This window comes from Apium graveolens, chromosome 3 (genome assembly GCF_009905375.1).
Source record: "Apium graveolens cultivar Ventura chromosome 3, ASM990537v1, whole genome shotgun sequence".
NCBI lineage: Eukaryota > Viridiplantae > Streptophyta > Magnoliopsida > Apiales > Apiaceae > Apium > Apium graveolens.
The window spans coordinates 21,111,469-21,183,557 of NC_133649.1; the positions used below are offsets into that span (position 1 = coordinate 21,111,469).

General features: G+C 33.5%; 3 protein-coding genes and 2 long non-coding RNA genes across 9 annotated transcripts; 1 reads left to right on the forward strand and 4 right to left on the reverse strand.

The window, feature by feature from the left end:
* Nucleotides 1-18,073: 18,073 nt before the first annotated feature.
* LOC141710623 (uncharacterized) lies at nucleotides 18,074-21,994 on the reverse strand. Of its 4 annotated transcripts, none has more exons than XR_012570985.1 (6): nucleotides 21,875-21,994; nucleotides 21,667-21,791; nucleotides 21,172-21,273; nucleotides 20,815-20,877; nucleotides 19,575-19,625; nucleotides 18,074-18,700 (listed from the first exon to the last, which is right to left on the reverse strand). It is a non-coding gene; the product is annotated as an uncharacterized LOC141710623 (long non-coding RNA). The 4 variants fall into 4 exon arrangements; XR_012570984.1 differs by having other exon boundaries at nucleotides 18,074-18,385; nucleotides 18,488-18,700; nucleotides 21,667-21,905; XR_012570986.1 differs by having other exon boundaries at nucleotides 20,815-20,872; nucleotides 21,667-21,905.
* A 4,228-nt stretch (nucleotides 21,995-26,222) lies between these two features.
* On the forward strand, nucleotides 26,223-27,928 carry LOC141713981 (uncharacterized). Its single transcript, XM_074517531.1, has 3 exons — nucleotides 26,223-26,312; nucleotides 27,140-27,374; nucleotides 27,465-27,928. The coding sequence occupies exons 1-3, from the start codon at nucleotides 26,223-26,225 to the stop codon at nucleotides 27,926-27,928; spliced, it is 789 nt and encodes a 262-aa protein (XP_074373632.1).
* Nucleotides 27,929-28,161: 233 nt separating this feature from the next.
* Nucleotides 28,162-30,824, reverse strand: LOC141711943 (uncharacterized). Of its 2 annotated transcripts, XR_012571489.1 has the most exons (5): nucleotides 30,652-30,824; nucleotides 30,455-30,559; nucleotides 28,673-29,189; nucleotides 28,515-28,582; nucleotides 28,162-28,254 (listed from the first exon to the last, which is right to left on the reverse strand). It is a non-coding gene; the product is annotated as an uncharacterized LOC141711943 (long non-coding RNA). The 2 variants fall into 2 exon arrangements; XR_012571488.1 differs by lacking the exon at nucleotides 28,673-29,189 and having other exon boundaries at nucleotides 30,652-30,809.
* A 3,980-nt stretch (nucleotides 30,825-34,804) lies between these two features.
* Nucleotides 34,805-39,866, reverse strand: LOC141711944 (5-methyltetrahydropteroyltriglutamate--homocysteine methyltransferase-like). The gene is made up of 12 exons (XM_074514674.1): nucleotides 39,686-39,866; nucleotides 38,236-38,589; nucleotides 38,055-38,142; nucleotides 37,614-37,741; nucleotides 37,146-37,537; nucleotides 36,898-37,061; nucleotides 36,647-36,727; nucleotides 36,381-36,547; nucleotides 36,190-36,295; nucleotides 35,800-36,050; nucleotides 35,488-35,689; nucleotides 34,805-35,377 (listed from the first exon to the last, which is right to left on the reverse strand). Exons 2-12 carry the CDS (start codon nucleotides 38,583-38,585, stop codon nucleotides 35,009-35,011), a joined length of 2,298 nt encoding a protein of 765 aa, XP_074370775.1. The 5' UTR covers nucleotides 38,586-38,589; nucleotides 39,686-39,866; the 3' UTR covers nucleotides 34,805-35,008.
* Nucleotides 39,867-51,058: 11,192 nt separating this feature from the next.
* On the reverse strand, nucleotides 51,059-51,838 carry LOC141713982 (uncharacterized). Its single transcript, XM_074517532.1, has one exon. It carries the CDS (start codon nucleotides 51,836-51,838, stop codon nucleotides 51,059-51,061), a length of 780 nt encoding a protein of 259 aa, XP_074373633.1.
* Nucleotides 51,839-72,089: the final 20,251 nt, after the last annotated feature.

A 72,089-nucleotide genomic window follows, 5' to 3' on the forward strand; every position in this document is an offset into this window, starting at 1 on the left:
GATGCATTTTTACCTTCCAGTGTTGGTAATTATCTTTGTTCAGCAAAGGAATCTTGACTCCTACATCCTTCTTGTTCATCTTGCTGTTTGTTGTGATCTTTAAACTCTTTGTTCTTCAAGAGCTTGCTCTGATACCAATTTTTAGTCCCTAACAATGCAACAAGAATTACAGAAGGGGGGTTGAATGGAATTCTTGAACCTTTTTCAAAATATCTTAATAATATATAAGTGTTTGATTTTCAAAATGCGGAATAAGAAATTAGTAAAATCAAAATACAAGTAATTAAAAACATAAGTCTTTAAAAACTTTCTGGTGGATTTGAATGTATCCATGAGAGATATATATTATATCAAGAGAACTCTGTGTAGCAAGATTAGCTCACAACTGCTTACAAATATGAACAACTAAGTTTACAAAAAAATGCTAAGGATGGAGCTTATAATTATTTCTCTGAGATAATGTTCTTAGGCTTGTTGTTGTTGTTCTATTTGCTACTTCTTGGTTTATATATCACCAAGATTACAAAGTAATAAGACAAGATAATAAAACAAAACCTATCAAGTCTAATACTATGCTGCTTCATTACTCTATTCCAGCATCTTTGAATATCTTCATAATAGCATAGAAATGGCAATGCTTCTTTGTTCTCTAAAACCCAGTTGAATAGGCTTCCACATTCCTTTTGCATACACTCGACGCATGTGACTGTGTTGTCACTGTCAACAGATGTTTGAATTGATTATCCGTCGGTTACATGATCATCCGTTGGGTTGCCTTGTTGATCATCCATCCAGTGGCATTGTTGTTTATCCGTCGGGTAGCTATCTGGCACTTGACTTCATTTCATTTATGCAGAATTATAAGACATCATCTATGTATAATTAATCAACCTATTCTGCATATCTAATTAAAGTCAACATGACTTGAGTGCTACTACAGAATCTAAATAAGGTATATGCAGAGATGTGCTATAGACTCATTATTACACAAGCTACTCACTCGATGGATAATAAATCATCATCCGTCGGGACTATATTGAGTCATCCGTCGGGACTATATTCCTTATCCGTCGAGTGCTACATTTTTCACTAAGTAAAATCTACTATGGTGTTTTGTTAATGAAATCATCAAATCCACAACATATCGACAACATATGTGTGTGTTAGCATGTAAATTATTGTATGTTACATCTCTTAGTAAATTATGATGGTTTCAATTATTTATATGCTAAATATCTGATTTATGTACATGTATAATCATTATTAACATCTAGTGAGATAATTGATTACTTAAATAACATGCATTTATAATTATTCAAAAATTAAAATTATGTAAGAAATAAATTTTTATAATTTATATATGGTATTCACATTATCGCTGACAAACAATTCATATCTATTTTTTACGCAACCGGGTATCAATCATGGTTGTAACATAAAAATAAATAGCATAGTAACTTGTGCGAGGCACAGGTCATTTTCTAGATTTTTGTATGCATCATGCAATTATAATGTTCTTAGTTTTTTTCTTATTTGTAAATGTTGTACAGTGTCTAACGTATATTGAATACAGGTTGATTGTTTATCAACATGTATTATTTTCTTACAAGACATTATCAAATTACATAATGTTCTAATATAGCTCATTAAGCAAAATATATATATATATATTATTGTGTTGTGTAATTTGTATTTAATGAATTAATATAAACAGGATAATCAGTGTAAACGATTAAACTTAATTTGTAGAATGTCGTTACTATGTTTACAAAGAAAAAACTAAAAATTAACATATATGTTCAATATAGAGTTGACCAAAAAATTTGAATTTTATTTAAATAAACTATATGTACTATTCTGTATTATTACTGAGTTCACGACTAACTTACAATTAACTTATTCAATTTAAAAAGATAAAAAATGTATAACTGAAGTCAGAATGACTTGCAATCATAATATACAATAATGTAAAATTTACACTACTGTTAATATAAAAATTGATTTTAATGAAAAATATCACCTTTTGAAATTCAACGTATGCATGTATGAAAAATGTTAGTTTTTTATTTAAACTACTGTTAACAAAATAAGATTAAGTTATATGTGTGTTAGCATGTAAATTATCGTATGTTATATTTCTTAGTAAATTGTGATGGTTTCAATTATTTATATGCTAAATATCTGATTTATGTACATGTATATTCATTATTAACATCTAGTGAGACAATTGATTACTTAAATAACATGCATTTATAATTATTCAAAAATTAAAATTATGTAATAAATAAATTGCAATAATTTATATATAGTATTCATATTATCATTGACAAAAAATTCATAACTATTTTTTACCAATCAGGTTGTAACATAAAATTAAACTATAAATTGTAAAGACTTGTTATTGATATTCATGATTTTTTCAAGAATTCGAAGGAAAAATTGTAATTATATCGTTATTTAAACTATTTTTAAGTTTCTTTTATTACGAATCTAATATTTCTTCATATAATAATTTGATAACATTATATACTATTCTTCTAAAATTAAATATTTTTTAATTCGATAAAGTTTTATAAATATCAGTTGAACTGGTTAATTCCTTCAAATTATTGAACAAAATATATATATTTTCTTTAAATTGTATAAAATGCATTGAATCAAATTATATAATATAGTATAGATATAACTTTTATTTGAAAATTTTAAAATATTAAAATAATTAAAAATATTTATACAATATTTTCTTGATCAATGAATATTACTTATCGAAAATAATTCTTTTTAAAAGGCTAGTCTTTTCAGGTGAAAAGTGAATAATAAATAGATTTAATATATCATCGTAGTTTTGACAAATCTCGTGAGATCTTATATCAAATTTCAATATTTTTAAAACCGGGACAACTCCCAAAAACAATAATACCCTACCACTGAAGTTAGTAATTTCAATACAAATAATCAATTGACTTGATCCTATAATGACCTCAAATACATTAATTTATATTAACATAAGATATTAAAATATTTCACATTATTGGTAATATATTCTCTCCGAGCTTGTAATTTAAATTTACTAAACGTAGAATATGACGATATTTTTCGGTCGGGTCGTGTAGTCAAATTTTGAGTATTTTTTTAACTATAGGCCAAGTTATGATTTCAAATTCGAAATAAACTAAAATGTATTGACTCATTATAATTCGAACTTATCTAAATATATAATACCAATATAAATATATATATATATGCGTATCTATTTTCAATATTTTTAAAAAACAAAATTATATATTGTAAGGCATATGTCATAGCCTATTTGTATATTCGACGATTTAACTCAACTCAAATAAGAATGTAACAAGTAAATAGTGGATCTACCGTTAAAGAGATCTCACAAAGTAACATCTGTCAAATGATTCAGAAACAAGGTTCATCTACTGTGGCGCCCTCCAAACCCGGGTCAGAAGTTTGGGGTCCACAACACATTCACAATATATAAACCTGTACATAAAATATTAATTGCAATGACCCTGTTTCACATAACCACGGATCGCAACATGTTAAAGTATGAAAACAAACCACAATCTTAACCTTTATTACAACGTACCAAATCCCAACTAATTTAACTTACAATTGATATTACAATCATTCTTACAATTTGACTATCTCTCTACCGCATGAAGCTTCTGCTAGCTCGATTCAACCCAACTGGAACCTTAGCCCGTACTTTGGACTGAGGAACTTCACTATCGTCCATATTCTTTTCAACTGTAAAATGTATAAAAGAATCGCAAGGGTGAGCTAACTAGCTCAGCAAGTCATAATAGTGATAACTGAGGTTAAAAAAAATGATCAAATGAGATGATTCAAAGGAATCAAGTTTCTTTTTAACTCATCATTAGAATTGGATATTCATTTTAAGTTTTAAAAACCAAGGTTAGGCTGCTGATCAGTCACGCACTAACCTCGAGCAAGCACACAGCACTGCTCTAATTACTGGATCCAAGGCACACATTGGCCTAACTTGACCATTGGTATGGTCTGACCACGAATCTGGTCTGCATATATAAAAACTATCCAATCCTAAAGCAGTTCAATATGATAAACAATATAATTCAATAAAACAAGTTCATAATCAACGATAGTTAAACACTTGAATAAAAGCATAAGGAAGCTTATGGATATCTCAAGGGGATTTCAGGGTATGTATAAGAAATGGTTTTCAATTTGTACCAGCATCCGGTATTAGGCCAGAAATGATTTTTCAAGGTATAGTTCTTTGATGTTATAAAGAGTTGTTGCAGTATAAAAGTTTCTGTGTTTTTAAACAATTTTGTTTCAGTGTTTGGTGTTCGGTAGTTATACTTTTGGGGAGTAATATCATATTGGTGTGATTCGATATCTGAGGATCAACAAAGGATGGTTTACAAAGAATAAGGCCTACAACTCAAGATCAAGAAAGAATCAGGGTTCAAGGGTAAGTGGTTTAAAACACTTGCATTATAAAACAGGAGTTATGTTTAATAATAGTGACATGTTATGAAACAGTTCGAAAACATTGGTAATATGTCTTGAAGAAAAGTTCAGAAATACTTGCCTTACAAGGCTTTACAACTATTACTGATCAACTCTGAGCCGACTCTGTTGCTCAGGTTCTAACGTCCAATCCCTAGCTTCCATTGGATTTCGACTTCGACACTTAGGTCTTTCTGTTGAAACTCTATTGAGCTCGTCAACTGACCACTATGTTATCTTTAGTCCATCGTCCACTTTCAGGTTCCCGACTATAACATACAGGGTCGAAATACCCTACATTAGACGTCTAGGTATGCTTGACATATCCTCGATACTAATTCTTACCCAACGATATTCAAACCCGACTCGTAATTATGAATATTATAATAACATACACAACAAATAGGGTTCACAATATCAAAGATCGGTTCAGTGTTCGTTTTCGGAAAATACATATACTCTTTATTTTACGAAATCAGGGTTATCGATTTGGCAAAATATTTCATTACATCATATAACCAAGTTCGTATAAAACACACATATATATATACATAGTCACTCGACGTCCCGATAATCATCGGATACGTTCCCGTATTTACGTAATTCAGTTTCCCGAAAATCGGGCAACGTCTCCTTTATTTATCGGATTACCCGTCGAATACAATCGACGTCCACAATAACCAAGCAATCATATATTTAATTCAACACCCACCGTTTATAATCCAAATTATTCAACAACAGCTCCGTCAAATTTCATAAATCCCAATCACAACCTCGATACACTCTTAATAATCACAATCACTGTAACCGTTCCATTACAATATTTACAATTAACTAATTCGATCTAGAATAAAAATATAAAACTACTTTTATTTATTTTAAAATATTAGGACTCAGAATTAATTCATCACAGCCCACCATCCGCTCGTAACGAGTCATTGCGAACGGCGGCAAAATTTTGCGGGTACCCGATTAATTCTCGGGTTTCCAACGCGAAATTCCGCCGATTATTCGAAATATTTCTCGCACAAAATTTTTTTATATTTTATTTCACATAACCCAATCAATCAAATTCCTGTAGAAAATCAGTAAAATAATTAAAACGAAACCATCAACACGCGCGTATGCACGCGCCCTAAACACAGGGCCATAATTCATGGCCGGAAAACACAAAACCAGCCGGACAAAAAGGAAACGAGACACCCACAGAACACACGCTTAACACACACAGCAATACACCCATATATACTTACATGTATATATGTATATACCACAGAATTAAACAAATAAGGCAGGAAATCGAACCCACCCAGCGAACCGCCGGAAAAAAAAATAGGGTCGATGGAAGTAAAGAAACTAGGAGCAGCGATGGTGGCACAACCGGGGAAGAAACCGGGATTAACAGAGATGGGGGTCGCCGGAAAGGGAAGTATGGCGGCGCCAGAAATAACAGGAAAGGGGGAATCAAAAAGAAAGAAAGAGGGAGAGATGAGACTTGAGAGAGAGATAGGGGAGAGAGGGTACAGGGTGGGTGTTTGTGTGTTTGTTTTGTTTGTTATTTTTTTTTATCATCAACAACTACCACGTACACAAATACAGCAACAACCAAGCCTGAGAAGCAGACACGTGTCCCGTTATCTCGGTTTCTCCAGAAATTCGCGAATACTCGAACCAAGTTGCGAGTAAAATAAACTCGAAAAATTATCAAAATAGTTCTAAAATATCACAAATAATTCGAAGATATTAAAAATAAATTTTTCATAATTTTTAAAGTATTTTTAGAACACAACTTACATCTGTATTTCACAATTAACGAACCAAGCTGCACTTAAAACAAATTCAAAAAATCACGAAAATAATCTTAAACTGTTAGAAATATTCCAAAGTAAATAAAAACGTAAATTTCATAATTTTAAAATAATTTCTAAAATGTACTTTATACCCGCTTTTAACAAATAACCAAAACAACGTGCGTGTGAAATTAATCCCGAAAATTTCGAAAATAATTTTAAAATTGTCAGAATATTCCAAACTTAAATAAATATGAGTTTCATAATTTTTAAAGAATTCTAGAATTAAATATGGATTTTACAAATAAAAGCATTCATAAAATCATTTAAAGATAAATAATTAATAAAATATTGATTTCTCAATTTTATAAAATCCTAAAAATAATTATTGTAATTATAAAATCATAAAAATAATTTTAGAAACATTCCCAATATTTATGCAAATAAATTTGCACTAAATCCACTTTTTGAAGGTGAAAACAATTCAATACGATCCCATACTTAATCGCGCGGGCAACCGGTACACCATAAATCACATATGGATAATAATCAAACAACACATAGCGGTCAAAACCAACACACATATTTTATGTATTTAATAATTTCCATAATTACATAATTAAATAATTCAAAAATACACGAGTCGTTATATCTACAGACTTGAGGAATTAATTCACTGGAAGAAGTTCAAGAAATTGATCAAGCCTCAGTGATACAAATCAAGATTGTGGATTTAATCAAGTTATAGAGATCTCGTCAGGGTATCAGAGAATTACAAGGATTTAATCTGAAGGAAATCAAGTGATCAAAGTCAAGACATGAAGAAACGTCATGGAAGTTAGTCACTCATGAACCAGACAGTACATCGAGTGTCAACATTAAAGTGGTGGAATTGATTCATAATTGACAGTGATTATCAGAAGATTTTCTAGAGAATGGTTGTTGCTCAAGATTAGTATTAATTCTCTATTAATTAATTAAGTCATATAATTTAATTAAGAAAATAAATTATATCTGCAAAGATTAATTTATTGATTAATTGAATTAATTGATTAATTAATTCTGAATTAATATTAAGAATTTTCAGAATTTTAATTTGTATTAAAATCTGTTTTAATTCAGCAAGACAATTGAAATTGAACTAGCATGACAATCTGGATTGTCATACCGATTGTCATGCCAGCTCTTTTCAATTGTCTCACCGAAAGTTCTACTGGAAGGAGATAGTCTTGCTAGTTCAGTTTGATAGTCTTGCTAGTTCAACAGATAGTCTTGCCGAAAGTCATACTAGCTTAAACTGATTGTCATACCGAAAGTTCTACTGGTTCAGCAGATTGTCTTGCTAGTTCAACCGATTGTCATTCCAGTTCAAGTGATTTTGTTGATTGAATTATAAAGACAGAAGCAGCAACAGACATTCAAGACTAATATACATAACACACTTATTCAAGAACAAAAAGAAAAGAAGCAGAAGCAATATTTCATCTTTTCATCTGCATATTTCAAGATCGCAAATTCTAGTTTTAAAGTCAAATCCAAACAACTAGAAATCATTCTCTTGTTCTTGTGTAACTATCTAGCGGATCAAAATCCCTAGAACTTAATCTCAAATTGCGTTTAGCATTTGAATCTTTTTATTGCAAAAATAGAAAAAGTTCATGTCAAATTTATTCTAGATTTGTGATAATTAATTTGAGATTAATCCCTTGTAATCGATACCATTGTTGTAACACCTTTCAAGTTTAATAATATTTTTATTTAACTTAAATTTTATTTCAATTTTTTATTCCGCACTAAATTCGATTATTCGGTATTGTTTGTATTCAACCCCCCCCCCCTTCTACAAACACATTGGGATCTAACAATTGGTATCAGAGCCTTCTGATTAACGAACAAATCAAGATCCTAGACTTTTGTGATTTTTTCAACTCCTTGAATTTTTATTATGTGATAAAGAAAATTATATTATGTGGACGAAGAAGATGCTCTTGTTTTTACAAGTTGCAAATCTCAAATATCTGAACTTGTTAAAGAAGGGTCCAAAAACTCCGATGGTTATTGAACCAGAGGTGATAGTAGATGATGTTGTGATTACCAAAGCTAGAACCTATGCAAAAGAGCCTGAGGATTTTTCTCCTGCTGAAAAAGAAGAAGCCTCATTGAATGCCAGCCTTCAGTTAATTTTAGTTGATTCCCTCGATCCCTTGATGAACAGACATGTGATGAACTGTAAAAATTCCAAACACATCTGGGAAACTATTGAGGTGATTAATGAAGGTACAGGGGAAGTTAGGGAGAACAAGCTGGAGATCCTAACCTCTGAGTATGAACATTTTAAATCCAATCCAGGAGAAGGAATTACTGAAGTGTTTGAGAGGTACAATACATTGATCAACAACCTGAACATAAATGGAAAATATTATTCAATCAGGGAGGTCAACAAAAAGTTCCTTTTAACACTGCCAACTCATCTTGAACATAGAATCACTGCCATAAAAGAAGCTAGAGATCTGAGTGAGATTTCTTTGGATAGACTCTATGGTATATTAAAAACCTATGAGTTGGAGCAGATTCAGCAGAAGGAAGTGTACGGGAAATATAGAATGGTCAGCACATCTACTGCTCTTGTAGCTGAAGGTCAACAACAACAACAATCTCAACAGTCGGAGAGAATGGTACAGTTTTCCAAGGCTGAGGAAAATATGTTAGTAGCAGAATATGATCCTCCTTCTACAAATCAATCCAGTGATGAGTTTTATTCCTTGGAAGAGCTGGAGCAATTGGAAGATGAGTCAATGGCCCAGATTATCAAGAGATTCTCCAATGTCATATTCAAGAGAAATCCCAAGTTCAAGTACAAGTCCAACTACAAAAGATTCCAGACAGGTGGATCTTCATCCTCTAACACCAGTAGTGGTGGATACAAAACAGGGATGGTTGATCGGAGCACCATTAGATGCTATAACTGCAATGAGTTGGGACACTTTACCACAGAATGCAGGAATCCAAAGCAAGTAAGGAAGAACTCTTATGATTCAAATCAGAAGAGTAACTCTGAAAGGGCTTACCTGGAAAAGGGAAGAAGCTGGGATGATACTGATAGTGAAGATGAAGAAGATGAGAATCTTGCTCTTATGGCTATTGATGGAAAAGCTTCATCGTCAAGAAAAGAGGTAAAATTTACTAATGCTGAATTAGTTTATCATCTAGGAGGTTCCTTAGATTGTGCTCGTCGTGATAATGTACAGTTAAGTCAGCATATCAAAGACCTTGAGAAAGAGGTCAATGAATTAAGACTTGTGCACATTAATCAAGACAAGTTAAAAGAACAAGTATCTTTTCTAGAGAATAGAGGTAACTGTTATAGACAACTCGAAACTATTCTCAAAGACAAGATCACCGGTCTTGAGACTAAGGTTAGAGCCTACTTTAATTCTTGTTCGAAGGCTAAAGAGTTCTACAGTAAGCAAGCTGTTAATCAAACATCTGGAATAGGTTTTGATTACAATGCTGTTATTGGAGAATTAGGCATAAACTCCCTTCCTCATGTCTGTGCTAAAGGTATGGAAGTACCACATGTGCTTAAGGGTGTTGATGAACCCCTCTATAAAAGATCAATTGCTGAATCATTTGATACGACCTCCTCTATTATTCAGGAAGAAATGCGTGCTGAAGATCTTGCTAATGAGAAGGTTGTTTCCAAGTCAAGTGTGTCGAAAGTTCCAGTCAAAGTTGTGAAAGCAACTGAGACTAACTCAGACACACATGAGTTGGATAACAAAACTGTCATGTCTACCATGTATAATTTGCCTGTTGTTAATCCCTATCATAAAGCATGTGGTGTTGCTAATTGTATGTCTTGTGCTTTTAATTTGATGTATGCTTATTTTAATGATAAACATCTTTCTAGTAATAAGACTACTCCTCGTCAGCATGTGAAAAATAGGAAGCATGATAGGTCTAAGACTGCTAGTCCTTCTAAGGCTAGAAAGGAGGCATTGTGCCTAAGCCTAAACAGAAATTTGTTAAGGTCGTTTACAAGGTCAAATATTCAGTCATTGATAAAGTTGAGACCATTAAAGTTAAGAATGTTATTTTTGCCTAACAAAGGTCAATTCTACAAGTATGTCGGGCCCAACCAAGTTTGGGTTCCGAAGAAGGTCTAATCCATTTGAAGTGCAGGGCAGTAAACAGGTGGAACCGGTAGTGTGGATTCTTGACAGTGGATCGTCAAGACATATGACCGGAGATAGAGCCCTGCTATCAAATGTGGTTGAGAAAGCTGGCCCACTGGTTACCTTTGGAGATAACAGCAAAGGTTTAACTGAGGGATATGGCTGTTTGCAAGCTGTTAATGTTATTATTGAAAATTTGTATATTGTGCTAGGTTATTATCAGGAAGCAGTATCTAACATATAGCACCAGTGATGAGACTTGAGAATATTACGATATATCACGCACCTGATGCACATTACACTTGGAATTGGACTCTAGTAAGATGTGTACAAGTGTACTCCTGGTTGGTGAGTCAAAAGAGGAAGTCAGTGCACCACATTTCATGGACTTTGTAGCTGCAGATCTATTGGACTATGCAATCTCTTCTTCACAATCTCACTTCAGGTTGGTATGAACTAGTGTACTACTCAAGCAATCGTCAAGAACATGGTATGGCACTCTAACTGAAGTTATAGTTTAATATGAACTAGTAGAGTCGTCATATTAATAACTCTCTTATTACTAGGCACAAACATATTGTTTTATATTCAGTGAGTTTTAGGAGAAAATCAAACTTCTTTCTACATTAGTGATTTCTTATTTCATTAAAATCTTTTGAAATCACTAGTGTACATCATTTCTCTCAAAAGATTAAATGTATAATTTTCATTCCTAATAGATCTTAAGTACATTTTATCTCTATATTGCCATATGTTCAGTGATACAGGTTCAGTCTCCAATGGCTTTCTTTAATTGACAGTCATGAGGTTGAAAACCCACAACTTCTATCCCAGATTGTAAAGACAAACACAAAAACGATACCAACCAACACTCTCTTACCACTAAAATGAAGTATGAATGAGCGTGAGGGAGATAGTGCCTTAGTGCACCACATAAGGAAGGTTCTGTAGTCAACCCAGTAGCTCTGTCTCCTACAAAGATGATTAGTATTTAAACCGAGACAACTGCTAGCTCCCATACATCTTCTCAAAAAGATGTAATGGCTGAAAAGGCTCAAAAATAGTTACTAGATTCATTCTCTCAACAGGGTGTGTCTATTGAAATTTGCCTGTCAGCCAGGGTATCCGATGTAGTCTCATCACCTTAAACTTAAAAAATTCTTGATGCACAAGGAAAGGTTACACACACAAAGTATGAGTTGACGGAATCAAGAGTTTTGACTATTTTAAGGTCAAATTCGATTGTTCAAGGTTCATTAATGGACCAATTGCCTTTACAGGTATTAGGAGAGGATACTGATCCAAAAGCCATATGTCAGTGGTCAGTGGTCAGTGGTCAGTGTCTACCTCCCCAGGCTTAAATCCCCTGGATGCATTTGCGGATAGTGGATCTGACATAGCTGTAGATCGACAACTTGTTGACAATGATTCAGATATTACCTGATGAGTCACAAGGAAATGTCTTCACAGACCTTTATGCTAAATTCGTTGGATCATTGTTTACCTTCCCAGAATTCAAATCTGGAACCCTAAAAGGGAAACTAGCAACTTGTAGATTATGACTCAGATTCATCTGACGAGTTTAACAAGGATGGGGATTTGCAAACTCCCAATGCACCACCTGTGACCTCCTTAAGGATGGCTAAGGTGATTTTCCTTGCAGGTACAGCTGAATGTTAGAGCTATGAGAGGAGTGGTACACTTGTGAGAATGAGTGTAAACATGAGTGGAGAGAAGAGTGAAACACATGTGAGGTACACAAAATAGAATCACACACTCATAGTGAGGAAGAAAGAGAAACTACTTGTTATTTCTTTTTCAACCAAGTGAAATATGAGAATTCCTTCAGACAACGGCATACATTCCTTTTCTAAGGGGGAGATAAAAGCTTAAGTAATAGTTTGGAGGATTCCTCAACTAAGGGGGAGAAATAGCAGGGAGGAAGAAAAAGATCCTACATATGTACACTACACCACACCATTGTTGTTTGTAACTACGGATCCTATTGTACGGGAGAGATGGTAAACACAAGGTGATTTTCTTCATAAGGGAAGAAGTTGTTTTCCAAAAGGGGAGTACCATTGGTTTTTTATCTGCAGATCCTATTGTACGGGAGATGTGGTAAACGAAGGTGATCTTCTTTAATCAGTTGATTCTCATAGGGGGAGAAGCAAGAGAGATATGCGCTTCTCAACGGGAAATGTGGTTGTACAAATGATAATGAAACTACTTGAAGATATGTTCAGTCTAGAGGAACATCTATTTGGAATCTGGAAAAATTTAAATATTATCCAGAACTTTTCTGCTATTTACTTTGCAATTCTATTTATATCTTTTTCTTATTTGTTAGTTAAGTTATCCTCTAGGTATTTGTTGTTATTTTCTAACAAACAAATAGGGGGAGATTGTAAGGCATATGTCATAGCCTATTTGTATATTCGAAGATTTAACTCAACTCAAATGAGAATGTAACAAGTAAATAGTGGATCTACTGTTAAAGAGATCTCACAAAGTAACATCTGTCAAAGGATTCAGAAACAAGGTTCATCTACAGACTTGAGAAATTAATTCACTGGAAGAAGTTCAAGAAATTGATCAAGCCTCAGTGATACAAATCAAGATTGTGGATTTAATCAAGTGACAGAGATCTCGTCAGGGTATCAGAGAATTACAAGGATTTAATCTGAAGGAAATCAAGTGATCAAAGTCAAGACATGAAGAAATGTCACGAAAGTTAGTCACTCATGAACCAGACAGTACATCGAGTGTCAACATTGAAGTGGTGGAATTGATTCATAATTGACAGTGATTATCAGAAGATTTTCTGAAGAATGGTTGTTGCTCAAGATTGGTATTAATTCTCTATTAATTAATTAAGTCATATAATTAAATTAAGAAAATAAATTATATCTGCAAAGATTAATTTATTGATTAATTGAATTAATTGATTAATTAATTCTGAATTAATATTAAGAATTTTCAGAATTTTAATTGGACTAAAATATGTTTTAATTCAGCAAGACAATTGAAATTGAACTAGCATGACAATCTGGATTGTCATACTGATTGTCATGTCGGGTCTTTTCAATTGTCTCACCGAAAGTTCTACTGGAAGGAAATAGTCTTGCTAGTTCAGTTTGATAGTCTTGCTAGTTCAACAGATAGTCTTGCCGAAAGTCATACTAGCTTAAACTGATTGTCATACCGAAAGTTCTACTGGTTCAGCAGATTGTCTTGCTAGTTCAACCGATTGTCATTCCAGTTCAAGTGATTCTGTTGATTGAATTATAAAGACAGAAGCAGTAGCAGACATTCAAGACTAATATACAGAACACACTTATTCAAGAACAAAAAGAAAAGAAGCAGAAGCAATATTTCATCTTTTCATCTGCATATTTCAAGATCACAAATTCTAGTTTTAAAGTCAAATCCAAACAACTAGAAATCATTCTCTTGTTCTTGTGTAACTATCTAGCGGATCAAAATCCTTAGAACTTAATCTCAAATTGCGTTTAGCATTTGAATATTTTTATTGCAAAAATAGAAAAAGTTCATGTCGAATTTATTCTAGATTTGTGATAATTAATTTGAGAGTAATTCCTTGTAATTGTTGGATTTTAAACGCAGCGGGGGCATGGCAAAACACTTTTACACATATAAAATCCAAATAAAAGCATACAGATCATGAATAAAAATTCGAGGGATCGAATCTAACCTTTAAAAATAATTCGGAGACAACGATCAGAGATCCTTAGCAGTTGCTCCTCAAGTGTGAAGCACTCCACCGGTATCCACCAAGAAAACGATGTTAAGGAGGAGGAAGGAGGTGGAGAGAATTGGGTTTTCCAAACTTTTTGGGTTTTCGGGTTTGATGTGGGTTCGAATAAAAATAGGGTCTATAATAGTGTATTTATAGGCAAAATTTTCAGCTGAAATTTTCCCATAAATATTATTATTATTATCCCATTTATTATTCTCATTAATAATTAAAATTCCTTTTAATTATTAATCCTTTTTCTAAACACTTTAGAAATAATTCTCTCTCTTGATTTAATTTCCAAAAATTAAATCCTTTAATTAATAATATTAAGAACTTTTCTTAATTAATTTATAATCAATTAAATCTCATTTAATCAATTATTAAATTTGCCAATTAATTATTTATTTCATAAATAAATAATTATTAGCCATTATTAATTAATTCCTCCACCATTAAATCATTCTCTTTTTATGGTGTGACCCTGTAGGTTCAATATTAAGCCGGTAGTAGAAATAAATAATAATAAAACTATTTTATCATTATTTATATAAATTCTCTAATTTATTAAATATGATTAATTAATTAATCACATTTATTCTACATCGTGAGGGATACTTCTCAGCATATCGCGACTATCCGGATAATATGAATTCACTGCTTAGAATACCAAGAACCTATTCAGTGAATAGTTACCGTACAATAAACTCCTTCTACCCTACAATGTCCCGATTAAATACAAGGCATGGATCTCGTGTCAAGCCTATCTAATTCAATCACTTGCTTACCATTTACTATGCGTAGTTCTATGCAAATTAGAAACTCCTTTCTAATTTCATTCACTCTGGCCAGAGATTCCTGAACTAGCATAAGTAGATCAGCCTTGAACATTCGCTTCCTTCACTGGAAGGGGTAGATCCTTTATTGATCATACACTATCTTCGTGTACAAATTCCTATACCCAGAAGAGCCCTAATAACTGTCCCTGGAGACTAAGAACTAAACTAAAGCATAGTTCAGTGTACACAAGATGACTATGATGACCTCAAGTCTAAGGATACTTGTACAACTATCACTATGTGAACAACTGCTGACACGTGAGTGAACTCCATCAGTTGTTCAGCTGTGCGAGTCATGTTCAGTGAACTTATTCTATAATAAACACCTACATACTAGCTATAGTGTCACCACACAAATGTCTATGAGAACAGACATCCTTCATAATGAAGCAAGCATAGTATGTACCGATCTTTGCGGATTATTAATTACCAGTTAGTAATCCTATGACCAGGAACTATTTAAGTTTAGAGTTATCATTTTTTTAGGTCTCACTATTATGATCTCATCATAATCCATAAAAAGCTTTACTCTAAACTATGGTATATCTTATTTAAACACTTAAATAGATAGAGCCCGTAATAAAAACAAAACAAGTCTTTTATTAATATCAATGAAATCAAAACAGATTACATAAAGAGTTATTCCTAAATCCTAATACCTGATTGGACTTAGGACATATTCCTTTCAGTAATCGATACCATTGTTGTAACACCTTTCAAGTTTAATAATATTTTTATTTAATTTGAATTTTGTTTCAATTTTTTATTCCGCACTAAATTCGATTATTCGGTATTATTTGTATTCAACCCCCCCTTCTAGAAACACATTGGGACCTAACATATATATATATATATATATTAATTACTTTTTATAATAAAAATATGTTAAAAATATATAAGATATATTTTCAAACTAAAAAATGATTAATAAATAAAATAATAATTCATTTATGTACTATGCCTAACTTTATATCTGAAATTAAGTTTCTTAAAATTAACTGTTCAAATATTCAGGTAATTATCTTTTTTTGCAGAATTCAAGTAACTACCTTTAAAGTTAATTAAAATATTAATTTAACACACTTACATATTATGTTTATGATAAAAAATACATGTGACAATAAGGTGTAGTGGTACGAGGTTGTATAGATGAATGAAGTACGTTGAGTTCGATTCCCACAAACCACATTTTCTTATAAATATTAAAAATAAGGGTATTTTAGTCTTTTCAATGAGACTTGTTAATCTCACGAATATTATTCTCTTGTTCCCCTATTATATATAGAAAAGATTATAAACTCTATAAATTTTTATCCAACTTAATTTCTAATCGCACACAATTTCTTTCTTACCTCTTTTATAGGAAACCAAAAAACTTTCAAAATTAATTTTAGTTTTTCAAATTATATATAACAAAATGATTAATAAATTAAAAAAAAAATAGAAAAAATAATATTAGGACAAACAATACCAGATCAATCACGTACACCAATGCTATTCAAGACTCCCATTTTCCTATAAGCAACGAAGCCACCTATTGTAATAGAAGGATTTTTAAAGATTTTCACTATCTAAATTTTGAAATTTATAATAATCTAATACATATAAAATAATATGCAAATATTTTAACTTCATTGATCTCAAAAATATATAATTATTATCTTTTATAATTTATTTTTATAAAATAATAAAATTACAAATATTATATTCATCCCGTGCATCGCACGGGTTATAGGCTAGTTATAATTAAAATCTAATATACGTGATTTTGTGAAAAAAGTTATAAGTGAAGCATTTCCTTTTTTTTTATTCAGTGCAGTTATTTTATTTATACTTATTTGTCGATCAAGTTTCATGTTTCATTTAAGTAAAGATGTAATTTTATTTTTTGGAAAAATAAACTATATTAATAATCTTTGGAAAAATTAAAAAAAAGTTAAGAATTTTTATGGTTACAATCACAGTTTTGGTCATAACTATGGCAATAAGAGGCGGATGATGGTAGACAAAAGACATTCCAATCCATGTTTCGAACCGTGAGAGGAGGTCATATTGTGAGGAGTAGTGAAATTATTCTTATATTTCTCACATAATATGTAAGAGATCTATCAAGCAAAAAGTCCTCAATATTTTAAACGTGCCCAATTCTTGCAACCAAAATCACAGCTCATACACACAGCTGAGCGCTTGATAAACATCAAATGCAGTTGTGAGTAAAATATTCAGCTCAACAAAGCTATAATAATGAGCCAATCGAGAATTATCAATCTGTTTAATATGAAACTACAAAAAAGTTTTGGTATACATAATACATAATTACTCAACTAATTAAAATATAAAATTAAGTAACGCCTACGAAAGCATACAAAAAGTTGACATGGATAAAAAAATAATCAGCTTTCTTTAATTTTATTTCTTATTTGTAAGATTATATGTAGTAATTATGGAAAAAAGTTGCAAATTAAACCATTTACATTAGTATGGAAGTGGGAAGAACGTTCTGCAAGTATTTGCCCAAACTCAGGGTTGCTGCTTGGCTACATGACCACAGGCAATCCACCATTTTTAGCAGCTTCTAAAGCCAAATCTGCATTATTGGAAAGCCCCTTCATTTTCTGTACTAACCTAGGAGGTTGCGTATTGACATATGAAGCTGTTGTCATAACCACATGTGAGTGGTCATCACGAGTATTGGATAGTGCATTAAGATTTAGGTTAGGTTAGACAAAATATCAACATCTAGGACATTTCACATTCAAACCAAGTTACTCGTCAATGCATTCCACATGAAAATTATAAGCACAAAGAAGACCATGAACCTACATTGCACATATATTAGTATAAACATCAATAAATAGGAAAAGTCATAATTGGATTCGAGTAAACTTGCATATGTAGTTTTTATAGTCATGTTAGGTCAATATCTCGTATGCTAAGGACTTCTCAACACATCACCTTCTATTTATATAATAAAAAGCAACTTCTTGCAAATCAACCCAAAGAAGAGACCAAATGCAATAGTTAAATACAACAAAAAATATAAATCTACTCGACGAATACAGGCTATCTAAAAGATGAAACTCGTCAATATAATGATTCTATAGATCTTCTCCAAATCAGTAGAAATATCAAGATTAATAAAATAACAATCCAAGAAAAAATAATAAGTTAAATAATGCCTCATTTCCAACATTGAACTCTTCCAGATAGATCGGGCACTCGCCGCAATCGGTTGGAACAGCCTTAAGAGTGGACTGTGGAATTTCCATGATGAGCGCTTCCACTGCTTCTCTCTGAGTTCACGTCAAGCGGAGTCTTGGTTGATATGCAGCAGTATTATATAAACTAATCAGAAGAAAAAGAAAATAGAAAATCCAACTACTTTAATTACAATATACATAAATTGTGAATACTTACCAATATTTCATACAGGAGAATAAAAAACAATCCCATACTCTTATAATTCTACAACTAAAGTAAGCAGAAACTTCTTCATCATCAAAAATAACTCCTATTTATATATCCACACAACTATGAATCCAAATCTAAAAAGTAAAGTAAGCTTTCACTTGCAATTTGACGCCCTCTGCACCTAGCACTTGCAGCAGCCTCAGCCTGCACATATCACCTCTGTACAAATCATAAGAAGATTTAGAATTTAAATTGTCCTCTAGTGGCATATCACTGATAAAAAATTTTAAGTTTTAAGCAACCAAAAATTTATAATTGAATTAATATTCTCCTTTCTCCCCAAAAGTCATATAAACTGTAAAAAAAAACAAAGCTTGAGACATAAAATGTGACTACCATATTTTGAAAAGAAAAATTGACTGTTTGTAACCTTGCCCAACAGGAACTATTAGTCTCCTAGGATTTTAGAAGGCGGAAATAGCGGGATCTAACACAGTAAGATGCTTCCATAGTCTCGAGCAATTTAAGTAGTTGGAAACACACAAATATATATTATTTGGTGGAGATACGAGATTTAACAATCAATAAACACTATCCATCCATAATAGGCTAAAGATTAGGAATTTGAAAAGAGCAATTTTGTTGGTCTTTCTCATAGCATATTGTTAGAAAAAAATAACTAACCCGCCAATCGTGTATAAACAGCAAATGTAGGAGTTCTTGATCTGTTAACATAAAAGCAACCCGGCAATTTTGCATCAACAACAAACATAGTAGTTGAGTTTTGCGATGAGAACAACCACTACTTGATAAATCTTATTTAAAATTCATTCAGTCAAATAAATATACTAAATTGCACTGTTAAGTTTTAAAGTAGGTTGCAATCTCAAGTATTCGGACTGTAAACAGAAGACCTGATCAATAGAATTATCAAAAATATCAAGTCCCTCGTTTACCAGGTCCAATAGGATGTAACGACATAGATTAAACTATATTCCAGTTTATAATTTGAATTTTTCTAATACTTAATATATTTGCATTTTAATGGGTTAAAAATTTACAATTAAAGTGTAATATGCGAAAGATAACTTACCTGATTTTCACCAGAAAGAATAGGACTTTCATCGGATTCAACGCCATACATCTGTTATAGAATAAGAGAGATTTTAAAGAACGCATGAAGTTCTATCAATTAATAAACTATAGAGTACATATTAGAAAACAACTAAACACTAAATTCAAGCATACAAAATTGTGCATTGTTATATCTATCGAAAAGTTGAATTGAAAAGTTAACCTTGATATCTATTGTGATACTTAACGTATTCGGTTAACTTCACTTCTAGATTGTAAATATTATCATTGTTCTTTAATTAAAGCTTATGTAGCCTGTTGTTATAGACCCAATGGTATCAACAGATGTAGAGCTAATTGAAAACATGTCAAGATTGGCATCACAAATAAGTTAAATCGATCTGGAATAAAAAAATATGGTAAAAAAATGTAAAGATACGTAAAAACTATGGTAACATAACTTTTAATTTAGAAAAATAAGAGAGAGAATATTCTAGAAAAAAAATATAGTATCTCTTTGATCCCTATTTACTTTTTAAACAAAGTAGATTGATTTGAACTTTAGAACTAAGAAAAGTTGGGAATCAATTATTATTAAGAATTTTTTTATTATTTAATTGTCAAAGAGGATTACATTGTACCTCATCAATACTCTAATCTGAAATGGACATCAGAGCACGTTCTGTCCATTGAAAACTTACACAGGCAATTCAAAGTGATAGAATTAATTTCAAACTTCATCGACCAATCAAAAACAACATAATTATAACTACTAAATTATGCAGATGACCTCCTATGACTGCCGTTATAATTTCTATGATCTTGAAGATTGTATCACATTCATTATATAATTTAGCTATCTAAAAAGGGATTACTCATTAATTTTAGATACTTAATGAGATTGTAAGTTTTAGGAGAGAATAGTAGGAGAATACAATCTATAAGTGTGAAGTTCACGGCCTTCATAGAAATTATAATAAAGTTTTATAGTTACGCACTTTTTAATAAGTTGTTTGCTTCTTATACCATAATCAAAAAATATATATCAGAATCTATAATATTACACATGATCAATTATGGATAATATTAAAAGGCTTTAATTTACTAAAATTTCACATTAAGAAAGATCACAATCTGCTACTGTAGAGACATGTAACTGTAATATGCACCAATGCTAGAATTGCATCTACCATTCATACACGATTAAAATTTAAAAAATGATCCAACCGAAAATATTATAGTATACAATAAAGTAGTACCTTGAAGCAAATCAGAGAAGTCAAACATTATTTTTTTACTTGCAAGCGGAAGCCGCTTCTGACCTTAAAATAGAGAACAAATCAAAGTGAATGTAAACTAAACATAGTTTCTGCACATTATTGTAATTTAAGATAATGATATACATGATTTTTCCATCAAACACCGTTCTACCCCGTCAACAAACACAAAAGAAACATTATTCTTAACACTTTTGGGAGTCAGAAATCTCTTTGAAACTCTAAGCAAAAATAGTACAAAGACTATTATTAAGACTTGCAAGATATAAGAAGCCATAATTGAATAAAAAATGTTATTAAAAATTATTTTAAAAATAAATAAATAGACATGTGCATAACCTGTTTCAAAGACGAAGATCTTCACCAAATCACCATCTTTATAGCCACGTAAACTTGATGAAAGAACATATATATTAAAATGCAGATACCGCCATGTGACACCTACCAACAAAATATGAGTTAGCAAAGTGAATGAAAACTTCTTCTTGTTGCATTTTGTCGAACACTTTGTGGAATATTGTATATTAAAATTATAAATAAAAAAATCAATTATAAACGCCACTATATCATCATCGTGCGAGTGGTTGATACATCTGCAAAGACAATATGACAAAAAGGCTATATAAAATGAATAACTAATATTCATTTATCAACCGTTCAAAGGCGAAAGTTGAGAGAAAGCAAAATAGTCGAACTACGTAGAGTTCTCTTTGCCAAGAGAAAATTGTAAACAATTGAATGATTTTTTTTCCTTGAACCTAGAACACATACAACAGTAAACCATAACATAATATAACAAATTGCAGATAATGTGTTTGCATCAGAGACTCTTACCTTTGTGTGCATATGAAAAAGATCATAGATCAATATTAGCCGTCTCTGAGAAGATAGATTTCCAGATGCACTCATGGAAAAACACTACAGAAATCTATAGCCCCAAAACAATATAGAGTTCTTTACTAAACAAAAAACGCAGAAATTGTAAGAGATTATCATCGGCGTGATAAAAGCAGGTTTAAATTTGAATTTGAATTTTACGTACATGGAGAAATCAAGGACGAATGATAGGTCTGTTATGGCGACAATCATATTAAGCGATTGATTTTACAATATAAATATTAGATTTGATCTGATTTACATGGGTTTTACCCGTATAATCGGATTATCCAACTTGAATCAGTTTTTTATTGTAAAAAAGAGTAGTTTTGTAAGTGTGGGTTAACCCATGTATAGTTGGAGGATCCATATTTGAAGTACATTTAGCAAAAAGGACATAAGAATAGTATAATTTTAATTGAAAGGGAGGGTATTTAACGTAATTTGAAAAGTTCTTTGCTAGCAAAGTTTAGGAATATATTAATTTAATTTACTTATAACATGCTAAATTTATTGTTGTGTTTTAATTTTAATTGTTGCGCTCATTTTTATCTTATTATGTTGCGTTTTATGTTTATATTCCATGTTGTTTCGCTTTATTGCGCACATCGATTTTAATAACATTTTGAACTCTCTCCTGAATATAATGTTACATCATACACCTGAATCGTTACAGCCTAGTTCTAAATTGAGGTACGAGGTAGTTTGCTTGGTCTATAATTTTGGGTATAATTATGAAGGTGAATTAGTCACTTTAATTTTGAAATAGATGAGATCGGCCGAGTAGTCTCAGCTAGGGGTGTACAGGTTCGGATCGGATCGGTTTTATGGTAAAAGTCGAATCAAACCGCGAATAGCGATTTTATAAAATCTTCATCCACAGCCGTATTTGCGGTTGCGGTTAACCGTATCAATTGCGGTTGTGAACTTGCGGTTAATGCGAGTTGGTTTACGGTTGAATTGCAAAAAATAAAACATGAATAATTGCGAAAAAATATTCTAAAAATTTAAGTTTGCCGTGAATTTACCACATAATTTACAACCAATGTAAAATATTAAGAAAATTAAGTTTGTTACATCCAAAAACAAAGAATAAAAAGTGCCCACTAATGGATAATATAAAACTGGAGGACTCTTAGGGCCCATTTGTTTACCCCTTATTACAACTGAATGGGCTTTATCTGAGCGCTTCATATACATTCATATTGTTTGGCTCTCCAATCAACAACTGAGCGAATAATATTAATCACTGATTGATTCATAATCAAACTCCTCCCTGAATCCATTCATATAAATCCTTATTATGTGATACACCCGGATTATAGTTAGGTTTTTTTTCCGCGAAAACAACCGCCACATCAAGAACAAGTCTGCGCCTACAGAGGTAAATTCATATACATCATTGATGCACATAGATTTAATTGTATAATTTTCATCAAGTGCTTGCTTAATTGTTTGTGTTCTTTTTAGCCATTTGCTTATATTTTTTGATTATATTCAAAATTCTAGATATCATAGTTATGATTGGATGCTTAATTGAACTAGAAAGATTCAAGCTTAATTGTACACCTGTTTTAATTTTTATGTATAATAGTTCTGGATATTTAGTGCTGCAGTTCTGTAATTTGATTGTAGTTGAAAATTTTTGTTAGCCTACCAAAGTTATTTAGATCTTCTCTGGTGTCAGCATCTTTTTGTTCCAATGCAATTTCTTCTCTTTGATTCATTCTGAGATAGTAGGGTCAAGTATTTGGTTCTGCGGATTTTCTGCATCAGCCACATATATGCTAAAATGCAAGCTTGTTGTCATGCCATAGATACCCGAGCCTTCATCTCTACAATTCCTTCATACTTGTGTCTCAAAGTTTCATACACTTCTTCTAAATATTGAAGATCACCGGAGCATTGTCCATCTCTATTGCATCTTTGTGTAGCATATTAAGAACTAGATTGACCATCATTATTTCTTTTACTAATCCCAGTTAGCCATTTTTATCTACCTGAATGGCTGCTGCACCTGTACAATATAGAATTACAGCTACTTGTTCGAATTATAAAAGGCATTCTATAACCTGATTTGAATGGTCGGTCCAGAGCTTTGTTTAGTTGAATATGTTCATAATTTAAGTGTAGAGAGCAGAGACTACATATGTACTGAGCTAATTATTTGGTTTAATGTTTGTAGCTGCTCTTTCATTGAGTGTGTACCAGATATATAAATTTACTCAAATAAGATTTTTAGGTTCTACTAGGGTCCTGACCTGCCGGAAGCTAAGATGGTAGTTTGACAACCTTGTGATTTCGTAGTTCAATAATTTAAAAGGTAGCAAAGTCTGTAGAAGTTTAAATATAGATGTTACATCATTGTCTTTCTGGCCAAACTAGTGTTACAGGATACAGGGATAATCACTGTAGAATGTGTAGATCATTACTAGTTCTTTTGTTGATTGCATATACCCAAGTATTAGCTGCTGATGTATTAGTGGTGCAGATATTTTAATTACTGTGTTTACTTTGTTACGATTATATCTTACCATTGCAAATTCATATGTCTTGAACTATTCACCAATGAACAACACACATAATACATGGAACCCGTAAGTTAATGAGGATTAGGATGAATTAATATAGAATAAAGTTATATGCAAAGTAGGTATGAGTGGAAGTAGGACAGAAGTAAGAGTACATAAACTGATTATGTGTAATGTGTACATAGTCTGATTGAACCCTACTGTTATATAATATTTTTTATATTTAAATTATTTGTAGGGTTTGATGTGTTTCTCATGTTTTCGAAATTTTGAATATATGGCTTGTTTGAAGTATCCAGAGTGTTACTATAATTTGAACCATAAACAAGGGGTTGTGTAATTGTCTCTCTGCTTTATCACCTTCCTGTGTTGTATCTGTTTTTTCCACCTTCTTAGGATATGAAACATTTCAAACTGTTGAACATGATCAATAGTCAGTCGTCATTGTAAGAACAGATAATAAAAGATCGAGACATATGCTTAAAAACTTGATGGATTTAATTAAGTAGGAGGTTTTATTTGAAGTAAATATATTATGTACGATCTGCAATTCTGCATAGAACACCCAAGTTTGTTTTTGATCTGGGTTCAACTAAGCTTAGCTGCCCTAGTTCAGGACTTCTAACTCGGTAAGAGTTACACTTGGATCTACACTGACAGTGAGGTACTTTGAATATATGTCAGAATAACAACTTACAAGTCTCACTAAAAAATAAAAATTATGTAGGTACTTTGCTCCCTACCAAATATTTCAAGTCAGTCGATGCTTACAATTTGTAGATAGGATTAGGGAGGTACCATAGTATATCTAGATCAGATGAACTATATGTCGGATAACAAAGGACTTTAGGATCCACACAAATATTGAAAATATATCACAAAGTAACACTGACCATGCTTAACTCAAATAACACTGACCATGCTTGGTAATTACAAAGTCTGTGTTTTGCCCTTGTGTTCTTTCATTGTCGTTTGATATTGTTTCTGGTTATCTTTTTTACTTTCCTGTTATAAATGTTGATTATGTATATAACATGGATTAACGGATGATTGTCCTTTTTTGATGACATATTACTTGATTTACGTATTATTACCATGTAGTTATGGATCAGGCAAGTGAAAATACAAGTCAAAAAACCTTAAGAACATATTGGAAGGACGATAATTTAACCAAAACATTTCTTGAGGCTTGCATTAATGAGGTTACGGCCTGTGGTAGGCAAGGTAGCAGTTTGAAACCTTATTCCTGGGATAATGTGGGAGAAGTTCTTAAGAAAATGCATAGCTTTAAAGTTGATCAAAGACAAATGAGAAATCGATACGATTACTTGAGGAATAGATATGCTGCTTGGTGCGGTTTGAAAGCTAAAACTGGAAATCACTATGATCCCACGACTAACAGCTTTAACTTCACTGAGCAAGAATGGATACAACACATTCAGGTTTCACTCTTAAATAAAAAAATATTACTTAATATTAGGTCACTACAAACAATATTCTAAATTGAGTGTGTTTATTGTGCAGGCTAATAAACATGTAGCTACTTTAAGAACCACACCATTGATTTTTCCAGATCTTTGCAGAAGCCTTTTTGATGGCGCTGCTGCTACTGGTGTTAGTGGATGGGGGCCTAGCTCTAAGAAGAATAGGAGTACTGAATTAAATGATGACTTAGAGATTCTTGGTGCCGATGATATCCATAGTCAGTCACAGGCTAATTCACCATTTTCCGGCACACACTCGAACTCTAATTCAACATTTCAAGGTACCACACAGTCAAATGTCTCAGATACATATGATGAAGGAGAAAGACCAAAGAAAAAAGCTAAAAGCTCATCAAAACCATCCAAAAGTTCACAACTTGAAGATAAAATGGCCAGTGCACTAGATCTTATGATTCAAAATAACAGTGGACCGTCTCTTCAAGAGTGCAAAGAAAAATTAAACAAAATTGGTTGGGAATCAAATAATCCCTTACGCCAAATGGCCCTTGGTATCTTCTGCGAAAGTGCAACTTATAGGACACAATGGATGCTCTTTGAGGAAGATGAAATAGAACCTTGGGTTAAGATGGTTTCACATAAATTAGGATTTAAAGTTTAGGTTTTTCACATAATAAAGATTTCAAACTCGAATGTTAAAATTATTTGGATTTGGTGATTTATTTGATTCCTGTAGTGAACATTGTTGCTAGGACTATGAATTGAGTAATTTTATATTTTATTTTAGTTTAATTTCTTGTAGTGAACATTGATATGGTTCTCAGTATAATGTAATTCAGTTTATATTTTTTAATCATTCACTATTATTTTATATAGGTTGAATATGGAGATTATGGATCAGCTTTTGTGTTTCATACTTGTGTATTATTATTTGAAAAAAAATCGTTTGAGGAATATACCAAGGTTAAAAGACAACACTTCAGCTTTGGGTGGACATGCATATACACGTGAGTTGTTAAATGGTTCAAACACACAATAACACACAATGTCAAGATATGATGCGTCTCTCTCGTGTTGCATATATACAACTTTGTAATCTTTTTAAGCAGCGAAGTTGATTTCAAGATAGTCGAAATGCAACCGTTGAAGAGAAAATTGCTATATTTTTGCATGTTATAAGCCATAATGATCGCTTTATAAAGGTGAAAAATAGATTTCAACACTCCACAGAAACACTTCACAGGTATTTTCACGAGGTGTTGAATGGAATGATGGAGTTTGCCAAAGAAGTCATAGTCCCTACGCCATATGACCAAAATACCAATAGATCAAGAAGACAAAAAAAACTACTAAAAATATTTTCAGTAAGTTATAAAATCTTGTTTTATTTATTTAATTACAAAGTAAATATAATGTTTCAAGGTAGTAATATAACATACATATATCCTTATATTACAGGGGGCAATTGGTGCATTAGATGGAACCCTTATTCATGCAATTGTTCCAGCTAGTCAACAAGCTCGTTATAGAGGACGAGGAAGGGGTGAATGCTATCAAAATATACTAGGAATATGTGATTTCAATATGATATTCACATTTGTTTGGGCCGGATGGGAAGGGGTTGCACATGATTCAAGAATATTAACAGAAGTTGTGGCTGATATCGATTCCGGTTTTCCCCTACCACCCCCAAGTATGTATCTGTTTAAATTCTTTACAATCTCGTTTTTTAATAAATATTTCATATTAATAATATCGAAATATATTATTATGTTAATTGCAGATAAATATTATCTTTGTGATGCTGCATATGCAAACACTCGTGGTTTTTTAACTCCATATAAAAACACAAGATATTGGCAATCTGATTTTCGGGGGCGGCGTGCTTTGACTAGGGAGGAAAAATTTAATCATGCTCATGCACAATTGAGAAATGTTATAGAGCGTGCATATGGTGTTTTGAAAGCACGATTTCCTATATTAAAACAAATGCCTCCTTACACGTTTTCGACGCAAAGAGATATTGTCATTGCATGTTTTGCAGTCCATAATTTTATAAGGTTGCAAAAATTAGAAGATGAACTATTTGATCAATGTGACAACAATGTCTCGAGTGACAGTGATGGAAAAGAAAATGAAGCAATGGTAGAAGAGACAGAAGATGAAGTACAACGAACTTCACAAGGAACACAATTCATGAGTAGCTTACGTGATCAAATTGCTTTGAAACTTTCACCAAGTTCATAAACTTTGTACTTCATTTTAGTTTTATTATGACATGATAACTAATTTTATATTTTTGTCCGTTATAATTTGTTCAAATTAGATGTAATGTTTTTTGAAAAAAATGGCATCCAGATAAGATAATTTTTTTAGCAAACAACATTATTCATTCAAAATTCAGATTTTTGATTCCTTCAGATTATTCAGAAATATTATTCATTCAGGAATAAAACATTCAGATTTGCCAAATGACCCCTTAGTGATGTGATGTCTGCTGCTCCACATAAAAATAATAGGTAGCTAGGTGAAGTATGAGTGAATATGAGTTCCACATGGTTCATTATTCCATCCTGCATAAAATTAAGGTTAGTGAAGGATTGTTGATCCAAGTGTACACTGTACACTACTTAAAGTAAAAATATGTGACATTCTTAATATCATGTGCTTTGCTATTTTGCAAACTGAACCACATCAGGGCCATTTTCTAAACCTTGTGGTTTTACCAGTAAAATGTTAATGGACGAATTTGATACAGATAACTAGCATAAATATCCACGGACTTAAGAACAGAGACCACTAGCTAGATTTAAGAATTAAGATTAAAATTTACCTGGGACTTCAACTTGAGCTAGAAGTCTCAACAATCCAAGTCTTCATCTACGTTTAGATGAACAAACTCTGCAAATTTATAAATATACAAGAGAGATATTAGCGGATAAAAATTATAACTAAACATAAATAACCAGTTTCAAATATAAATGTACATACCACTAGCAATTTCTTCAATTAAATCTAACTCTGAGATAACATCTCTCAAGTCAAACATACTTTCCCTTGATCTAAGTCAATTTTAAGCACAAACAAGTGCTTCAACGGTTTTAGGCCTTAAAGAACTTCGATAAGAATCCAAAATCCGTCCACCGGTGCTAAATGCTGATTCGCTTGCAAATGGATCGGCTTCCTTAACTAATATATCACTTAAATATTTGCATAAATCTGATTTATTATCTTGCTCTTCATCCTTAGTCATTTGTTCTAGGAATTTAGCTGCCATTGACGTAGTTGCAGAAGCCTCACACACATGATCATCATTTTCAGTCCCATTTAAATTAGCATTGCCACTAAAAACTAGCATTATTCGCTGTCAAAGTAAAAAACTTTTCTATCCCCCACTCCAATAACCATGGTTCCACACACCTTCCAACAGTCTCGCCCCTGTGGTTTGGGACTTGCCTAAAATTAATTATCCTCTTATTCAGTTTCCAATCACTATCAATCCAGTGCGCTGTCAAACACATATAGTTGATATTTTGACTTGAAGTACATGTATCAGTTGTTAAGCACACTCATTCACCTTTTAACATATTCTTTAACTTAGCATGTTCACCTTTTAACATATTCTTTAACTTAGCCTTTTCATCCCCGTAAATTTTCATACAGTCTCTAGCAATTGTTACTCGCGATGGGATGGTAAACCTTGGCTCCAGAGTGTTACTATATGCTCTAAATCCTTCCCCTTCCACAAACCTAAATGATAACTCATCACAAATTATCATTATAGCCAAAGCCTTCCTACTAGGGGTGTGCACGATTCGGTTCGGCTCAGTTTTTACCGAAAACCGTTACCGAATCGTGTATGTCGGTTCGGTTCGGTTTCTAGTTATTAACCGTAACCGAACCGTTCGGAATGGTTATTTTCAGTTCGGTTAACCGTTTATCGGTTTTATTTTTTCGGTTTTTATTTTTTTAAAAAAAATAATTATTTAATATAATACTAAGAATATTTATAGACGTTATTTAATATAAATACAAGAAAATTAATTGTTTAGTATAATGTAACAAACAACTAGCATCGTTAAATGAGGGATTCGTATTGATGAATTAATAAAGCTATAATATGAATGACTATCGAGTAAGGGCAAGTGCAAGTAAATGACTATCATGATCCATGTACAGACCCAACAACAAAAGGTTTTTAAAATTCTTATATAAATTTGGCAAGTATCATATACTCATATTTGTATAAAATAGATAAGTAAATAAATATATATTAAATATTTTAAAACAATATTAGCGGTTTGGTTTTTCGGTTCGGTTTTAAGGATAAAACGGTAACCGTTACCAAACCGTCTGATCGGTTCGGTTACGGTTTTTTCGGTTTTTGTCGGTTTCGGTTTTTTTGGTGCGGTTTTCCGGTTTTTCGGACCGATTTCGGTTTTTCGGTTTTTGTTTGATCACCCCTACTTCCTACAATCTTCGCATTTGTAAACATGACTTCTTAATAAACCAGTGCTATTATTTTCTCTTTATTTTTAACTGTAAAATTCAACACTGATTGTTTATCACGATTTAGCCTAAGGGGATATTTTTTGCACTGACTCTCCAAATGTGTCCTCATATTAGTAGTTCCGTTCCTTTTCTGTTGACGAGCATACGAAACTCCACAATAATTACAAACATTTCTAGGATTTTTGGGATCCAAATTTTTGGTAAAATGATCCCAAACATATGATGCTTCCTTATTTGTACGAGGAGTTGGCAATGGCTTACCTTCATCAATGGTTTCTAATGGTGTATCACAATTAACGTCCCCCCTGTCCTATTGGCAATGATTCGTCAATTTCCATAACGCGCGATGTATCTTTCTCCATTGAACTACATAAAACAAAAGACAAATTAGACACACATCATCAAATTAGATATTATTATACATATTCTATAATCTATACACCTATTATATAACCTACCCAGACAAAGAAATTTAGTGAGGCACAGTGAAAGGTTGGGCAGTGAGACGTACAGACGCAGATGAAACTTGAGAATTAAAGTTGAGATAGGGTTTGAGAATGAATTGGGGATGGGTGAGTACTGGACTACTGGATGGGTTATGGGTAATTGGGCTTTAGTAATGGGTTAGGTTGGAGTCCAACTGATAAACATTCGTTCTTATAACTTTAAAAAAAAAATGGGTATGTTTATTTATTAGTTTATACTAGCTTAAAATCCGTGCCGCACAAGTTTTTTTTAATATTATATATTTTTTTAAAAAAAATATTGAATTCAGTTCTTAATTTTGTTCATTTAAAACTTTAAATGATATTACTTCATGATAATTATATTAGTAGACGTATATGTTCATAACTTATTAGAACATTTAAAGTTATTTAAAGTGATAACATCGGTAGGGAGAATTATTATTATAACGAAATTATTATTTTATTTAGGATAAAAATATAATGTCTTTATTATGTTGGGACCTTAAAAAATATATTATCTTAGCATGTTGATTACTTAATCGACTAACTATAACTCTATAAAAGATATTTGAAAAAGACAATATTAGTGATTGAACGATATAGTTTTATTGATAATTTTATGTGTATTTTTTAAAAAAATATTTATGTTTTAATTAAAATTTGATATTTTAGTTCATATCAATAGAATACGAATTATACTTACTGTAATATCAATTTGATTTGTCTCAGATCAGTGACTTACATTATTTTATTTTACCCCAATGCCAATACACCGACCAAATCAAACTAATTATTTTTATTTTTTTTAAGTCTGGATCAATAAGATAATTTTATTTTAGATTGAATAATTAGTATATGCGATTTTATTTTTGTTAGTTGAATTGTATTTTTATTTTAGTTTTGTGTTAGTATGAATCAATCGTATAATGTATTTTTTTTATCATGTATAAGTAAAATATTTTATTTTGTTTATCTAAGTTCATTAGTATAATTTTTTAGGGGGTTGATATTATTATTATTTTATCTTAACCCGAGTCACATTATATATCAACTAAATCTTAAAAATTATATTTAGTGTGCTTAAATGTAATTTAGCCCGAAGTAATAAATTAGAATAATATAAAAGTCGATATTAAATATAATTTAAATTGGTAGAAGAAGTTGAATTTAATATAAATTATTATGATATAGAGTTCGATATAAAATAGAATCAAAATTAGTAAAGTAATAGAGGAAGTTGACTTTAATATCAATAAGAATCGGACTTGATCGACCCAGTAATTAGAATTAAATAATTAAATAAGGGTAATTAAGTAATTTCATCAAGTATTGACCGACCAACTACCAAACTTTTAATGTTTCGTCTATTATAATATAGTATAAATAATATTAAATATATTTTTGAAAATATATTTTATTATAAATATATGTCGCGGTTTGCGGTTGCGATTTTTAAAAATATGAAACCACATCCAAACCGCGAATAAGCGATTTTTAAAATTTAAATCCGCAACTACCCCGCGTTTTGCGATTATTCCCAAAATGCGGTTCGGTTGCGAGCGGTTGAGCGGTTCATCTGTACGGCCCTAGTCTCAGCTAGAGATAGGGATTGCACATATTTATGGAATGAAGGAGATTCAAGTTGGTGAAATGATTGAATTTGCCAGATTGAATTTATTTCTAAATCTTGATGAATATCAAATAAAAAAATATTATTTTTATCCATTTTATCAATTTCCCCATAACACTATTTTTTATTATGGCTCTGAGGTCACTCTTGAGAAGTAATAACGATTTTTTTAGTGTATTCAAGGGTGCAAAATAAACGATAAGTTGTTAAATTTTGATTCGCGCGTGTTTATTAATTATAATGAATAACAAGAAGGCACCTCATAATTTCAAACATATTAAATAAGATTTATTGGTTTGTACTTTACCTATTAGTGAAAACCCTAGTCTCTTCTTAAAAAACCAGCCTCCAACTCGCGAGACTTCCGTTGATTTATCTAGTGGAAAGCTCCATTTGTTTTGTTTATTTCAATAATCTTTCTTTTCAGGGAATAATTCTTGCCGATTTAGTTTATTTTTAGATCTAATTGTCGGAACTTGTGTTTTTTCCATCTTAAATTGAAGCAAAACATATTAGATTCAAGAGTAAAATAATTATCTCTTTCCAAATTTCTTTTTTTTCGATCTAAAATTGTAATTTAAAATTTCAGTTTGTTTTCTTCTCTTGGTGAGAGTGGTTAATTCTCTTTTTTATTGTGAGTGCTAGATCTGATTTAGTGATTAAAAATTTATACTAGATTAAATTTATGATTGATAACTCAAACGTGTTGTGACTGTGATGAAACAGGTAGATGTAAATATTTTTTTTTAATATATCGTTTGATGGTCTCTGCACGAAGACTTGCATGAGACCAGATGATTTGATTCATTTTATGTTTGTTACACTTAATTATTTGTGTAAATGTCGTATGCATTTTTATTATTTAATTAAATTTATTGTTCTTCGAAAAAGAGAGGATAAAAGTAAGTGGTGCGTGTCTGACACACTTGGGACCAACAAGAGTTATAATTGACGCGTCAATTTGTTCAAATTAGGGACATAAGAGCACCTCCACTCCAAGTCCCAATTTCCTCTTTTCTTTTATCAATTTTATCTGCCAAGTAAGCTGAAAATGGTCTTTAACAAAAGTGGTCCATTTTATTACAATGCAAGGTCCCGAGCCACTTACACGTTAGTGTAAAAAATCATTTTCTTATCATAATTTTCAGTTAAAATTTTAATGTTATGTATGTTGTAGTGGGATCATAGTGTAGAAATGGTCCGTCCCTTTGTGGAGGGACATCCCATTTTGCTGTCTTGGCTCCAATACACACTGTGCCGTCCCATTTCCACTTTACAGAAATCGAGAAGGCAAGTGGTCCTCGAGTGGAGGTGCTCTAAAAGCTACTGCAATTACACCTGCGATTATACCACGATGACAAATTTGATAGTGCTCAAACCTGACAAAAAAATATCAGGAATTTAGAACTGGGAGTTTATAAGAGCATCAGCAGCGCATAAATATTTGCTGCCCACTTCCCTCCTTGGGAAGAGTAATATGGACATGGGCAAAAAAAAAGTGGCCACATGCATTGTGTAGTAACTCAAAAAGTAGGTTTAGGTACTGGCCACTTTGATGGCCATGGCCAACTTAAGCAACACAACTCCCAAGCTTCTTTTCATTATTTTATCACCTTCTTTTCACTATTTCTCCTTCTTGTGGGACATAGAAAAAGTAAAAAAACTGGTCATTTCCGTTGAACTTCCTTGGCCCAGAATAGTAGATGCCCAATCATTGCCTTGTTGTCATGTATGGGGGCCAGTAATAGTGTATATGCCCTGCTGATGCTCTAATACCCCATTTTTGCATATTTTCACTGTTTGTTAATTATGTACTACACGGGAGTACTGCTATAAAAGTGAACTAAAACCCAATTAGGGAGTTGGAAGTTCCTTTTAGGAACTTATGGGAGAACTTCTGAATTACCTAAATTTTAAATTGTTGCTGCTTTTATCATCCGATTGTTTATTCAGAATTTAAGATTTGAGCCAAACTGTCGTGCCAGTATTAACTTTAAGATTTTTCTAGTGTGTGCTCATAAATACATGTTAAAAAATGTGATAAATGAGTTGTAAGAATTTGATTTGTGGAGATCCCATTAATAATGATGGACCCTGCATGCACAAAAATCTCCACCAATCAAATTTTTACAACAAAAATCTCCATCAATCAAATTTTTACAACTCATCAATCACACTTTTTTAGTATTTGACCATATGCACACCAGACAAACTGTTAACTTTAAAAAGCTGATTACTTAGAGTTTGAGCCTGCACAAATAGCCATCTGAACTGTTGTTTCTAGTCTTGTATATTTACTTATTGCCTATGAGAGAAATTTTGAGAAATACATAATTAGTATACAGGACATTATTTCTAACAATACCTCCAGAAGGATTCCTTTTAAGTTTTGACCACAAAACATGATTTACAGATTTTATGATTCCCAATATTATTATCGATTTCCATTCTGTCAATAAAGTGAAAATTTGGACCACTTCCTGCTAATTATATAAAACATGAATAAAGCTATGATAATGCACAAACTGGCATTTGATTCATAAAATATTTCTTAGAGACACCCAAAACAAGTAAAAACAATAATAAGGAAACAAAACGCCCAGAGGGCAGCCTAACACCTACGTGATATTTCATCAACAGTTATTGTAATTAATAAAGATGATTTTTCCTCCTTTCAGGACCAAAGAAACAATGCCGACTCTCCATATTGTATCACTTTCACTTGGCACTGGCAAGCTGGGTTCTGAGGAGCTTGGCAGCATCAACCATAGCCTTGAGGGCTGGATTCACTTCAGCATACTTGCGGGTCTTAAGTCCACAGTCAGGGTTGACCCATAGTATGTTGGTCTCAAGAACTGCAAGCATCTTGTTAATTCTATCAGCAATTTCTTCTGTTGATGGTATTCTAGGAGAGTGGATGTCATAGACACCAGGGCCAATACCAGCACCATACTTGACTCCCTCGCGGAAGACAGAAAGTAGCTTCTCATCCGATCGAGAATTCTCAATGGTAATAACATCAGCATCCATGTCAATGATTGAGTGGATAATGTCATTGAAGTTGGAGTAGCACATATGGGTGTGGATCTGTCAGCAGCATTTTTTCATCGTAAGTGATCATAATAATATTAAAGGAAAATATAACATTACATGATTCAAAATATGACCAGAAAGTGGAGAAAGGTAATTAAGAGCACCTGAGTGGTATCGAGAACCCCGACATTGGTGATTCTGAACGAGTGCACAGCCCAGTCCAAGTAAAAAGCATGCTCAGATTTCCTTAGAGGCAATCCCTCTCTCAAAGCAGCCTCGTCAATTTGGATGACAGTGACACCAGCCTTCTCAAGGTCTTCCACTTCATCCTTGATAGACAAAGCAATCTGGTAGCAAGTCTCAGATCTAAAAACATAAAGTTTAAAGTTTGTCAGAATATTACAGTATTGCGTTAAAAATAATTTAATAGTATAAAGAAAATTTCTGTAAACAGATTTGCACCCTCGCTTTATTACCTCGGCTGGTCATTGCGGACAAAGGACCAGTTGAGAATGGTAACAGGGCCAGTAAGCATTCCCTTCATTGGACGCTTGGTCATGCTCTGGGCTTTAGATGACCAGAAAACAGTCATTGGCTTGGGGCGGCTCACATCACCATAGATGATTGGAGGTTTCACGCAGCGAGATCCATAAGATTGAACCCATCCATTAGCTGTGAAAGCAAAACCAGACAACTGCTCTCCGAAGTACTCAACCATATCGTTCCTCTACATGATAAAACATTTATAAGACACCTATCAACAAGTGGTGCCTTGATAGTATTAGTAGCACAGGCTACTGCATGTATTTGCTTGCTGAGCATGAACATTCATTTGCTGAATAGGAAACTGCATAAATTTGCTTTACCTCTGGTTCTCCATGGACCAAGACATCAATATCAAGATCCTCCTGTAGTTTGACAACCTTGCTGATTTCCTCTGTAATGGCGTTAACATATTCTTCTTCTGAAATCCTAAATATATAAAGAAAAAGAGTTGTCAAATTATATGCTACTGAAATAAATGTATGAAAAGGATGAGATACCAGAAACCACTCACTTCTTTGCCTTGTATTCACGACGCACTCTTCTGAGTTCAACTGTTTGAGGAAATGACCCAATGGTAGTAGTTGGGAGGATTGGAAGATTAAGCTTCTTTTGTTGTGCATCAAGCCTTGCACTAACATTGGTAGCACGGCGGTGGTCAGAACCCTTCAATGCGGAAGCCTGAGAAACAACAGGTCACGGGTAACGGGGTAAGTAAAGCTTAATCTCCCATAATAAAGCCACCTGAGATTGAAAAAGAAAACTGAACAAATCACTTACAGCCTTCTGAACAGCTTCATTGGTCACCCTTGGGGAGGACTTCCTTGAAGCTTGAGCTGAAGCATTGGCTGAGAAGAATGCCTTGAAATAAACCAGTAAGATTAGAATCGTGTTAATTTGTTAAGTAAAATAAATGAATATAGCTAAACTGTATCTCTAAAAATTAAAGTAAATGTGAAAAAACATCATTGCCCACTTGAACCTATCATCTCTAAAAGAGCAATTGATAGGTAATCAATGGAAACATATACCTCATCCTTTTTACCAGACAGTGCTTTGGCCAATGCATCAACTTCAACAACCTTTTGGGCAGCAAATGCAAGCCATGATATGATCTCTGAGTCCAGCTTGGTCTCATTAACAAGGTCGACAGCGGTGTGGAGAAGTGAACAAGATGTAGAAACAACAAGTTTGTCTGCAAATAAGGATTCCGATTTATATTATTTGTGAATGGAGGGAAAAACATCAGTGTTGCTATAAATTATATCAAAATATTTACCTTTACCCACGACTGCCTCAAGAGATTCTAGGGTTTTAAGAGACGATGCAAGGTCATTAGCCCAGATGTTCCTTCCGTCAACAACACCAGCAAATAGGTATTTTCCCGAAGGGAATCCACTCTTGATCAAATCAACAGTCTTTTCTCCACGAACCAAATCAAAACCAAAAGCTGTAACACCCTTCAGAGAAGTAAGGGTTTTGAATGCATCAGCAGGAACATCAGCAAAATAGGTCTCAATGAGTACATCAAGGCCAGATAGAGATGATTCTAGCTCAGCATAGGCCTTGGTGAATGCTTCCAACTGGTGAGCTTCAAGATCCTTAACAAGTGTGGGCTCATCAAACTGAATCCAAGAAGCACCTGCAGCCTTCAGTTCAGCCACTACTTCCCTGTGGATGTTTTGCTTTCAAGTTTACAACACATTTATAAATAGAACGAAAAATAAGGTAAAGTTCAAATTCTTACTTGTAGATTGGAAGAATCTTGTCAAGAAGGGAAAGAAGATTGAAGGTTTTCTCAACACCCTTGGCAGCCTTAGATAGCAACAAGTAGCTCACAGGGCCAACAAGGATTGGAACAGTATCCACACCAAGCTGCATAGAACTTAAGGTCAATGTCCGAATGAATGAAACTCCACCTCCCTTGATTTATCTATTTTCTAGGCTTATAAATTAAATTGAATCGCAAATAAAAATAGTTGTAGATAAGATGTCTATTAATAATGTTTCATGGAGTCAATCAAATATTTTTTAATTAAATCCTACAAATTCAAGCACGCAAATTTGGTATAATTTTCTTAAAATGATTGGAGACTATGATACCCTGCCACTAGTTTTGTTAATATTAATTCTGTTAAAAACGTATAGATGTGTTGAACATAAGAAAGAAGAGATATTAGTAACTTACAGCCTTAGCCTCCTTGTATTCAGTCACTGCTTTGTGTGAGGCATAAGAGAACGTCACTTCAGGTCCCAATTCAGGAACTATGTAATGGCTGAATAATTACATTGAATCAAAATATTGTCAATACTAAGATGAAAAGTAGTACACATTAGGTAGGAAGTCTTTAAGAGGGGTGAAAACTTACTAGTTGGTGTCAAACCACTTGGTCATTTCCATAGCAGGAACAGAGGCATTTCCTCTAGCCATTGAGAAGTAAGTGTCAAGCCCGACCTCACCGCCATTCCAGTTGTACCTTTTGGGAACAGCTCCGAGCATAGCAGTAGTGTCAAGAACCTGGTCATAATACGCAAAAGTGTTGCTGGGAATATACTTGATGCCAGCGCCAGCCATCTGCTTCCAGATGGATGATCTTAGGTCAGAAGCCACCTTTTGCAAGTCCTCAGCAGTGCTCTTCCCATCCCAGAATGATTCAAGGGCAAATTTGAGCTCTCTCTTAGGGCCCATGCGGGGATATCCAACAATATGTGATGCCATTGCTCTGAATAAATAAATAAAAAGATGATAAAATTATTATATAAGTTACAGCAGAATGAAGGCATGTATCACTAATAAATGCACAAATTGCATTAGATTTCAAAAGCATCATAACTATAATTATAACAGTCACATACCTGTTACCATATTAAAGATCTTAAATTTCAATTAACACTGTATCTGGCTTAACTCTCAACTATAATACAAGCAACTGTTCATGCTGATTCGAGCTAAATCAAAGAAAATGGAAATTTTAATCAGGCAGCAGTTAACCCACTTCAAGTTCTGTGAGTTCCTATACAAACTCATGGAAAGACGTTGAACAAACATCTCCACCCAAGGAGTGTAATATATACAATTACATAATTATGATAGATATCCACTAATAACAGGAAAGGAATAAACTTAATTAAGTTTGAGAACATGCCGTAATGAGCAATGAGCCAATGAGCCGACAATATGCTCAAATTAGAAATGGACAAATCATGTACCTAATCAGTAAAACTTCAACGTCCAAAATCCGAACCAACAAAATTAACAAAGACACGGAGTGAGTTGTCTAAACTTTCTGAAATTAAGTAAGAACTTTAACCCTGTATTAGATCTAAAACAAATCAAACAGCCCCGCTACAGATCTACAAATTCGTATATTTTTTGGTTTTTTTCCTAATTGGATCTACAAGTTTCGATGTCCTCGTACGCCAAATTTACCAAAAAAATATAGTACAGCACGACTAACTTGGAACCACATTACTAGATCACTACATGTCATGGAATGGCAGCAAAGCACAACAGAGCAGCATTTGCGATATTTAAACGTAATGCATAAATATAGTGACAAGTACGCAGTATAAAATCAGAGAGCTAGATAGATAGATACAATTAAATACGATTCAGCATCAAAATTACGAGTAATACCGGTAGATCTCAGACGTAAACAATGTGAAAACCTAGATCACAAATGAATTATACACAATTACCCCAATTAAATTACGTTTATGTTTTTTATTTTTACTAAATCCAGTTAATTGAGCATTAAGACGTATAATTATGTAAATTAAACTAAAGAGAAGGGGCGAGGGGTGAAGGACAGGGCGTACCTGTAGGAAGAGGTATGAAATGAAAGGTTGTTGTGAAACAATGCACAGCGAGAGAGGAGAGAAATGGGAGAGACACGAATCGAGAGAGAACGGGAGAGGGTTATTTATAGATAGAGTGTGTGCCTGTAGTGGGTGAGATGAGAGTTAGGCCCCAACCCGCTTTTGTTTTTTCGGTTGCCTGTGACACTGGGGGGTGGCTGGGTAGATCTCGAAATTTGCACTGAAATCAAAGGGGGCCCTTTCTTTTTTACCGGAACCCGGAGTAGTAATCCTCAATTTTCCAAGTTGGTGTTTGTGCCCGTCTCAATCGTGACTTGGATTGGATAACGCGCCAGCGCTGACTGCGTCGTTATTATGGTAATTTTACTGCCTAACAATAACAACCAACCTATACACCGAGGGGCTTGAGCCGGTAATTCCAATACAAATAGTACAAGTATTCAACTGTAGTGCTGCTTTGTAATTTGTAACTAGCTTCACTAATTTTTTTTTATTATTTAAAATTATAATAAAATTCTTTTGTTAATATTAAAAAGTATATAATGGATGAGATTTGAGTCATTCGTACGTTTATAAATAATATTATAAATATTAGTTATTGAAACCTGAAACTTGGATAATGTATATAATAATATAAATATTTGTTGTTCGCGGGATTCGAATCTGGGAGAGCTTGAGTAGTGTGAAATGATAATACAAATATTTGTCGTTATCAGGATTCGAATATAAAAACTTGAGTAGTGTATATTTTTTTAGTATTTGGGTCTAAATGCTATTGGCAATTAAAAAGATCTGACAGTTTTAAACGGGGATAACCAAATCAACCAAGAAAAAACATACCAGATTATACTCAATTCCGATTATTAGAGTATATACTAGCTTAAAACCCGTGTGATACACGGATCGCACATATTTTTTTTAATATTATATAGTCTCTCCGTCCCAATCTATCTGTCCTGTTTGATTTTTTGCGGTCAAATTGACCCAACTTTGACTAAAAACTCCACATAGTGGATTATTGAAAATATTTATAAAAATTATATCATTAGAAAGGATGTTTAATGTCTTTGAATTATGTATTGTTTAGTTTTTCAAAATAATGAAAGAATATGTTTTTATTTATGGCCAAAGTTGAGTCAATATGACCATTAAAAGTCAAATAAGACAGATAAATTGGGACGGAGGGAGTATATTTTTTCTAAAAATTTGAATTCAATTCTTAATATTATTCATTTAAAACTTTAAATGATATGACTTCATAATAGTTATATTAGTAGACGTGTATGTTCATAACTTTTTAGAACATTTAAACTTATTTAAAGTGATAGCATTGATAAGGGGGGAGTGTTATTATAACAAAATTATTATTTTATTGAGGGTACAAATATAATGTTTCTATTATGTTGGGACCTTAAAAATATTATTTTAGCATGATGATTACTTAATCGATTAACTATAACTCTATAAAAGATATTTGAAAAAAATACAATATTAATGATTGAACGATATAGTTTTAATGATAGTTATATTTGTATTTTAAAAAAAATAATATTTATGTTTTAATTAAAATTTGATTTTTTAGTTCACATCAATAGGATACGAATTATACTTAGTCTAATATTAGTTTGATTTATCTCAGATCAGTGGTTTACAATATTTTATTTTAGCCCGATGCCCAATACACCGACTAAATTAAACTAATTATTTTTAGTTTAATTTTACTTTTTTTAAAGTCTGGATCAATAATATAATTTTGTTTTACACTGAATAATTAGTATATACGATTTTATTTTTCTTGGTCAAATTATAGTTTTATTTTAGTTTTGTGTTAGTCTAAATCAATTGCATATTGTAATTCTTTTTATTCCGGATAAATAAAATATATTATTTTATTTATCCAACTTCATTAGTATAATTTTTTTAGGAAGATTGATAGTATTATTATTTTATACTATCCTGATTCACGTGATATATCAACTAAATCTTAATAATTATATTTAGTTTTCTTAAATTTAATTTAGCCCAAAATAAAAATTTAGAATAATATAGAACTCAATATAAATGAAAATATAAATTGGTAGAAGAAATTGAATTTAATATAAATTATAATGATATAGAGTTCGATATAAAACATAATTGAAATTGGTAAAATAATAGAGAAAGTTGAATTCAATATCAATTACAATTATAATTGATCGACCCAATAATTAGAATTAGAATAATTAAGTAATTTCAATAAATACCTACCGACCAACTACCAAAATTTTAATATTTCGTTTATTAGAATACAGTATAGATATATGCACGGGCTGATTATAATATTTGCAATTTGCTTATTATATAAAATTAAATTATAAAAGATAATAATTAGGTTTTATTGAAATTAAAGAAATTATTTTTTTGTACGTATGGTGATACTGATGGATTTAATATGAATTAAAATATGAATTATTTTTTAATATTAAAATATGAATTAGTAAAATTAAGTTTAGAAGTATTTGGTTTTCTGTGTAATATATGAGAAAGAAATTGAGGGAAATTATAAATTAAGTTGAATTGGAGTTCAAAGAGTTTGTAATTATATTGGATACCTGATTTAATATATTTAAATAAATTTTTATTGTTTTAAATAAATATTTTAGGAAGGTGTTAACCAACGATCAAACGAAACCATATTTCCCTTACAATTGTATAGTATAGATTTGTAATCTGTAACTTTTAAGAGATTTTGTGATTTGTTGTTATATTGGAATATTAACTATTTAAATTTATTGAATTTTGGCTAAAGATTAAAACTATTCTTACATGATTATTAAAAAAACTGAAGATTGCATATTAAAATAAATTAGATGTATTTTTCATCTTTTTAGTTTTTTTCCAATTATAAAATATTTATAAAATTGCAATTAGATTTTGATCAATCTGACTATTCAAAAATCATATTCTGGTTAATTTTGGTCTAACCGACGATAAATATGAAATAATTTTTTTGTCGGGATAAATATAAATATGAAATACTTTCTCTATTTCGTTTGACATTTTGCACACAACTCAATGAATTTTGAATGTATAGCTAAAATATTTTTTTTTAATTTTTTTTCTCAAATTAAAAAATATATATGTTATATTTTAATTCAGAAAAAAAGGTTTGAAAAATATTAATTCTAAATATATTTTCAATCCAATTAAACTTATGTAAAACACCTTGTATTATGGAATAAGGAGTAAACAGTATATATAATTAAAAATATTTGACCACAATTGACTAGTTAAAGAGTTTATTTTTTTGAGTGACTTTGGATTCAACCCCGGCTCGTTCAGAAAAATGTTCAGGACAAGTTATTCATTTGTAATTATTGTGAAGAAAAATTGTGAAAATACGCAACCGACAATGTGGGGATAAAGAAAAGAAAGATGAATGTTGGATCTCACAAGATAATTATGTGACCGACAAGATGAAGGGAAACATGGTTGACATTGGTTAACGGAAGGTGACGGTGCTCAAGCAATCTGTGGAAAACCAGAACTCAAAAACGGTTCCAAGTATTTAATGTATAAATTTACTACTCACTATATGAGTCAAGTCACTGCCTGCCTGTGTTAGTTTTAGCCCAAGTCAAAGTTATAGGACCATCAAGGGAGCAACCACGTCTAGAGCATTATTACATAAAGCCAGCCAGCAGCACAAATTTTCCAGCTATGCGTGCTAGTAATTTTTATATTAGATTCCAATTTCCAGATTCCAGATCCCATATATTCGCTCTACTTCTCCAGCTGCGGAGACTTTTGTGTGCCATTCCCAGTTCCGTCGAGTTCATAAATTAGAGTATTTAAGAATTTTTTTAGATTTGATTGTTGCCACAAGAAATGCATGTAGCATAGCTCCAAATTAGATATCAAAACTTGTTCCTATTGCATTAATAACTTGATTATTCAAGATATTTTTATTAATGAAATTTATATAAATGATTGTGATGGTGCTCATTCCGGTTTTCATCTTGATCAGTAAGGATTGATTTTTGTTTTTGGTGTATTGATTGTGTCCCCTTCTTTCTCTCCTTTGATTTCTCTTTTTATCCCCGGACTAATAGTTAGGTGTCGCTTAGGCTAGTAACTAATAATTGTTAAAGAATAATGGGATATATGAAAGGAATGAATGAAAAATGAATAACAGATATCCACGTGAATGAAAATTGTAAAAAAAGGTTAAAAGATAAAATTGTGGGGAGGCTAGGCCTACGGTGAGGCCTATGGCCATGCCCTCTAGAAACGTAGGTCTTTCAATATGTGTTGCCTAGATATAGCTAGATATGTTCAAAAAATTCGAAACTCGAAATCCGATCCGATCTAAAAAAAGTTCGAAAAATTTGATCCGAAAAAAAGCCCTGCCCGGCCTGGACCGCGTGCCTTAAATGGGCCTCCTTTTTTCTCGAAAATTCGGTCCAGTTTGAAACCCGAAAAACCCGGATCTAAAAAAGTCTGTATAAAAGCAGGGTTCGGCCCAGATAAAAACCCGAGATTTTTGAAAAGCTCAATTAAAAAACCGATTTATATATATATAATTTGAAAATATACAATACTTTTTATAAATTTTAAAATATTATAATATTAAAATCAGTTAAGATATATATGATTATTTATATATTATATTAATAATATTTATTTATTTAGGTATCTAAACTACTTTATCTGATATATAAAGATATTATTTTCTCCGGTATTTAAAGTACTTATAATTCGAGTTATAGAATATTAAAAAAAAATAATATATAAATAAAAAGGCCGGATAAAGCCCGGTTCGGCTCGCGGGCCTAAAACGGGTCTTATATTTCTTAGGAAGCCTGACCATCCTAACCCGATTTTTAAAAAAATCCGGCCCGATTCGTTTTCAAAAAAAAACGGACATTATAAATCCCGAATAAAACGCATCAGAATGAGTTTTTTGTGCATATTTAGATACTATAATCATATAATGCCATCACATTGTATGTTAATGAGTTGGTTTTTTAAATTTTGATCAACGAAGCCTTTTGTTCTCAAAGTATTTGATTTCTTTTTGGTGCTATGTAGGGCCGTAATTCGTGATGAGCGAGCCGAGTTTCGAGCGGGACGTAAATCGAGTCGAGCCGAGCCGACTCGTTTAGTTAAACGAGCCTAAACCTCTACCCGAACTCGACCCGTTTAATTTCACGAGTCAAGTCGAGCCGGCTCGTTTAGCTAAACGAGCTGATTTTAACGAGTCGGGCGAGCCGGTTTGTTTAATTTTACATTAATCAAGCCTAAACCTCTGCCCGTACCCGAACTCAGCTCGTTTAATTTCACGAATCGAGTCGAGCCGGTTCGAGTAATTAAACGAGCCGGAACCTCTATCCGAACTCGATTTATTTATGAAACGAGCCGAGTCGAGCCCACTTAAACGAGTTTGAGCCGCCGAGTTTGCGAGTTGCCCGACTCGAATTACAGCCCAGTGCTATGGTCCTCGAATACTTTGACCAGATTGATTTACACTCCTTAAAAAGTTGTTATACTCCTCTTACGACGATAAGTGATTGATACTACCAAAAATATGTATGGGGGTGTTTGTTGAGTCATGAGTCGGTGAGACGTGACCACCCACTTCTCGACAACATCCTCTTCATTTTCTTACAATTTTTTTTATTTGTAATTTCTATTGTCGATATTTGCTAGTATAAATTACGTGAAGTGTCACATTTTATGGTAATAGTAAACTCCCGTCGAAAAATAATTTTAATAGTAAAGTGGTTTTATGGATTTTATAATTGTATAAACCTTTTGTTTTCAACTTTTTTTTTACTTATGAACTGACAGTTTAAGACTAGAAGCTATTTATTTCAAAAAAAAATCTTGTTTTTTAATTAATTAACAACATATCATGGTACCCTTTGACTTAGAAAATAAAAATAAGTAGCCACGGCTAATAAACTATACTTGAGTTTAGTATAATGGCAGCTGGCAGGGAGCATACTGTTATTATACATGAACTATTTATTTTTATATTTTTTTATAGTGACTTGATATTTTTGTCTCATTTTTTTTATAGCTATTGTGAAAAGAGATATGAAATGGGACCTAAGAGGCCCCAACTTATTAAAGTTTCCGTAGGTAAAAAATAAAAGGATTAACATATCTCTTTCTGTGCTTTAAAAAAAGACATATCTATTTCTGTAGTTTTTTTTGAAAGAAAGTAATCTTTGTTAATTGTTGTCTGAAAATAGGAAATCTTATTTGTTTTATTATCTTACATTTATTCTCTTTCTACTTGATTATATAGCTGGGGCTGCCCAGACAATATATTAAATTTTGTTTACTAAAAATATCTTATTATAGGAATAATACCAAAAAAAATCATTTTATAATTTAGGCTAAAAAAAATATTTTGAAATAACTAACGTTAAAACAATAAAGTATTTTTTATACTCGTAAGATCAATTTCGTTATATATTTTATTTTTTCTATCAAAAAAAGATACTTCATTTTATTTTAATATTTCTACTTGGGCCAGGTCTATTGGATTTTAAGCAAGTCGTCTTTTCCAATCGTAGGTTTAAAACCCATGGGCCAATTTCCTAATTCATTTCAGTTTCTCACATGCAGCGAGGAGTCCTGCTGTTTCAGAAAGATATTTCAAATTTTGTTTTGTAGATCTTATTTGAGAAAGGTAATGTAACACTTTGCTAATCATATGTCATTGCAATTGCTAAGTAATGCACAAATGATAGGATACAAAGATCTATAATATCTAATGATTACTCTCTAATTTACCCATTTAACAATTTGGATAAAAAAAATTTATCCATGACCCAAATTCTATACATTTTATTAGATCCATGGACTATCCAATTAAGTTTAATTGACCCATCTTAATCTATATGATAATTATTTGAATTTCAAAAATAAATCTATCTATAGAAAATGATTTGAACAAATCAAATCAAACATGATTTTTTCCAATTTGTTACATCATTTTCTCTCTCTCTTTTTGCAAATCATCCTGCCCCTCTCTCTCTCCCTCAGTCGACGGATTACAATGGAGTTACAATACTGTTTCTGAACTTAAAAACGTTGCTTAGAGTTTACAATGCAGTCTCAACGTATTGCTTCTGAACCTTGGTTGCTCCATAACGTTTTTTGTTAGATTATTTGATGTTTTCCCTTGGTGTCTCCAGAACTGTGTGGTTAGATTGTTTGATGTTTTCATGATAAAAAATGTTCAATTTCAGGATTCAAGCGTGTTCGTGGACGTAATATTGAGAAAACCTTGAATCCATCTGATGCCACCAGTGAACAAGATTTTAATCCTCATGATGATGCAGCATGTAAACATTTATATATTTATTTTTAACTGATTTGTTGATTTTGTCGAACCAGATACAAAACGTAAGGTTCGTGGGAGAAATGTCAATTCTATTCTTTCAGACATGACTAATCTCCCGCCTACAGAGAATCACTAGTTTAAATCCGTCAACAATGATAGATGTACCCTATAAGTTATGTTGTTATGATTCCTTATAAGTTATGTTGTATACATTACTAAGTTTTTCTTTACTCTTTTGTTTAGTTATACCTGGATCTAATCCACCAAGTTTGCGTGAAGATACATTGTTACGAGCAGTTAGTGGCAAGGAGAATCAGAAATCAGATATATTATTTACCAAAGCCTCTTTCAGCCGATTAAATCCTAAGCAGAGCCAATGTATGTCATGCACTTCAGATCATAAGAACTCTATCCAAGGTTCACTCTGTGATTTTCCTTATAGCTAATGCTGATATTTGTTACTTAAACAGGTTCCAAACTTTCGCATTTCAAGCAATGTTTGTGGACGACGAAAGAAGCACATCTCAGCCTTGGTCCTCTACAAGCAATAAGGGGTAACTTTACATATGAAATAAACTGTACTGAACATTTATCGCAAAACAATCGTGTATATTATTACGCCTCATATTGTATAACTACTTTTGTATCAATCCTGACATGGATGCAGGTAATTCTTTGCGCCATTCTCATCTAACACCTCTATCAAGAGTTGATAACTTTAACAATGAATCAGAAGAATCAGATTAGTCCCAGTCTGTGATGTTTGTGTTTATTTTTTAATGTAATATTAGTTTTTATACCTATACGGTATAGTTGACTTGAATCTGTGTAATTGAAATTAAGTAACATACAAGCACATACTTTGCCATACTGTTTATGTTCAAATATGGAGTCAACCAATTTAATACAGAGAACTGTCTCAAAGCGCTTGGTAGAGTATATAGTTTTTGATTTATATGATACCCTGATTTGTAGGGTATGTAAGTGAAAATGCGAAAATTAGAAACAATTTACTACAAGATATTTCGGTTCAAATATGCAGTCAACCAATTTCTGGAGAAGACTGTATGCGTACGGTAAATTTAAGTAATCAGTCTCTGCGCAGTATTTACACTGCCACGCCTGGTAAGCTTCCTAAACTTGGTATTTGGAATGACGATATTGAAAACTCACAATTCATGTTCATCATGCAGATTTAGGCGACAGTGATTACCACCCCATTGGTAATCACAGTTTATATACATAATATTTGTTAATGTCAAATCTCCACGACGTTGTGGTTGACACTGATTTCCAACCAAGTTTTGAACTTTTGGCTAACAACCGATGTGAGGTCAATACTATTCCAAGATCAAATCCCCAGCTCACCCAGCCTGGTAAGCAATAATGATTGAGTATCTACTGAGGAAATGTTACAGATTTTATTTGCTAATATAAAATTCTTGATTGGAAATTAGATCAAAATAAACAAGTGAGGGTGCGTGGAAAGAATTACAGTTCCAAGGATCATAATGTATTCTGATCTACACTGCCACAAAATACAAGTTTGAGCGAAACCATTTTACACACTCCTGGAAGAAACACGTCACCTTTGGATGCTTCCCACACATCAGGCACGGCTTGATAATGAATTAAGTGAACATGAATTAGATACATAAATTAAATGTTATTAACTGTCATAATTTTGTTTGTTTTTGTAACAACTCACACTTCCGAACTATTAATTCTAGATACACACTTACATAAAACACATTCTTTTAATCGAAAAAATTCAATATATAACGAAGGTCAAAGCAATGGTCAAACTCAATAATTAAAATCATAAAAATAGAGACGCAGCTCCACAAATCCGATATTAATTGTCTAAACAGATAATCAAATTTATTCTTATGGTACGAAAGTCTTTATTCTAATTCAAATAGCACGAAAATAAGCAGCACATATAGTTCACATTCCTTATTCTTAATATGCTCCAAATTCCGAACCTGAAATGTTAAAAGGGGTGAGCTACACAGCTCAACAAGTACAAATTGACTAACTCTTAATAGAAAAATAATGGGTGTTTTAATAAAACGATTTTTCTCAAAACAATAATAATTTTATAAAATATTTTCTAAAAATAGATCCAACCCAAAATTTTATATTTTAAAATTCAGAATTTAAAACAGAACAGAGCAGATTTTATAACATATCAGAACAGAATAAAACAAAACGAAACGATAAATCTTATAAGTACCACAGTCTTGATCTACGGCCACACTTTGCTAGTAGCCGGCATCTTATTCTTATTCTTTATACCATACTTTCTCAGTGGTCGGCATCTAAAGTTCAATAATTACGCGCCCTTAATAGGTATCTAAAGTTGCACACTTGTGCGCCTAATAAGGGTATCTAAGGCTAGTTCCGGAACTATAGCGTAAATTACGAACGAGTTTGAAAACGTAGAGACTGGGTTCTAAAATTCACAAATACTTATATCTTATAGTTTCGAAATCAAAGTTCTTATATCTTATGCGAAATCAAAAACAGAATTGAAACATATTTTCCGAAAATTAAAATTAAGTTAAAAGTACTTAGCTCAAAACCGACACTTAAAAACCCAAAAATAATATCACAAACAGATGCTATATATTTATAAATCAAACAAGTCCATCAATTAATTATCCAAAATATCACTTAACTAGCAAATACTTATGCTTATAACAAGTGCATGCATGCATGTGACCAAATTAATACTAAAGTAAATAATACTCGAAAAACTATTGTCACATCAGGTTTCACAAAAAAATGTAATCTATCCACATATATAAACGAGCAGAGAGACCAAGTTTATATATTAACAATAAACAAATATTATATAATTCAAATGGCACAAAAAATATAAATTTAAACTAACATCCTGATCAATTAACAACCTAACAAACTAACATTAAAACTATATTAAAATATTTATATATATCAACTGGTAATTTCAAATAGCACACTCGAAACAAATAAAATTAATACTTAACAATTCAATGCTAAACAAAAGAAAACAATTTGCATGGAATTATTATAAAATGTATAAATTTTTAAAAGATATTTCATGAACATTTGGCTACTTATTATATGTAATTAATCTATTTTTTTTAATGAACGGCAGGATGTCAAAATAACTTTCAACAAATAGCAAGATAATTGAATTTAGATTATTAAATTACTAGTCATTCCCCGTTACGTGCAATAATTAACATATATTAAAAGAAAAATAATTGCAATTATATCACAGTTTGACTTAACACCGGGAAATATTTTTACTATTCCGACACATGTAGCATGGTATACAGTAACACATTAATTTATCTTAACCTACATGTAATGGACCACGACAAATATGCATGCAAAATATCGATAAATAAATAAACCCCTAAACCCCTGAACACACAACACACATACACATGATGTTAGTTAATGTGATCATGCAGACAATCAAAACAACCAGATCAATTTATTTATGACCAAACCTTGTCATCTAAATCAATTCATTAAACCAAACACAGATGCATAATCAAACAAAACATGTCAACATATATAACGATTTAACGAATAGAGAATAATATAAATTGAAGGCTTAACACAGTCGTACCTTCGTGAGAATTGACGAGCCTGTACGAATTCTTTACTATTGTCTGCAGGGTCCATATATAGGCGCACAAAAACCTAATTCTAATTAGTAAATAATATAACCTCTCTAAGTAAATTCCTAAAATAAAATATTTGACACATACAATTACCAAAACTAAAAGATATTGATTTTCTAATTTATTCTCACACTTCTTTTCACAAATAACAAATCTTTTAATAACTCGAATAACTTGCACATAAATTTCCGAAATATTATAAATAAATATTTATCTAAATAAATTAATATCTAATATTTAATAAATAAATAAAAAATAAAATTACGGATTTTACATTCTTCCCTCCTTAAAAGAATTTGGTCCCCAAATTCATAAAAATAAAATTAAATAAGTCACCAAAAGAAAAGACATCATACCTTAATTGCGATAGTTGTCATTTCCTGTGAGCTGAAACACATGTCCAACGCCTTTCTTATTGTCTGCTTCCTTCCTTGGTGGCGGTGGCGGGTTGTGCGGACAATTCGAAATTTTGTGTCCTACTTCTCCGCAGTGAAAACAAGCACCCGTATTCCAATGGAAGACTTTGTCCGGATGATTCTTTCCGCACCTGGTACACGTCTCTCGATCACCTTGACCTCCGATGTTATCGTACACGTGTGGCTTCTTGAGTGGTCCCCCTTGAAAAGATTGCCCACCAGTTTGAGTGAACCGCCTCTTATTCCAGCTGCCAGACGCCTTTTCAGATTCTGCCAAGCCTCTCTCGATCACTAACGCTTTGTTGATGACAACCTCGTATGTCTGAAGTTCAAAAGATGCCACCGAGTTCCTGATATCACTTCGAAGTCCCTCTTCCAATCTTCTTGCTCGACTACTCTCATCTGCCACTAAGGTCGACGCATACTTCGCAAGCTTTGCAAATTTCGCTTCATATTGAATGACGGTTCTGTCACCTTGCTGTAGCCGAATAAAGTCCCTCTCTTTCTGCAGACGAACTGTTCTAGGAAAGTACTTGTCCTCCAAAGCCTTCTTGAACTTTGCCCATGCATACGGTTCAGGATTTTCTTCAACATTTGCTGTTGTCTCGTTCTTCCTCTTTTCCATAAGCCACCAGTCGTAAGCGCTTCCTTGCAATTGGTAGACAACTAAGGTCACCTTATGTTCCTCATTTCTCCCTAGAAGTCCGAAAGCTTTTTCCATCTCTTGGATTCACATCTCGACTACTGCCGGATCAATTGCTCCATCAAAAGTTGGCGGGTTCAAATGCTTGAACTGAGAGACGATGTTGGGCTTCAGTTGCTGATTCACAAGTACAGCTAGAGTTTCAGCCAGCTGGTCAAAGACGTTTCCTCCTTCATCATTGTTTCCCTTGTTAGGTCACACACACTATAGAAGGGGGTTGAATACAGTGTATAATACAATCAAATCGAATTAAGAACACAAGTATGTAACAAAGAATAATCTTATTAATAAAACAGTATTGCAATGGAATCGTTCTCTCTCAGTGATGAACAATATCACGAGAGCTGCTAGGGTTACAATAAATAATATTCTTGATAATGATAACACTTCAAGTGTAAACCCTATGCAGTGTTTATATACCACACAGTTACAAGATAATCTCTAATTGATATAGAATATAATTCTGTATCCTAAAATATATCAATTAGTTATCTTTTCCTCCAAGTCTTCTATTATTCATAGAATTCTTCTCCATGCATTTCTCTTCTTATTTTAGTCTTGATCTTCTTTCCTTCAATCAACCGCCTTCCTTATCTGAAAGTATTCTTAAATCCTGATATTATCTCCTGATGAATATCTTCCGATATCTTAAGTTCTGATAACTTAAGTTCTGATATCTTAAGTTCTAACTTCAGTATAAGTACTGATTTCCAGTTAAGTCCTGATTTGTCCTGTTAGTCAAGATCTGAAAAAACTAAACACAAATCATTATTAGACATGACATCACAAATATATCTAACAATCTCCCCCAACTTGTAAATTAGCATAATATACAAGTTCAATAGATATTTGATGATGTCAAAAACATTAAGTACAAATGCATATGAGAATTTGACTAGATAACTACAACTCACAGTCCTTGTAGCTTTTACCATCCTTAAAGTCTGATATCAGCTTTAGCCTGTATATCCTTCAAAATTTAACAATTGTAGTCCTTGACCTGACTTCAGTGTTTGATCTCTTGAATATCAGGAGTTGTTCTGAGATAGTTCTTCAGAAGAGTTCTCTCAGCATATTCAAGTTCATTTATCATCCTCCTTTTAGCATCTTTAAGTTCAACTGTATCTTCTCCTGTCTGAAAGATAGCAACCATGAGATCATTAATCTTTGCTTTCCTTATCTCCTGATCCAGTCTGATCAGATAAGCTTTGTCAGACTCCTGATTAAATTCAACACCCTTAATACCCAGAAAAGTAGTGATCTTGGCGGTATTGGGCTTCATCTCAACTAAATCACCATTGTGAGCTCTGTACTTTGGATAGTATGGTCTGTCAGACTTTACAGAGTAAAGTTTCTTCTGCCTCTGAATATCAGATATTAAGTATCTGGCATCACCATCTGTTGGCATGTTCTTCACTTTAAGTAGAAATAAAACATGTTGCAGTTCTTCATAATACTTCAACCGAATTGAATTCTTTCTTATCTGGAGTAGTCTCCCATTTATCATAAAATAAAGCATTATGTCTTCTTTCAGCTTGGAGTTGTAGACCATCTGTACAGACTCTAATTGATTTAGTCTTTCTAGAGTTGTCCCTACTCCTGGTTCAGTAAGGGATGTAGGATCTGAGGTAGAGTTGTTTATTCTTTTCTCATCAGGATTACCCATCCCTTTTTTATCTCTAGCTTCCTTCCCTTGGATCAATCTACCCTGAAAAACATTTGTTGAAGTCTTCATAGGTTGAGCAGATTGTTGAGCTTTAGTAAACCCAGGTAGTAGAACTGTTGAAGGTTTAACATGAGCAATGTCAAAGGTTTCCTTTTCTTCTGATGTCAAGACAACTTGAGCTCTGTCAGAGGTTGCTTGAATATTCCTTTTCTCCTTCAAAATAGGACTTGTATCTTCATCAGCATTTACTTCCAGATCCATGGCTGTCATATATATCTTTACAGATTCATCAACTTTTGCCTTACCCTTGAATCTAGGATCAACTTCCACCTGTGATTTGGACTTGGCCTTAGATGCCTCAGTATTTGTCCTCTCTTTGATCACAATGCCCTTAGGCTTAGGTGGTTTCTTTGTTGTGACTTGAGTTTTAGACTTTGACTTAGATTTGTCATTTTCAGCTTTCAGTCTAATCTCTTCTTCCTTCAGACTTTCAATATCCATGCCTGGATTGTCCTTTAGGAACAGCCTTTTGGAGATCTCTTCATCAAGTTTCAGAGTTTGTTCATCAGAACTTATCCTTTTAGTATCAGAACTTGTTCTTTGACTTATAAGTCTGGCTTCCCTTGATAAAGAACCCCTGCCTTGACTTAGACCTCTACTCCTTTCATAGTTTCCATGGTCTTCATTATCATCATCCTTACCCTTCAGTGGTTGATCAGTTGTGCATTTGGACTTAATTACTTTCTCCCCCTTTTTGCCATCATCTGGTAGAAGCAGGGAGATAAGCAATTCCACAGAGTTTTGGATTTCATTGAGTTGGCTTTGTTGAGTAGCTTGATTCTTTAAAATATCAAATAGTTGATCTTGCTGCTTTTCTTGAGTCTTTTATACATACTCAATGCGGTCAAAGGCTGGCTTAAAAAACCTTTTCTTGTCCAATATGACATTCATGGTTTGCTTAGTCACTGTATCTTGAATTTTGTCCACCTTGGCTTGAGTTATTGAGTGTTGACCTTGAAGGTTCCTGTTACTCAATGCAGTAACTCTGAGTGTGCTTTGAAGTTATCATTCAGCAGTATCTCATCAGCTTTAGCCAGGTGCTCAGCAAGAACATTTGCAGTAAGAACAAAATCAACTTTGTTCCACTCCTTGATCCATTCTCTTCCTCTGTTAGTTTCACTCCAAGGAACTGGTACATCCTTTCTCACAAACTTCTTAATCAAATCAGCTTTACAAACTGTTTGTGGAGGTACATGTCCAGAAGGACCAGCTGCATCAGCATGTATATTTGTAGCAGCTTCACCAGTATTTTCTTCGACAGAATTTGCAGAATCTTCAGTATCAGCATCTTTTGATAGAATGATTGTATGTGAAGCAATAGAAGATTCATCTTCATGGACATCAACATCTATCAATGGAGTTGTTGGTGGAGTGTGCTGAGAAAGATGTGAAGTAGATGGAGCTTCCAGATACAAGACCAAAGGCACATCCAAGTTGTTGATATCAATTTCAGCACGTGTGCCTGGGTTGTCAGCATGTACTTGAGAGTTTATTGGAGACACAGGAGGTGTAGGCATTGGAGTAGTCTCTGGATCTTGGATTGGAGATTTGTGAGCTTCATGAAGTTCTGGCTCAACACTTGGAAGAGATTCAACTACAGTAAGTTCTTGTGGGATCAGAGATTCCTGACCCCCTTCCACAGCTGCTGCTTCCATTCCTTCTTCGTAGATTGATTCTTTTACAGCCCTCCTTGCTCTTTGTTTTTAAGTCTCTTAGCTGGTGGAGAGACTCTGGGAGCTTGATCATCAGAGTTTAGCTTTCTAAGCCTTTTTAGGGGCCTAGAACTCCCAGTTTTTTGAGCTGTTTGAGAAGAGACCTTCTCAGTTACTTCAGCAACAGGTTCTGATGGTTGAACCTGTACCTCATCATCAGACTCATCTCTTAAAATCATCTTCCTTCTTTTCTGCTATGCCTGAGGTACTGTCTTAGTCCTCTTTGCTCTAGAAGAAGAAGGCTTCACTTGATTATGTGCTGATGGATGGTTGGCATGTTCTAATGCGTATGTTTGTTGAGTGGCAGTAGTAGGTTCTGATGGTTGTTGTGGTTGTGGTTATTGTTGTTGTGGAACATCAAGATATAATATAGAGTAAGTATCAACTTTAACATTTACAAGGGCTTGCTTTACTGCTAAAGGGATTCTAAGAGGCCTCAGAACTTTCTTTTTGTTATCAGCAGTTAAAAGGTCAGTAAAAGCCCTTTTTGCTAACCTAAAAGGTTCTATGTGTTCACTTGCTAGTTGTGGTTCATCTGATGTACAGTAACTGTAAATTAACTGACAGAACCTAGCAAAGTAAACTACATTCCTGTCCTCTTTCATTCTATCTCCTATAAAACATAACACGGTCTTGGCATAATCAAAGTGAGACTGGTTTAGGAGAGCATACCCAATTTGTTGAGTAAGAATCGGAATGACGTCAAAATTTGAGCATGTGTTTGTGAATGCCTTGGTGATGCAATCGAAGAAAAAGCTCCATTCTCTTCGAATATGTGGGCGTTTAAGTTGGCCCAACTTTGCCAAACTCTCCTCATACCCTAAATTAGCCATCATTTGCTGTAGCAATGGCTCCTCAACAGCAGAACTGAACTGGCAGTTCTCAGGTAGATTAGAGCTTTCCTGACTGTTGCCGGAGTAACAACGTACTCCACCTCCTTTGCTGTAAAAATGATGTTTGGAGTCCCATCCTTACCACCATCATCATAAAGTCTAGTTCGCCAGAACGTCAGAACTTGAGTTCCAGATAAAGTGGATGGTTGCGTCAAAGCGAACCCTATTTCACTGTGAGCCAAGAAATAAGAATGCCTGAAAGATGTTTGGTAAAATGCATGTGTAAAAACCGTCAGTGAATATAGAGAGGATAAGAGAAAAGAGAGAGAGAGAGAGAGAGAGAGAGAGAGAGTATTGAATGCAAAAGTAGATAAAAGATTTAAAATATTTCTCTCTTTTACTTATACACGCCACTTGACAGCAGTTAAGACGAATTGGATTAGTCTTTACACCTGTCAGCCATTCAGTAGTTAAGACAATAGTTAATGGGCACGGGAAATAAGTAATGATTATTATGCACATGCAGTTTTTCAATAAAAAAAACTGTTCCCACTAAACAAGTAATTATGACTGTCTTTATCTCACTTAAACCAATATTCTGATAAAATAGAACCGTTCAAGTATTGACCAAAAATAAATCAAGTAAATAAATACTGCCATGTAAGCATCAGAACTTGACTATTATCAGAATTTAAAGGTCATCAGAATATGGCTTCTGTACTCAAAAAGTGAATGTTTATTTCTATAATTCTTCACATAAATACTGATATGGTTTCCGCAGAACTTAATCATCAAAACTTTCATCAAAACTTGTCCTCAGAATTTATGCAACTGACACTTAAACTGTTCATCTAAAACAACATTGATCACCACAGTAATTTTCATCATTCATATGGAGTCTAAGTGTGTGCTTTAAGCTAAACATCAAACAAAGAGTAAAGTCTGATTCACTTCAGTACATCTTAGAAATAAGGCATAACTAAGAACTTTGCTCAAAATCTGTCATTAGTCTGAAGTCTACTATAGAATGAGTTCATACATGAGTCCACCTCAACTATTTTGTGCTCATTTTATGTATCTTTTGATATTCTTTTTCATAGGAGCTTCTCAGTGTAAGTGAGTCACAACTGCTTATCAGAATTTATACTATTATCAGAGTATTTCTCTAGTAATCAGAGAATGTGAAAAGTCACCAAGAAAATTTTATTTTGCTTTTCTAATGCATATTACTTAATACCAGAGATGCACTTGGGTCTTCCCTTCCACATACATTTTTCTCTAGATCACAAATGAGTACCTGATATTTATTTATTTTCTTTACTTTTTCTTTTGATAAGTGAGGCTTATCAGCACTTAGTACATCCATAAGATTTACCAACATCAGAACTTAACAGATAAGAAGCACTATTCTAGTTTTTGACTTAGTAATATGATACACAAAGTAAACCTAACCAAGCTCAATATCAGAATTTGCTTGTGTTAAAAGATTTCCACATAAACAGTTACTTCAAACATGGGATCTTTAGTATATTAGAGACTATTAGGTCAGCATCTAGCACATTTATCCTCATTGGATTGAATATCACATAAACATTCGTATCACTATCAGAGTTTAGAAATTCATATCAAACAATTATCAACGCTTAGGTAAATTTCAATTTAAGCACAAATTAAATAAAGATATTAATATCTGTAAATACTGATCATAAGCTCTGATGTGTCAGAACATAAACTAAACAGATTTAGAGAAAGAACCTGAAACCATTCCAAGTTCATTTACCAATCTTGTAAAAGTAGCTTCCCACAGTGGTTTTGTGAAGATATCTGCTAGTTGTTGATCTGTTGGAACAAAATGCAATTCCACTGTACCTTCCATCACATGTTCCCTTATGAAGTGGTACCTAATGCTGATGTGCTTTGTCATTGAGTGCTGAACTAGATTACCTGTCATAGCAATAGTAATTTGATTATCCCAGTAAATGGGTATTTTAGAATATGTTAACCCATAATCCAGTAACTGATTCTTCATTGTTGTGAATATGTTGTGTACCTGATGATCACTTAAACAAAACATCTAAGTAGATTTTACTTAGTGAAATGTTGTAGCACTCGACAGATAAGAATTATAGTCCCGACGGATAACTCATTATAGTCCCGACGGATGATTAACTTATTATCCATCGAGTGAGTAGCTTATGTAATAATAAGTTTGTAGCACAGTGATGTATGCACCTTTGTATAGAATCTGTAGTAGCATATAAGTCATGTTGACTTTAACTAGATATGCAGAATAGGTTGATTAATTGTACATAAGTAATGTCTTGTAATTCTGTATAAGTGAAATGAAGTCAAGTGCCAAAATAGCTACCGACGGATGATTAACAAAGCCTTCGACGGATGATCAAATGACTATCAACGGATGTTTAACATAGCAGTCGACGGATGATCAATTAAGTCATCGACTGATGATCTGAAAGTCAACGGATGATCATATCAAGAATTCAAACATTAGTTGAACAGTGAAAGCTGACACACAGCCGTCGAGTTGGATACAAACACATTGTGGAAGCCCATTAACAGGGTAATAGAGGACGAAAATCAGCAAAGATTAAGATTGTTAGATTTTATATTTGTTCAGTCTTTTTGACTTTGTAATCTTGGTATTATATAAACCAAGAGAGTAGCAAATAGAAAAATAACTGAGATAGTTGAGAAACACAAAAACAGAGAAATCTTTGTAAGCTTAATCTTTAGCATTTCCTGTATTCTCAGCAGTTCAATTTGTAAGCAGCTGTGGGCATTTCTGCACACAGAGTCCTCTCGATATATTATATAATCTCTGGTGGAATTGTTTAAATCCACCAGAAAGTTTTTAAAGACTCTTATTTTTAATTACTTATGTTTTGATTCATTTAAGTTTACATTCCGCATTGTGCTAATCAAAACAAATATATCTTTAATCGAGTTGAACATTTTTATTTCAAGAAAAAAGTTCAAGAATTCAACCCCCCTTCTGTCATTCTTGCTATATTGTTAAGGGACTAACAATTGGTATCAGAGCAAGCTCTTAATCTACAAAGAGTTTAAAGATCAAAACAATTCAGCAAGATGAACAAGAAAGATGTTGGAGTCAAGATTCCTTTTCTTGATAAAGATAATTACCATCATTGGAAGGTAAAGATGCATCTTCACATGCTTTCTCAAGATGAGGCCTATGTGGACTGCATAGAAAGAGGTCCTCATGTTCCAATGAGAGCTGCAACAGGAAACGAGCCATATGTTCCAAAGCCAAGGCATGAATGGTCTGATCCTGACATTGAACAAGTCAGGAAAGATAAAAAGGCCATGAACATTCTGTTCAATGGTGTTGATGCAGACATGTTTGATAACATCATCAACTGCAAAACTGCCAAGGAAGTTTGGGACACAATACAAATAATTTGTGATGGCACTGAGCAAGTAAGAGAAAATAAAATGCAGCTCCTGATTCAGCAATATGAGCATTTTCACAATGAAGAAAGTGAGTCACTCACTGACATTTTTAGTAGATTCCAAAAACTACTAAATGCACTTAAGTTGCATGGAAGAGTCTATCAGACTAAAGACTCCAATCTGAAATTTCTCAGATCTCTTCCAAAGGAATGAAAACCAATGACAGTCTCATTGAGAAACTCATAAAATTAAAATGAGTTTACTTTGGAGAGACTGTATGGCATTCTGAAAACTTATGAGCTTGAGATAGAACAGGATGAAAGAATGGAGAGAGGAAAGAAGAAAGGAGGATCCATTGCACTAGTTGATGATCTGGAAAAGGAGAAGGAAGTGAAGATGGAAGCTGTGGAATCAACTTCAAAGGTCTGTGAAAGCAAGGGTAAGGGGCTAGCTGCAGAAAATGAAGATTCATTGAGCCAAGATGACATGGAGGACATTGATGAGCACCTAGCATTCCTTTCCAGGAACTTTGTTTCAGGAGAGTCAAGTCAAGCTAAGAAAGGGAAAAAGGCTAATGTTGGTCACATGACTGTCAAACAGTTAAGTGACAGACTTGAGAAAATAGAGGTAAAAATAGAGACTAAAAAGAAAAACAATAGGAATGGTAAAGTAGAGATTAACAAACACAATAACTACACACCTTATAAATATTCTCCTAGAAAGATCTGTGTCAAGTGTGGTAGTGTAAATTATTTGTCTGTTAATTGCAAATCTGCCATGCCTACTCCCATGTATGTTCAACCTCAATTTCCTAACATGAATGCCATGCCTCTCATGCCTGTTAATGCTATGCCTACACAGAATATGAATGCACAGTTTGCTAATATGCCATTTACACCTAATCCATATTATGCTGCATACAATATGCCTCAAATGCCATTTAGCATACCTTACTGGAATAACATGTTTGCACCAAGCATGCCATTTCCTGTTAGACATAACATGCATGATAATTCTGTTGCATCTAGTGGTTTCAGAGGCCCAACCCAAATGACTAAGGAAGAATCTGAAATTCCTAAGTCAAATGAGTTAAGACCTAAGAAACAGAAGAAGAAAGCTAACAAGGCAGGACCCAAGGAAACTTGGGTACCAAAATCAACTTGATTTGATTTTGATGTGTGCAAAGAAACAGAAGGAATCTTTGGTACTTGGATAATGATTGTTCAAGACACATGACTGGTGACTCTACCCTGCTCACAGAGTTTAAGGAAATAGCTGGCCCAAGTATTACTTTTGGAGATGACAGCAAAGGATATACTGTGGGATATGGCTTGATTTCAAAGGACAATGTCATCATTAAAAAGGTTACCTTAGTGGATGGTCTCAAACACAATCTGTTGAGTATCAGCCAGCTTTGTGACAAAGGCAACTCAGTAACCTTCAACAAAGAAGCCTGTGTTGTGACTAACAATCAAAACAACAAAGTGGTTCTCACTGGTGTGAGAAGAGGAAATATGTATCTAGCTGACTTTAACTCAACTAAAGCAGAATCTGTAACTTGTCTTCTCGGTAAAGCAAGTCAAGATGAAAGCTGGCTATGACACAATAAACTATACCATTTAAACTTCAAGACCATAAATGAGCTGGTAAATAAAGAACTAGTAAGAGGTATTCCTCTAGTGGAGTTTACAAAGGATGAACTGTGTGATGCTTGCCAAAAAGGGAAGCAGATCAAAGCATCATTCAGGAAGAAACTTGATTCAGCAATTGAAGAGCCTCTGCAATTGCTTCACATGGATTTGTTTGGACCAGTCAATGTATTGTCAATTTCAAAGAAAAGATTTTGCCTAGTAATTGTAGATGATTTCTCAAAGTTCACTTGGACATATTTCCTAAAGTCTAAAGATGAGGCTAGTGAAATCATCATCAATCACATAAGGCAAGTTAACAATCATCCTGATTTCAAAGTTAGAAGAATCAGGAGTGACAATGGAACTGAGTTCAAGAACTATGTCATGAGAGCATTTTGTGAGGAAAATGGGATCTTGCATGAGTTTTCAGCAGCAAGGACTCCACAACAGAATGGAGTAGTGGAAAGAAAGAACAGATCTCTTATTGAAGCTGCAAGGACAATGCTTGAAGAATCAAAATTACCAACTTATTTCTGGGCTGAAGCTGTAAACACTGCATGCTACACTCAGAATATCTCTCCGATTAATCAAGCAAGATGCATGACTTCTTATCAATTGTTCAAGAACAAGAAGCCAACTCTAAACTTTCTTCATGTCTTTGGCTGTAAATGCTATATTCTGAGAAATCAAACTGATCAAAATGGAAAGTTTGATGCTAAAGCAGATGAAGGAATTTTTGTTGGATATGCTGTTGGTAAAGCATATAGAGTCTACAATCTAAGAACCAACATTGTTGTGGAATCTATACATGTTGTGTTTGATGATAAAAAAATTGAAGGACTGAAAGATGGAGATTACCATGAGAGCCTCAAAATCGACAATGTCGAGGTGGTTAGTGATGAAAGTGATGATGAGAGTGATCAAGAAACAATGTCTAAGGATAATGCAGACAAATCTACCACCAATGAAGCACAAAACTCAATATCCGTCGAGTTACATAATGCTTCATCCGTCGGAAGGCAATCTGTGTTATCCGTCGGAAGACAACCTGCCTCATCCGTCGATACTCAAAATTCACCATCCGTCGGGTTATCAAAAGGAGCAGGAAGTCAAGGCAGATCACCCATAGAAAGTACCCCTTTCTCAAATTAAAGATCCACAAACTCAGGGGGAGTTTCTAGCAATCAAAACTCAATCACACATCAAGACAACATTGAGGTCTCTTCATCTAGAGCTACTACCTCAACCAAGTAAATGGACAAAAGATCACCCCTTTGAACTGATTATTGGTGATGTTTCTTCTAGAGTTCAAACCAGGAGAGCAACTCAAGAAGAATGTCTATACAATAGCTTTCGGTCAAAGGAAGAACCAAAGAAGGTAGAAGAAGCCTTGTTAGATCCTGATTGGATTTTAGCTATGCAGGAGGAGCTAAACCAATTTGAAAGGAATAAAGTATGGAAGCTGGTACCCAAGCCTAAAGGAAAGAATCCAATAGACACCAAATGGGTATTCAGAAACAAGATGGATGAAAATGGCATAGTAGTAAGGAACAAAGCCAGATTGGTTGCTAAAGGCTATTGCCAGCAAGAAGGAATAGATTTTGATGAAACATTTGCTCCTGTTGCAAGACTTGAAGCCATCAGAATTTTTTTAGCCTATGCAGCCCATGCCAATTTCAAGGTCTATCAAATGGATGTCAAAAGTGCCTTTCTGAATGGAGATTTGGAGGAAGAAGTTTATGTTAGTCAACCTCCTGGCTTTGAAGATCCAAATTTTCCAGAGTATGTCTATTATCTACTGAAAGCACTTTATGGACCGAAGCAAGCACCTAGAGCCTGGTATGACACTTTATCAAAGTTCCTTTTGGAAAATCACTTCACAAGAGGTACTGTAGATAAAACTTTATTTTTCAGAAATGTTAATGGCTCTAGCATACTTGTTCAAATTTATGTAGATGATATTATCTTTGGCTCTACAGATGAGAAACTTTGTAAAAAGTTTTCCAAACTGAAGCAAAGTAAGTATGAAATGAGTATGATGGGAGAACTAACTTACTTTCTTGGTTTACAAGTTAAACAAGTTAGTGATGGAATATTCATTAGTCAAACTAAATATATTTTTTATCTTTTAAAGAAGTTTGATCTAATGGATTGCACATCTGCAAAAACTCCCATGGCCACTGCAACTAAGCTTGAACTAAACACTACTGAAAGGTCTGTGGATATTTCAAGCTATAGAGGCATGGTTGGCTCACTTCTCTACTTAACAGCTAGTAGGCCAGACATAATGTTTGCTACATGTTTATGTGCTAGATTTCAGGCTGATCCTAGAGAGTCTCACTTAATATCTATTAAGAGAATTTTCAGATATCTCAAGGGAACACCAAAACTTGGCATTTGGTATCCTAGAGATTCTGGTTTTGATCTAACTGGTTATTCAGATGCAGACTATGCAGGTTGCAGAATTGACAGAAAAAGCACAACAAGAACTTGTCAATTTCTAGGAAACAAGCTTGTGTCCAGGTTCAGTAAAAAGCAAAATTCAGTTTCTACTTCCACAGCTGAAGCTGAATATATTGCTGCTGGCAGTTGCTGTGCACATATTTTATGGATGAAAAATCAATTGCTAGACTATGGTTTGCAAGTTGAGAGGATTCCTATTTTCTGTGATAACACAAGTGCAATTGCCATCACTGAAAATCCAGTGCACCATTCAAGGACAAAGCACATAGACATCAAGTACCATTTCATAAGGGAACATGTAATGAATGGTACTGTAGAGTTACATTTTGTTCCAAGTGAGAAGCAACTTGCAAACATATTTATCAAGCCACTGGATGAATGCACTTTTTCTAGGTTGGTAAGTGAGTTAGGTATGCTTAATTACTCTTGAATCTATCTGAGTTATTTTGCAAGTTGAAAAGTAGCCAGAAATTTAACTGATTTTTAGTCATGAATGAAATTTTGACTAAGTCAAAATTTGCATCTCGACGGATGACCATTATTCATCGAGTTAAGTCATCCGTCGATATACAATGTGCAAATAAAAATCAATTATTTTTCTGGAATCTTTTAAAACTCGACGGATAACAGTTTATCCTCTTCCGTCGAAGTGTCTAAATCTTAACCGTTAATTCCCTGAACATTATCCATCGAGTATACTTACAGTTTGTAAGCATTACACGATGGATAATGAGTGGAATTTTTACAGTTTATTCTTAAAATGGCTAATTTAGGCAATTTCTATTGGGTAATTTACTTCTCTTTATTATTTTTATCCGTTGTTTTTGAGCAAAGTATAAAAGCTTATTTCATTCTAATCATTTTCTTTTATCATTCTCAAATTCAACTGTGTTTATTTCATTCTCTCTCAAGGAAAAATCCTCTTTCTCTTTAAGCTTTCCTTCTCTAACAATGGCACCTGTAGTAAAGATTATGTCTCAGACTGGGTTCATTTATGAGAAGAACAACTTCACTGCTTTGGTCAACAAGGGCATTCAGCAATCAGAAGACTATCACACGATGATGGACTTCGTGAAGAACTGCAAGTTAAGTTTTGCCATGCTTGAATCACCCACAATTGTTTGTGAAGTTGTAGAAGAGATGTGGACCTCTGCAATTTACAACTCTACTGACAAAACCATCACTCTGACCATCAAAGGTAATGAATTCTGTATCAATAGTGATGTGATAAAAGCATGTTTCAAGATTCCTGATGATAATGTAACTTCACCACACACTGACTTGATCAATATGCTTAATTCCATGCATTATGCACTTCCTACTAATAAGCTAAGTGATATTATGAGATTAGGTCTTAGGAAGGAATGGAGTTTTATGTGTGATGTTGTAACTAAAGTTTTCTCTGGAAAAATCAGTAATTTTGATTCTGTGAACATTTCCATGTTTAACATGCTATACATGCTAGTTACAGACAAATTTTACAATTTCAGTGACCTTGTCATATATGAGTTAGGTTTTAAACTAGGTGAGTTAGCCAAAAACGGAAAGAACATATATTATGCTAGATTTTATATGCTATTGGCTAACCATCTTTGTCAAGAAATTGCACTTGAGAACCCAAACAACAAATTAGCTTGTTGGGTTCAAGAGAGAAGAATCATTGCAGATTTGAACAGAGCCAACCACCATAGGGATGTGCCAATGTTCTATTTCCCTGTAATGCTGACACCTCAGGTAAGTGAGGTAAGTTCATCCATACCCTCAACTATTCCAATCTCCTCTATTTCTTTGACTTCAGGCATAGCTATGGCAACTGTGATAATGACCAAACAGTTGCCTACCAAAGCTGCCAAATCATCTGTAATTTCCAAATCCAAATCAAAGAAAACCCCCTCTGGTATCTCTCAAAAGGTACCAGTTGAAAAATCTACCAAAGCCAAAGAGGGGAGTGTGAAGGAGGGTCAGATAGGTGAGGGAAGGGGTGAACATCAAAGAAACCCCAAGGATAAGGTTGGAGAGTTGAGTGAATCCCAGCCTAGCCACACTGCAGTTTCCCAACAAACTGCAGTGCTTAAAAAGGATAAAAGCTCACTTCTAGCTGCATCCTCTCAAAAGGATGTGGCTATTGAACAAAGATCTCATCCAAGAGCACAGGCCAAAAGGGTTAGGGACACAAGCTCACCCCAAACTTATACTAGAAAGAAGAAATCCAAAACAACTGGGGATGTACAGGGAACATACATAGTGCAAACTGGTGCTAAAGACACAGTCCCTGCACCTTCTCAAATTCAGATTGATGTGGCTCCAATAAATGTGGAGTCACAACCAAAATCTCTTATAATAGAAGCCACTGAAACACCATACTCACCAACTAACTCACTGGAAGTAGATATGATAAACACTTCAATTCCTGATTCCCCTTCTTTAACTCTGTTGGGGAAGCCAAAATCTAGTGCAAGTGAGCATCATCTTTTAGATGATTTGTTGGCTCACTTGCCAATTCTTTCAGATACTATTATGACATATGTGCCTCAAATAACTTCAATCAACACAGAGTCAACAATAGTTTCTCTTCCCACCTCATTCATTTATACTCTCTCGATGGATATTGCTCATCCGTCGAGTAGTGATTGTATCCCGACGGATAAGCTTAACAGCAGTTATCCGTCGGATAGCTTTACCACTCACCCGATGGATATCACTTATCCGTCGAGTGTCTCTGCACAACTTCAAACTTCAATTATTTCTAGTGCAGAAGATTTAGTGGTAATACAATCACTCTTAGGACTGAGAGAGGAGAGTGCTTTGAGTGAGAGGCTGGGTTGCTCCCAGGCAAAAGGAGAGGAAAAGAGTGAATCTCAGCAATCCATTTCTTCCGGATTGGCAAAAGTGAGTGAGAGGAGTCCCACCTTAGTAGGTGAAGGTGAGGGTGTGAGGGTGGGGAGCCAGGGTGAGACCCTGATGCAACAAAAGAGAGAATATGAGAGAAAAGCAGGTACAGGAGAAATAAAGGTGGATGATGCTGAAAAGGGAAGACAATTTTAGCAACATTACAAAGCTGAAATTGATAACATTTCCTTGGATGCTGACACTTTTACTCATCCTGTGTCAGCCTATCAATTGTTGGCTGCTCAGGGCAATGTGGAGGCAGAGCAGACTTTGAATTTGGTGCATACTACAGAATCTCTTCAAAGAGATAAAGCTGCTGTTAACAGGATGCCTTCTCAAGCTGGAGAGCCATCTGAAGAATTTGGAGTAAATTCTAATGATGATAATTCTGGTTCTTTGGATGGAAGCATGAACTTAGGGGGAGCTGAAGGCCCAAGTTCTGCTTTAAGTTTTCCTGAATGGGCATGGGCAAAGGAATCTACACCAGGACAATTTGAGGTGTCTTTGGTCAAACAAGTAATAGCTATTCAACAGGCCCTTCAGGAAACTTCTGATGCTGGTACCAAGGCTGTTCTTCAAGCTCACCTAGACTCTCTACATCTAATGAAGATCCAGCACTTAAGACAGAATCTCAGTGTGGATGAATTGAAAAGAGATATAGCTGACTTGAAGACCTATAACTCTGAGAAGCTGGATTCAGTAATGCCATATGGTACCATGCAAGATCTACTACTAAGATTGAGGAGAGAATCAGACTCTGAAAAGAAGCTAGCCAAGCTGGAAAACAGAGTTCAAGTTATTGAAGATTCAGTGGCTATTCTTCTTCAAAATCAACAGACTCAGACAAATCTTCTCATGCAACTGGCTAAAGCACAAGGCCTAACTCCTCAACTTGATGATAACAAAAAGGGGGAGAGAGAATCAAGTAAGGGGAAGAAAGGACCAACAGAGGGGGAGAAACTTCAAGTACATATCAGCAAAGTAATTGTACCTTCAATTACTATCTCCAAGCCACCAGTTGCAGATGGTATAGATCTAATTAAAGCAGCAGCAGCAAATTTGAAAGTTGCTGAAAAAGAAAAGTTGAGTTTGATCAACTGGGATAAGATTGATGAGGAGATACAAAAAAAGTTTGAACTAGTCAAGGAGCCAGTTAAGTCAGCCATCCATCACTCTCATGTCAAGCCAATCAGTGTGAATGAGATGAGCATGAACTATCTGGAGAAAGGACAATCTTCCTGCATCAAATCACAAAAGGCTAAAATAATTCTCAAATCAAGGGCAAATTATCCAAAGTCATCTTTGAAGAATCCCTTGGACACTGTGTATGAGACACCCAAGCCTGATGAAAAGAAGCTTCTGTCAAGATCCATTGTCTTCTATAAAGATCCAGTTGATTCAGCCTCAAAAAGGAGAATTGCTAAGATATTCAGAAATGGAAAGGAAATTTGTGTGGTAGCTGGACATCCATAATTTGCTCAAGCAAAGAAAGAAGAGAAAGCAAGATTAAAGAAGGAAAAGAGGCAAGCTGCTCTAGATGCTAAGAAATCTAAACAAAAGAAAGAGCAGATTGTCATCTTGGCCAAACTACAGGCTGTAAACTCTTCTCAGCAAATTCCCTCTCAACATTCTGAAGCTGCCGAATCAAAGAAGAAGATTGAAGAACAGAAGAAATCCCCAAGAAAGAAGGAATTGGCTAGAAGAACAAAAAGGAAACTGGATGTTGTTGACAAGGAATTGGAAGGTCAATTTCCTAAGGAATCCACACCAGCTAAAACTCAAACATCAAATCCCTCTGTGGTATTTGAAGACATAAGGGTGGTGGACCCCTACAGGAATATACATGGAGAGCCTATTGTGCCAAAGGATGAGCCAATAGAGTGGGATAAATTACCAATTCCTAACTTCAACTTGCCAATACTTACCAAGCCAAAAAGGACAAAATCAAGGGCAATCAAGAAAGTGAAGCTGTCACCTCTCAAATCCAAGTTAGTAGTTAAAGCTCAACCCGAGGTCAACAGGGGAGACTACTTGTACTTGTGTGACATCAAAGAATTCTCATATCTAAACCTTTATCTGGAGGAACTGGATGAAGTAAGGGCAATTGATGCATACAGAAACCTACCTGAAAGGTTGGTGTTCAAGTACAAAGGAGGAAGGGAGATTCAGTGGCCTCTTCACAGGATACTTCAAGAAAGCCAAGCTGTGTTGATCAAAGTCTATTCATCCTTCAAGAAAAACTTTGGGTTCAATGTAACTGCAAGAAGACTAGTATTGAAGAAGATTGAAGAGCTGAGGAGTGTTAGAGCTAAAGATGCACTCCCAAAGACTCTAATCATCCCATATACAGGGAGAAGAGTGCATCTAAGGCCCTACTGGCTGATGGAATTATGGATGACAAGGGTGTGAGAAGATTCTTCAGACTAAAAGACCAATTGAGTATCTCTAGCAATGAGACTCTCTTGGAGATGCAAGAAATGCTAGATCTCTCAGAATCTGATGAACTAGAATTCCATAGGCAGCTCCAGAATCAAATTGAAGAAAACAACAGAAAGCTTGGAAGAAGATCCAAACCTTCAAGAAACTAGAAAAATCTGCTCAGGCTAGAGGAGCATCTTGAACTGACTGTGAGCCAAACCTTGTACATTTTGTTTAATTGAAGCACTTTCAGTTTTATCTACTTATCTTTAAAGATATATGTTTAGGATGTTTTGTTATCATCAAGTATCTCTGAATTTATGGCTACAATTCCAGTAGACATAAATTGGGGGAGATTGTTGTGAATATGTTGTGTACCTGATGATCACTTAAACAAAACATCTAAGTAGATTTTACTTAGTGAAATATTGTAGCACTCGACGGATAAGAATTATAGTCCCGACGGATAACTCATTATAGTCCCGACGGATGATTAACTTATTATCCATCGAGTGAGTAGCTTATGTAATAATAAGTTTGTAGCACAGTGATGTATGCACCTTTGTATAGAATCTGTAGTAGCATATAAGTTATGTTGACTTTAACTAGATATGCAAAATAGGTTGATTAATTGTACATAAGTAATGTCTTGTAATTCTGTATAAGTGAAATGAAGTCAAGTGCCAAAATAGCTACCGACGGATTATTAACAAAGCCTTCGACGGATGATCAAATGACTATCAACGGATGTTTAACATAGCAGTTGACGGATGATCAATTAAGTCATCGACGGATGATCTGAAAGTTGACGGACGATCATATCAAGAATTCAAACATCAGTTGAACAGTGAAAGCTGACACACAACCATCGAGTTGGATACAAACACATTATGGAAGCCCATTAACCGGGTAATAGAGGACGAAAAGCAGCAAATATTAAGACTGTTAGATTTTATATTTGTTCAGTCTTTTTGACTTTGTAATCTTGGTATTATATAAACCAAGAGAGTAGCAAATAAAAAAATAACTGAGATAGTTGAGAAACACAAAAACAGAGAAATCTTTGTAAGCTTAATATTTAGTATTTCCTGTATTCTCAGCAGTTCAATTTGTAAGCAGTTGTGGGCATTTCTACACACAGAGTCCTCTCGATATATTATATATATCTCTGGTGGAATTGTTTAAGTCCACCATAAAGTTTTTAAAGACTCTTGTTTTTAATTACTTATGTTTTGATTCATTTAAGTTTACATTCCGCGTTGTGCTAATCAAAACAAATATATCTTTAATCGAGTTGAACATTTTTATTTCAAGAAAAAGGTTCAAGAATTCCATTCAACCCCCTTTCCGTAATTATTGCTATATTGTTAAGGGACTAACATTCATCCAAAGAATTTGTGCACAACAGCTTCCTGCAGCAATGTACTCTTGTTAGGTCCCAATGTGTTTGTAGAAGGGGGGGGGTTGAATACAAACAGTACCGAATAATCGAATTAAATGCAGAATAAAAATGTGAAACAAAATTCAAGTTAAGTAAGAATATTTTTAAACTTGAAAGGTGTTACAACAACTGTATCGATTACAAGGAATTAATCTCAAATTAATTATCACAAATCTAGAATAAATTCGACATGAACTTTTTCTATTTTTGCAATAAAAAGATTCAAATGCTAAACGCAATTTGAGATCAAGTTCTAGGGATTTTGATCCGCTAGATTGTTACACAAGAGCAAGATAAAGATTTCTAGTGGTTTGGATTTAACAATAAAAACTAGAAATATGATCTTGAAATATGCAGATGAAAAGATGAAATATTGCTGCTTTTTCTTTTCTGCTTTGTTCTTGACTTCTGTGTTCTGAATAATGAATGTGTTCTGCTTCTGCTTCTTTTAATCAAACAACAGACTTGAATGAACTGGAGTGACAATCGGTGAGATAATCCAATTGTACTAGCAAGACAATCTGTTGAACTGGAGAGACTTTCGGTATGACTATTGTTTGTACTAGCAAGACAATCTGATTGAACTAGCAAGACAATCCTCTTCCAGTGTAACTTTCGGCAAGACAATTATTTGTACTAACATGACTTTCGGTATGACTATTGATTGTCATACCGATTGTCATATCAGTACAATCAGATTTGTCTTGCTGAATTTAAATGAATTTTGATCCAATTTAAATTCTGAAAATCCTTAATATTAATTCTGAATTAATTAATCAATTAATTCAATTAATAAATAAATTAATCTTTGAAGATATAATTTATTTTCTTAATTAAATTATATGACTCAATTAATTAATAGAGAATTAATACTAATCTTGAGCAACAACCATTCTTCTGAAAATCACTGAAAATTATGAATCAATTCCACCACTTCAATGTTGACACTCGATGTACTGTCTGGTTTATGAGTGACTAACTTCCATGACGTTTCTTCATATCTTGACTTTGACAACTTGATTTTCTTCAGATTAAATCCTTGTAATTATCTGATACCCTGACGAGATCTCTGTCACTTGATTAAATCCACAATCTTGATTTATATCACTGAGGCATGATCAATTTCTTGAACTTCTTCCAGTGAATTAATTCCTCAAGTCTGTAGATGAACCTTGTTTCTGAATCCTTTGACAAATATTACTTTGCAAGATTTCTTCGACGGTAGATCCACTATTTACTTATTTCATTCTTATTTGAGTTGAGTTAAATCCTCGAATATACAAATAGGCTATGACATATGCCTTACAACTCTGCCTCTGCAGTTGATGTGGAAATTGACTTTTATTTCTTGCTAAACCAAGAAACTAATCCGCCTCCAAGAAATTGGCAGCTTCCACTTGTGTTTTTCCTGTCAATTTTGCACCCTGCAAAATCTGCATCTGAGTAACCTATTAGCTTAAAGTCTGATTCCCTAGGATACCATAATCCTAAATCAGCTGTACCCTTAAGGTACTTGAAAATTCTTTTCACAGCTGTTAAGTGAGGTTCTCTTGGATCTGCTTGAAATCTTGCACAAAGACAGGTACCATACATAATATCAGGTCTACTTGCAGTTAGATAGAGTAGTGAGCCAATCATACCTCTGTAATTAGTAATATCTACTGATGTACCAGTATCCTTATCCAATTTTGTTGCAGTGGCCATAGGAGTGGATGCACTTGAAC

Bases quoted from the DNA above. Each gene is read 5' to 3' on its own strand.
- LOC141711944 (XM_074514674.1), bottom strand. From the start codon at position 38,585: ATGGCATCACATATTGTTGGATATCCCCGCATGGGCCCTAAGAGAGAG. The intron at 37,062-37,145 runs GTAAATATTTTG...CCTTATTTGCAG, and splicing joins TGAGGCAGTCGTGGGTAAAG to ACAAACTTGTTGTTTCTACA. The intron at 35,378-35,487 runs GTGCTCTTAATT...TGCTGCTGACAG, and splicing joins GGGTTCTCGATACCACTCAG to ATCCACACCCATATGTGCTA.
- LOC141713982 (XM_074517532.1), bottom strand. From the start codon at position 51,838: ATGGAAAAAGCTTTCGGACTTCTAGGGAGAAATGAGGAACATAAGGTG.
- LOC141713981 (XM_074517531.1), top strand. From the start codon at position 26,223: ATGGCCCTTGGTATCTTCTGCGAAAGTGCAACTTATAGGACACAATGG. The intron at 26,313-27,139 runs GTTTCACATAAA...CTTATATTACAG, and splicing joins TAGAACCTTGGGTTAAGATG to GGGGCAATTGGTGCATTAGA. The intron at 27,375-27,464 runs GTATGTATCTGT...TGTTAATTGCAG, and splicing joins TTTTCCCCTACCACCCCCAA to ATAAATATTATCTTTGTGAT.